The sequence below is a fragment of the Natrix helvetica genome (genome assembly GCF_964273705.1).
Source record: "Natrix helvetica genome assembly, chromosome: 1".
In the NCBI taxonomy this organism is placed as follows: Eukaryota; Metazoa; Chordata; class Lepidosauria; order Squamata; family Natricidae; genus Natrix; species Natrix helvetica.
In genome coordinates, this window is record NC_138548.1 from 3984739 (window position 1) to 4056827 (window position 72089).

At 41.0% G+C, this 72089-nt stretch overlaps 1 protein-coding gene across 1 annotated transcript; it reads left to right on the plus strand.

The window, feature by feature from the left end:
- Positions 1-4313: 4313 nt before the first annotated feature.
- LOC309384029 (vomeronasal type-2 receptor 26-like) lies at positions 4314-48735 on the plus strand (the record flags this gene model as incomplete). Its single annotated transcript, XM_081937187.1, has 10 exons — positions 4314-4354; positions 4535-4826; positions 5328-5473; positions 5699-6044; positions 10680-10918; positions 36233-36466; positions 38158-38449; positions 41791-42009; positions 42533-42662; positions 47831-48735. The coding sequence occupies 10 exons, from the start codon at positions 4314-4316 to the stop codon at positions 48733-48735; spliced, it is 2844 nt and encodes a 947-aa protein (XP_081793313.1).
- Between the last annotated feature and the right edge of the window lie 23354 nt (positions 48736-72089).

Here is a 72089-nt window from a genome sequence, read left to right on the forward strand (position 1 = left end):
GGGACTAAGCTCCACCCACCATCTGCAGACTAATGGGGCTTGTGAAAGGGCCAACTCAGTTTTGGAGAAGTACCTTAGGTGTTATGTCAATTATCAACAAGATAATTGGGCTGACCTTTTGCCACATGCAGAGGTGGCATACAATAATTCAGTACATAGCAGTACTGGAATGGCCCCTTTTAAAGTTGTGTTTGTGAAGGAAGGAGAGTACCCCCCCCCCTGAATTAATGAGGTGTGAATCGTCCGCCTTCCAAGCAGCATATTTCCAGATAAGCAGAAAAATAAAACCCGAGAACATATTCTAATGAACAACTTTTAATATAAAATAAAATAATACAAATCTTACTATCTAAATCTTACATTTTGGCAAGAGCTGTGTTGCCCACCTCCTTCGGCAGGCAAACGGAAGATCAGAAAGAAAGTAAAGAATGTGTGACGTATTATGAGACATGCGCATTAATCATTGTCAGATAAGAAACAATTCTTTCTACTGTATAACTCAGAATATAAGTTCAAGTTGACAAACAAATTAACACAGTGACAGTGTTTGCCCAGGATTTTGTGCCCATTGCTGAATTGCCTCAAGAGAAGCTGCAGATTTTGTCCTTGTCCGAGTGGAGTGATCAACTTCAACAGTTTTGGCCAATGACCTACAAGGCCTTAGATGTGGCTCACCAAGAACACAAAAAAATAAGCTGACAAAAAAGGGCCAAGAGAGTACCAGGTTGGGGATAGGGTATTTTTGTCCACTAAGTTTCTGCAAACCACCCAGACATCGAAGAAATTGAGTCCGAAATATGTAGATCCATTTCCCATTGTCAAGATTATAAATCCTGTATCAGTGAAATTGGAATTGCCAAAAGCCCTTAGGAGAGTTTATCCTGTGTTTCGTGTAAACTTACTGAAACCGGAACACACTTCTGCCATGCGCCCACCCAAACTGTCATTCCCTGTTCCCTTCCTTATCGAAAGAGAGCAACATTTTGAAGTTAAAGAAATCTTAGATTCCAGGAAACATAGGGGACGCATCCAGTATTTGGTGTCCTGGAAATATTTTCCCCCTTCCCAGGCTGAGTGAGTGAACAAATCTGATGTTAGGGCTCCCAGACTCTTAAGGAAATTCTATACCAAGTATCCTGATAAGCCTTAAATTTGATGTATATTATTGGTTGTTATTGTTGTTTTTGTTTTGTTTTGTTTCCCCAGGGGTGATGTCCTTTCTGAAGGAGGGCTAGATGTCAGCCTCAGCTTCGCTTGTTTGCTATCGGCTGCCATAGAAACAGGGAGGGTGGGGGCTAATGGTATTTGGGAAGAGAATCTTATGGTACTGGAGGAGTTATGTAGAAGGGAGTTTTATTCTCACCATCTTCTGCGCATGCTGATGGCCTGTGTTTGGACTTAGTCAAGACCAACTGCCTCGCATACCAACTTGATGAGGCTTTTTGAAGATGCCCCCCACCTGACACCTTAGGGGGTTGCAGATTGGACATTGGGTTGGGGTAACCAGGGGGGAAGGGTGCTGGGTAATCATTCGATATATACTTGTTCGGATCTTTTTGGCTCAGATCCTGCTTTTCTTTCGCTGCTATCTTTTTGTAACCAGTAAAAGTATTTTTAATTCCATGAACAATGGAGTTGAGAGTTTTCTTTCTTAGTTATTGATGAAGGCAAGCCTGACAAGTCACCTCCCACATTTGCTGGCTTTTCTGGTGGACAGAGCCCTTTACTTACTCCAGCCCACCTGGCCCCAGTCCCTCTTCATCCAGAGCAACTTTATGTGGGAGAAGACAAAAAGAATGGGGAAAGCACCCTAATTCCAGCAGGCAGTAGAGAAAGAGGAGATCAGTGTGGTAGGAGGCATCTTCTGGGACATGTTTTGGTCTGGGAACTGTTGAGAAGCACATGGCTAATTGTCCCTCATAGTAAATCTTCAATTGTTCAGGCAATTGTGCCACAGTGAATTGCCCAGGGAGAGGCATTGGGGGAGGGGCAGATGGGAAGGGGCAGCAGGGATGGGAGACTGTGGTTGGGCAGCCAGGGAAAGGTTTCATTGGGTGGGTGGCATGGTGAGGCTTAGGGTTAGGGCTGCAGGAAATTGCACTAGATTCTATATTGACAATATTCACAGGTCTATAAAGCATAGGAAAACGGATGTCATTCCATAAGTGTTGGGACAGTTTTGATTAGCAAAAACTTCCAACATGATTTTCGTAGGAGCCACCTCACTCAGCTGTGGTCACATGGAATATGGTGGTTGCTTTTGTAATTGCACCATGGCCGTGTGACAAAGTGATTCGTTCTGCTTCCCTCTTGCTCTTTGTGCAGCGTTGCAGAAAACTCTGGAGCTCTGAAGGGAGGAGCCAGTGTTGCAATGATACAGACATGCGGTCTTGATGCTCCAAGACCGCAGCCGATACTTGTGCTGCTGGGTGGTCCAATCGGACCTAAACCATCCTTTTGGGACAGTGAACAGGAAGAACACGTCTTGCTGACCTCAGGGACATCGCAAAGTCCCTGATCGATGCAAGGTAAGTTCTTCAAGCCAGTGACAAAAAATCCAGCCAAGGCTGACAAAGTCGGGGCGGCTCCAAAACGGAGGGTTACGGAAAGAGAAAGTGTTTCCAACTGGTGAGGAACTTTTACCGTTTTAAAAAGAGACTCCTATTAAAAAATTTAATAATTAGTTTAAATTGAAAAACAGAACAAATAAGCAGCGGCATTAAATTTGGAATGGTTTTGAACAGGGGGTTATCTTACTTTTTAAATGCTATCTTCACGGATGGGATTTATACAAGCCTTTTAAAGCAAATGGATTAAGTTTTCTTCTTCTATTTTTTTCTTTTATTATTCTCTGTAACCTATGAACTAAAATTTCCCTCTTTCATTATTGTGGGTGTTCTCCCAACTCATTTTAGAATCAGACTTTTTTTTTAAACTTGAAATACAAAAAAGATACAAAAGAAAATTGCAACAATAACACTGCTACTCGGAGGCTGGAAGGTTTCTGTATTGGAAACAAAACATTCTTTTTTCTCTCACTGATTATTCTGGATTAGCACTACAAGGTCTCACTGCTTGGTTATAGAGAGTGATAAGAAGGAGAGCACACAGATGTCCTTCCCCAGGACTCCATCTGCCCTGTGAATTACAAGAAGAGACACAAACATGTTTTCCATTCTGCTGTATGAAGAGAAGCTGTTGCTAAGGGGATGGGACAATGGCTATCAGAAGAGCAATAATTCTTCATGTATCCCCTGTGGATTTCTACACACAAAGATCTTCCAGGATAAAACCTGCTTTAAAAATATCTCTGAGTTAGCCAGCTGGGGGGACAGAACCTTGGCCTCTCTTGCAAAGAGCTCACTCCTGGGTTGGAAGAGACTCACATTCCTTTGTTTCCTTTATGGTCACAGCCAAAGTATAGGTAAGAGGAAGCATGGTTGATGTAAATCTGTGTTGGGGCCATCCAGGTGGCACAGGTGGTGTCTGATCAGCTAAAGTTCCAGTGAGATTTCAGGAGCAACCTTCAAATCAGTTTCTGCATAAACCTTCATTTCTCTTCTAGGAGGGAAGGAGACATGAAAGACCGGGCAGGAGTCATGCTACTGTTCTTGCTGATGTTCTTCTGGCTACTGGCTCCAACTACAGCGAAGAAGCTGCAAACCATATGTGTGTTGAAGGATTATATGAACATAGATGAAAGCTACCATAGGCCTGGTGATCTCATTATTGGTGGGAATTTGCCTTTGGGGATAAATTTCAAGACGCCTGTCCCAGACTTTAATACATTGATGCTTCGTTTAGAGAGTCTGTAAGTTTCAGCTGGAAACTTTTTGCTTTAAAGTCAGTGACTCCTTTCAGAAATACTTCTAGTGTTTTGTACTGTCCAGTTTAGTGCATATTTTGAGCTTTTCTGAATAAAACAGCAAGCTTTTAAAATAGGCTGGAATTCTCAATCTCTTCATCAGGAAGATGATAAACAAAACAAAAATGGAGATGGAAGCTGTGCTGGCCTAATGAAGAAGTCAAATTATAATATTCGATCAGTAACCTCTGGTAGAAAATTCAAATAAAAGCTCAACACCCTTCAAGTGTTCGGGGGTGGAAAAAAATCCCTCCTGGTTTGGGAATCATCATGGTTCTTACATAATGTCCTTCAGTGCATCTAGGAGGTGGCCCCCACTGTAGTCCTGTGCTCAGCAATCTTTACCCTTCCTGAAGAAGCTGCTCCAAGAGAGACCTTAAATAATTACGGTGAAAGGGGAGCAGTTGGAAAGGATTGCAGCCTCTGCAGCAAAGTGAATATAGCAGGGATGATAGAGAGTATGAAAGAGGCTATGATGTCTATAGAAAGGTTTGTCTCCTGTCTCAGAAAGTCATCCAAGTTTAGCCAAGGGAAGTCCTTTGAAAGAAAAACCCAATCCAATAAAATTAGGGAGTTTCTGCCATCAAAAGTCTGCCGAAGAGCAAAGCCAATTCTATAGACATGCACAAGCTTTCCTGTAATGTTTGCCAATCTTATTTCTCACTACAGATTCATCCCCATTAACTACCAGCAGTTCCTTGCATTGATGATTGCTGTCTCCCAGGTCAATAAGGATTTTCTTCTGCTCCCCAACATCACCCTTGGCTTCCACACCTATGGCCATTACGAGAGGGAGATTAATATTACCTTAGACAGCCTCTCCATGCTCTCCTCGCGAACACAAATGGTTCCAGGTTACAAATGTGACCACCCGGACACTCTGCTGTCCATCATTGGTGGTCTCAGTGCCAAGTCCTCAAGGCTGATGGCCTCCATCTTCAGCATCTTTAAGGTCCCACAGGTAAGAGAGCTCTCTTGCATACAGTACGGAATAGACAGAGATCAAAATACACACAGAAGCCAAAGATGAAGCAAAAAATAGTTTTTTTTATGGGTTAGCATATAATGAGCTTGTAATTCTTTTTCTCAGAGATAATTCTTTATGTAAATGATGGGTAGCTATCATTTTAGTGTCGTTTATTCTCTGTATCAGTTTGTTTGTTTCTTCTCCAGTCTTCTGACATAGCACAACCAATAAAAATGGCTAAGAAGGGAATAAGATTGAGTTTGCCAGTCAAAGTGAGTCACCCTGATTGCGAGGGCCATCAATATCAATAGTCATTACTAAAGTCAGCATAAAACTTTTACTTTGTCTTTGAAAAAAGAATATCTTTTTCTCCAGCTGGGTGTTGGCTTTGAGTTCTCTCAGGGAGAGAAAAGAGTTTATCCTTCCTTCTTCCGGATTAATCCCAAGGAATCTCCTCAGTATGTGGGCTTAGTCCAGCTGCTCCTGTATTTCCAGTGGAACTGGGTTGGGCTTGTGGTCCCTAAAGATGACAGGGGAGAACGTTTCGTCTCAACTCTGACGCCAATACTCCAGGAGAAGGAGATCTGCCTGGCCTTGACCCTGATGCTGGAATTGGATGATGTTGACAAACGTCTGGAAAAGTTTGTTCTCAATTTCCTTCCCTGCTTTAAAACAGAAGTGTTTATTCTCCTAGCAGACTCAACTGTTACTAGCACTTTAATAATGGCGGTACATGCTTTTGAAAAATACAAAAAAGTATCATTTAGGAAAGTTTATATCTCCACTTCCCATTGGAAACTTGTTATGCAAGAATCTGAAGGAATATTGAAATACATCAAATATTTCCATGGGGTCTTGCATTTTAGGGACCACTCCGAGGATGTCTCAGAATTCAGCCACTTCCTCCTGTCTTTAGATCCCTTGAACCCCCAAGGAGACGTCTTTCTCCCTCTATGGTGGGAAAAAGTCTTTGGCTGCAAGATCCATAAATCAGGAAAGATCCCTCCAAAGGGGGGAAAACAATGTACAGGAACGGAGAATCTGCAAAATCTGCCCAATTACAGTTTTGAAACAAAAATGACAGGTGAAAGCTACAACATCTACAATGCTGTTTACGCTCTGGCACACGCTTTGCATACAATGTATGGATCCAGAGTTCGACCCAACATGATGAGGCTTGGAAAGAGGATCTCAAATGTCCAGTCATGGCAGGTAAGTTCTGTGACTTTTGACTCAGTCCAAAAAGCATAGATCAGAAGTTCCCCATATGAATTTCTTCAGATTAGTTTAATTTAGTGTACTTTATTTTAAATTCTACAATTAAATTAAAAGCTATCTTCAGTATACACACATCCTTCATATACTATAGAATTGAATTGAAAACTCCTGGAATTGCATTAATATTTCAGTATACAGTAGAATTCAATATTGCTACGGCACTGAGATAAAAGCTATTATTCAATTTGTCCTTGTTTTTATTGTCCTGTAATAGTTCAAAAAATGAGTACCCAGGATGAGATGCATCTTTAAGAATGTTTTGAACTTCCTTAAGGCAGCGGGAGCTGTAGAGCTCTTCCAAAGAGGAGAGAGGGCAACCAATGAACCTCTCGGTAATTATGTTAACACTCATATAAAACCAGTTACTGATTAAATGTATGCCTGCTCCCGTACCAATTCATCTGAGACCCTGTCCTTTTTTTTAGTTTAGCATTTGTTGGGCTACTCAGCTTGCTGTGTGAAAAGAAGCTTCTGATTAATAATTGATGGAAACTAACCAATGAGAGAAGCAACGTAGAACTAAGGATAAATTTCTTAAGGAACAGTTTACCTTTAGAAGTCTTGGATGCCCCATTGCTGGAGTCTTTTGAGGAGAGACAGGATAGCCACTTGTCTAAAACAGTAGAGGCTCTGTTGCTTGAGCATGGGGTTGGACTAGAAGACCTCCAATGTCCCTTCCAATACTTTTGAAGGGAAATAATAATAATAATAATAATAATAATAATAATAATAATAATAATAATAATAATAATAATAATAATAATAATAATAATAATTAGAAATTACAACTGAGATGGTCAAAAATCGAGTAAAAAAAGTAAAGAATTGGACATCACCTGGAAATGACCAATTACATGGTTTCTGGCTCAAATATCTGACCAGTTTACATGCAATATTGGCCTGGCAACTGAATGAGATTTTACAAAATGGCCAAATTGATGAATGGTTGACAACTGGAAAAACATACTTGATTCAGAAAGATACAACTAAAGGAACAATACCTGAAAACTACAGACCAATAACATGCTTGCCAACAACCTTTAAATTACTCACAGGCATTATTGCAGATAACATTATGGATTATTTGGAAAATAACAACATCTTGCCAGTAGAGCAGAAAGGCAACAAAAGAAGGAGCAGGGGCACAAAAGATCAGCTCCTAATTGATAAAATGATATTAGAAAATTGTAAGAACAGAAAAACGAACTTGAATATGGTCTGGATTGATTACAAAAAGGCATTTGACTCATTGCCACATAGTTGGATCATAAAATGCTTAGAAACAACTGGCATTAGCAAAAATATTACATCCTTTACTGAAAAGGCGATGAAACAATGGAGAACCGAGTTGGCAGTAGGGAATGAGAACTACGGAATGGTTAATATCAAGCGAGGAATTTTCCAGGGTGATTCACTTTCACCTCTTCTCTTCATCATCGCGATGATCCCACTATCAGTAATCTTAAAAAAAATGAAATTAGGCTACCAAACAGCCAAAAAAGCTGAAAAAAATTCACATCTATTATATATGGATGATTTGAAACTCTATGGAAAGTCAGAAATAGAAATCCAATCACTGACAAACACAGTCCGAATATTCAGCACCGATATTTCAATGCAGTTTGGCATGGAAAAATGCGCCACTGTATCCATAAAAAGGGGCAAAATCACTACATGTGAGGGAATTGAAATGCCCAATGGCCAACTAATTAAATGCAACGAAAATGAAGCCTACAAATACTTGGGCATTTTGCAGTTGGAAACATCAAACATGGAGAAGTAAAAACTATTGTCAGGAGAGAGTACACCAACAGAGTTAGGAAAATTTTGAAATCTAAATTAAATGGTGGAAATACAATCAAGGCCATAAATACCTGGGCAATACCAGTTATAAGATACACAGCTGGTATAGTTAACTGGACACAAGCTGATTTGGACATTTTGGACCGAAAAACCAGGAAACTAATGACAATGCACTACAGTTTACATCCACGCGGTGACACTGATAGATTACACCTGCCCCGAAAATCAGGTGGCAGAGGATTATTACAAGTGAAGCAAATAGTTGAAGAAGAAAAACATGCACTGGCAGATTATTTAAAAGAAAGTCAAGAACATCTATTAATCGAAGTAAAGAACAAAAATCTATTGAAGGCCCAACAGAAAAAACAAGAATACAGAAAAGATGTGATAAAATCAAGAATGGATAGTTGGCAGAACAAAGCATTACATGGTCAATTTCTGGAAAAAATAAAAGATAAAGTGGACAGTAAAAAAACTTGGTTATGGTTAACAACAGGTACATTAAAGAAAGAAACAGAGTCACTAATCCTGGCTGCGCAAGAACAAGCAATCCGCAGAAATGCCATTAAGGTCAAAATTGAAAAATCCTCTGATGATGCCAAATGCAGACTCTGCAAAGAAGTTGATGAAACTGTTGACCACATACTCAGCTGCTGTAAAAAAATCGCGCAGACTGACTATAAAATATGGCACAATTCGGTGGCACAAATGATCCACTGGAATTTGTGCAAAAATTATAATATTAAAACAGCAACAAACTGGTGGGAACATAAGCCTGAAAAAGTCGTCAAGGGTCAGATGGTCAAGATCTTGTGGGATTTTCGCATACAAACGGATAAAATACTGGCGCATAATACACCAGACATCACACTGGTTGAGAAAAATAAGGTTACAATCATAGACATCGCAATACCAGGTGATAGCACGGTCGCCGAGAAGGAATATGAAAAAATCGCGAAATACCAGGACTTAAAAATCGAAATCCAACGATTATGGCACAAACCAGCAGTGGTAATTCCAGTGGTAATCGGCACATTGGGTGCTATTCCAAAAGCACTGGAATTACATTTAAAACAGTTAAAAATTGACAAAATCACCATCAGTCAAATGCAAAAGGCCGCACTGCTTGGATCTGCACACATATTACGAAAATATGTTACGACGTCCTAGGCCCCTGGGTGTGGCCCGACTAGTAATTAATGCCAAATCCGGCGAAACAACTGGCCGCTGTGATACAATCATATAATAATAATAGTTCATTGACATTGCAATACCTGGTACGCACGAATTGAAGATAAACTGCAAGAAAAAAATCACAAAATACCAGGACTTGCAAATTGAGGTTGAGCAACTGTGGAAAAAGAAATCATGTGTTGTCCCAATTGTAATTGGAGCCCTTGGAGCAATACCTAAAGTGCTACCTCGCTATTTGAAAATTCTAAATTTACCTGACTTGAACATTCTGACTCTACAAAAAACCACCCAACTTGAAAGAACTTATATCCTCCGATGTTACCTTAACAGTTCCTTGGTTAGGACTTGAGCTGTTGAGCTATCAACCAGCCCCAAAGGCTGTGAATCTCACCAAAGATTAACCACATAATAATGTGTATAATCATAGAATGGGTAGAATTAGTGGGAGATAATAGTAGAGACAGTAGAATTGGCTTGAATTGCTGTTTTGTTTCTGTAAGAATTCCTTTGCTAAGAATTGGAATCGCCTCTGCCTTTTGCTTCTACCAGTGATCTAACTCCTGTTATCTTGTGGGTTTTTTGTATAACTCCGTGCCTGGTCTGTATCTGAAACAAGAAGTGGGATATATGTCATGCTTTGTCAGGGTTTCATTGGGCAAATACCTGTGTTGCTAAGCACTCAGGCCTCCTGTTCCTTGCTGCACAGCCAATGCAGGGCTAGGGGTCCCAGAATTGGGCCAGGGGTTCTGAATTGGGTAGTGTGCTGATGTTTCTGAAGTTATAAAAGGACTCCATCCTTTCCCCATGGTGTGGCCTTCCTTACATGCATCTTTTCTGTCTGTTCATGGAATGGTCAACCCAGATCTTCTTTGTACAAATAAAAGCTGTTTCTTTTCCAAGCCTCTTCTTGGGTCTCTCTCTCTTTGGCATTCTGCTGACTCAAGTATATTTTGGGACCTTACTGTGATTCTCTATGACAAGATTCAAAGTGGTCCTAATGGGTTCCTGGTCTGAAATTCATCAGAATTTCCTGCATCAAAGGCTAAAATGTTGGACCTCTCTGAACAGAGAAGTGACCAACCAGGTCAGATGCTTCCTTCCACATGGCCCAGTAGATCAATCCTGGTTCCTGCATTCTTCTTCTTTTGACAACAAACTAGAGAAAACCAGTGGAATTTTCCATGGTTCTCATAGAAATGATTTATTCCTTTCAAACATTCATTTATCAGTTAACAAGACCTTGGGCCAAAGTAAGTATTGGAAAGTGTATGTAGCCAAATATCTGAAGAGGGAAATCCTAAAATTAAATTTAGACTGTAGAACTAAAATTCTTGTGTTTTGCTGAAATTGGAGTTAGAAACCAAGTCCAGTGATAATTGGAAAATGTTTAATTTCAGAGATAAATATTTGGTGTTGCATCTGATTCCACAGATCACCACCAAGAGATGGAGATATTTCCCAAATATAAACTCATCTTCTCAAGATGGCCATTATGTAATGATAAAAACTGTGAAGTCTCATTTGTACCTTTAACCCAAATACTCCAATTTCTGAAGGTCTCCTTTCTTTCAGATTCTTCCCTATTTGAGCAATGTGCAGTTCAACAACAGTGCTGGAGATGAAGTCTCCTTCTCAGAAGGTGGACTGGGATCTTCTCGTTATGATCTTCTCAACTGGGTTCTCTTCCCCAATCGATCTTTTGTCCCCATAAAAGTTGGGCAAGTAAATCCTGAGGCTCCCTCAGGCCAGGATTTCACCATTGACTCAGATGGAATCATCTGGGCCCCAAAGGTGAGCTGCAAGGAAATTTTGTAAGTTCAGTGAAAGATTCATTCTCTTCTTGAGATGCAGAACATCTTCCTAACTTGAAAAATAATCAATTGACTCAGAAATCATGACAGTCATTTGGTGAAAAATCTGCTTTACAGGTAACAAGTTTGAGTTCTGATTTGTGTCATTCTGCAAAGGGTTAGGCTTGGGAACATTGTTTCCTTGAAATGCAGGATGCAATTACAGTAAGCAACAGTGATTTTCATGGACCATTGTCACTCAGTTGTATCCTCACAGTTTGTTCTTTAAGAAATGCTCGTGTCCCATCACAAGCCTTCCTCTGCAGGCTGAGATTCCAGATCCAAACTCCCACATCCAGTGACGTGCGGTGAGGTTTATGACTGGTGAGGCACTGACACAGTGCTGAGTTTCAAATATTTTTAGACTTGTGGACTTCAACTCCCAGAATTCCACAGCCAGGCATGCTCAGTTCCAATTTAAAGTGACAGCAATTGTTTTTCTCCTTTGCTCCTTCTTTCTTTTTCTTTTTCTTCTCCTTCCCCTCCTTCCTCCCTCTCCCTTCCTCCCCCTCTCTCAAACACACACACACACACACACACACACACAGAAGTTGGATTGGACTATCTCTCCTACCCCTTCCCTCTTCACTCACTCTCAAACAAACCCCCACACACACAAAAGTTGGATTGGATATCTTTTCCAGTGGCTTGAAAGCAGCTCCTCTACCATCCCCCCCCCATTCCCCTGCTGCCTTTCCCAAACACCTCCACCATTGCAAATGCAGCCTGCTGTCTGGGTGGGAAATGCCTGGAACACAATAAAGCCCACCCACTACCTCCTGCTGGCAGGCTGGGGTGAGAGGAGAGGCAGAGAAGCCGGAGGGGAGCCGAGCCGAGCCTTCCAAAAGAAAGAGGCTGGGGGGAAGTCTGTGTACTACAACATGGCTCTTTGCCTGGCTTCCTGCCTCCTCCTGTGGTCTCCTCAGTGCTTGCTTGTGCTCTCCCTCCCCAAGTGTAGTTTGATTGCAGGTGGAGCCACGTTGCCTTTTCAAACTTGTAATCAGTGAAGCTGGGCTAGATTTTTATATAGTTTTATCCAGCTGTGTGTGTGAGAGAGAGAAATGAATGGGGGCCTGGGGAGGAAGTCACTACACTTGGGGAGGGAGAGCACCAGTGAGGTTAAGCAGAGTCATACACCGTGAGGCAGCAACTAGCTCAGCTTTTTCCTTTTACTTTTTTTTTCATGATGAGAGTGGTGAGGCTGTGCCTCACTTGCCTCACCTGACTGCACGTCACTGCCCACATCCATGGGTATGTCAGGAATGCCCCTGGCCTGATTCCCTCGTGACTGTTCCTGATTTCTGATAGGCAGTGGCAATATATTTCTTTACAAGAGAATCTGAACATAGAAGTAGGAATAAGGAAGGGAATTATGAATGGGGAAAGGAATTAAAGAAGCGTGTCTATTGGTTAGGTCATCTCAAGTATTTCTCTTTTTCTCTTTCAGAAGGTGCCGTTTGCCAGGTGTGGCAGGAAGAGGTGCCATGCAGGAGAGAGGAGAAGGGTTCCAGAGGGCGAGCCCGTTTGCTGCTACCAATGTGATGCTTGTCCAGAAGGAACTTTTTCTAATCAGACAGGTAGAGCAGACTTCAAATATTAATCTTCCAGGATCAAAGAAGACATTCATTGTCATTTTTATGAGCTTGACAGGCAATCATATTTTCAGGAAAACCTTTCAGTTTACAGATATAAACTGCTCTCGCCAGAGAGGCCACCTTTCCCGATCCTCAGCAGTTCCAGGCAGGATAGCTTTAGGGCAGGATTTATGAATGTCCAACTAGGATTTCTACTGGTACTCTAATGTCCAATTGCAAAAACTGTCTTCAAATCTTTCCTGAGGAAGTGGGGTAAAGCAAGCTTTACTCTTTATTATTCAGAATATGCTCCTTCTGATACCACTGTCAACCTCTGAGGGAATAGACCTGCCAGGGAAAGAGGACATTCCTCTATCTATGTCTCTTTGATAGAGCAGGAGGGAGCAAAAAATGTCTAAATGAACTTATTTCATCTACAAAGCAGAGTGTCAGGCCTGGAAGCCATCTTTTACATTGGGCCTTCAAGCCTCTCACATATTCCACTGTGGAAAACTGGGAGGGGGGATTATATGGTGCATGGGAGATATATAATCAAAATAAGATTCTTTCTCATAGAGTCAAGGTCATTTATTTATTTATTTTATTTATTTTATTAAATTTGTTAGCCGCTCCCTCTCCACAAAGGGACTCGGGGTGGCGTACAATAAATAAAAACACATATTATAAAATTACACATTGTACGGAGGAGGTATAAAACACAATACAATCATTATTATAACATATAAATATTAAAATAAGTTAAATTAAAACCCCAATGGAAATTACAAGTTTAAAAATTGCCAGGAGGAATAAAATGGAGCTATGGTTGAGCCAGTCCTGCTAGTTGAAAAAGGTGGGTCTTGAGTTTTGAACGGAAGGAGCGGAGGTCGGTGGTAATCCTAATATCCGGGGGGAGGTCATTCCAGAGGGCTGGGCCCATCACAGAGAAGGCCCTACTCCTGGGCGCCACCCTCTGGCACTGCTTAGTGGACGGCACCCGGAGGAGTCCCTCTCTGTGAGAGCGAATTGGTCGTAGGGATGTATGGGGCAGGATGCGATCCCGCATGTAGCTAGGTCCTGTGCCATGGAGCGCTTTGAAGATGGTAATCAATACCTTGAAACGCACCTGATAGACCACAGGAAGCCAATGCAGCTCGCGCAGGAGAGGTGTTATATGGGAGTATCTCGTACTCCCCATAATCACCTGTGCGGCTGCGTTCTGGACCAGCTGCAGTCTTCGAGTGCATCTCAAGGGAAGCCCCATGTAGAGAGCATTACAGTAGTCTAGGCGGGATGTCACCAGCACATGAGTGACTGTGCGAAGGTCATCCCGGTCCAATAGGGGGCGCAATTGGCGCACCAGGCGAACCTGGTGGAACGCCCCCCTCGCCACGGCTGCCACATGGTCATCCATGGACAGCCGGGCATCCAGGAGGACGCCCAAATTGCACGCCCGTTCCATGGGGGCCAGTTGTTCGCCCCCAATGGCCAGTGTTGGAATTATCTGGTTGAACCGGGGGGCCAGAAGCCACAGCCACTCCGTCTTGGAGGGGTTGAGTTTGAGTCGGTTGTCACCCATCCAGACCCGTACGGCTTCCAAACACCGGGACATCATTTCAACCGCCTCGTTGGGGTGGTTCGGGGTGGAGATGTACAGCTGTGTATCATCAGCATACAGATGATATCCCACCCCAAAACCACGGATGATCTCACCCAGCGGTTTCATATATGTGTTGAACAGGAGAGGCGAGAGGACTGACCCCTGCGGCACCCCACAGGTGAGAGGCCTCAGGGACGACCTCTGCTCCCCTGCCAACACACGCTGCATCTGGTCGGAGAGGTAGGAGCAGAACCACCATAGAACGGTGCCCCTTACCCCCAGCCCCTCCAGCCGGTGCAGGAGGATACCATGGTCGATGGTATCAAAAGCCGCTGAGAGATCTAATAGGACCAGGATAGAGGAACAACCCCTATCCCTGGCCCTCCAGAGATCATCTACCAACGCGACCAAGGCCGTCTCTGTGCTGTGCCCGGGTCGGAAGCCGGACTGGTGCGGGTCTAGATAATCATTCTCCTCCAGGTGACGTGGGAACTGTTGGGCCACCACACTCTCTACAACCTTCGCTAAGAAAGGAAGGTTGGAGACAGTACGGTAATTGGCTAGCTCCGTTGGGTCCAGGGAAGGCTTCTTGAGTAAGGGTCTCACAACCGCCTCTTTCAAGGCAGCCGGTAAGAACCCCTCGCCCAATGAAGCGTTCACTAGCACCAAGAGCCAGTCTCGTGTAACCTCCCAGGATGCCAGTACAAGCCAGGAGGGACACGGGTCCAATGAACATGTGGTGGCTCGTAGTCGCCCACGTAACCTGTCCAAATCCTCGATGGCAGCCGAGTCAAACTCCTCCCAGAATGGTCTCTCAAGACTCGCCTGGGGCATCCCTCCTAGCCCACTGAGTGGGACCCATTCCCTCCGGATTTGAGTGATTTTATCCTGCAGATATTTCCCAAATTCCTCTGCCCTGCCCTGTAATGGGGCTTCCCGCAGTCTCTGTGAAAGAAGAGAGCGGGTCACCCGAAACAGGGCGGCAGGGCGGTTATCTGCGGAGGCGATAAGGGCGGCACAATGTCGATGTTTGGCCGCTCTTATTGCCACAAGGTATGTCCTTAAGTGGGTTCGTACCTGTGTTCGGTCAAGTTCAGAACAGGAGGATCTCCATCGGCTCTCTAGGCGTCTCTTGTGGCGTTTCATCACCCTTAGCTCCTCGGTGAACCAAGGGGCCAGGGTGGTTCGTTGCCGCAGGAGAGGCCGCAAAGGCGCCACCCGGTCTAAGGAGCCGGCAGCCGCATTATTCCAGGCGGCTACTAGGTCCTCTATCTGGGGGCGGGTCAGGTCTACAGGAGGTGGCCCAAGCTCCGTCTGGAACCTATCCGGTTCCATCAGGCGCCTGAGGCAGAACCACCTAGGATATTCCGGTTCCGCCTCCCCGCGGCGGTGGGTAGCACCAGGGAAGTCAAGTCGGAGAAGTGAGTGGTCTGACCATGACAGGGGAGTAATAGCTATGTCCCCTATTCCCAGATCACTCGTCCACTGGTCAGAGATGAAGACAAGATCCAGTGTGTGGCCTCCCTCTTGTGTGGGACCCTGAATTAACTGAGTCAGGTCCATGGCTGTCATGGAAGCCATGAACTCCTGAACCACCTCAGATGCTTCTCCCACCGATGGCAAGTTGAAGTCCCCCATGACCAAAAGTTTGGGGGTCTCAACTGCCATCGTTGCGATCAGCTTGAGGAGCTCAGGCAGGGCTGCTGATGTATAGTGAGGAGCCAGGTATACAATCAGCAGGCCCAACTGTCTCCCTGGGCCCCATCTCACGACAAGGGATTCACACCCAGATGTCTGTGGCACAGTGAACTCTCTCGGCTCCAGGTCTTCCCGGATAATTACCGCTACCCCACCGCCCCTACCCTGGGCCCATGGCTCATCTTGCACCTGTACCTGGATGATGTGATTGGGAGGAAACTTCTCTTGGGACAGTGTTTGATTGGATCATGTGATGGACATGTGGGTGCTGGGCAGGGACTTCAACATTCACTTGGTTGGGGAAAACCTGGAAACTTTCACATTTGGGTTTTTCCAGATGTGCCAGTATGACATCTCTAATGCATTGGAAGTTTGAGGAAACTATGGCCTCTGAGTTTTATTCCATTGAGGGTATTACATGGAACCCTGATACAGGGAGGTTAAGGCAAAGATAACATAAACACAAACAAAACAGCAGCATTCCTGGATAACAGATCTGTCATTCTTCTTAGTGTTCCATTATAAAATGGAAAAAAAACCCAGGCAGGCGCCTCAGACTGAAAGCCATATTACTCGTGGAGGTCCACAGTGAATGGATAGCTGGAACTGAACAAAACCTTGTCTCTGGCTAATTTATCTCCTGTATCACCTTTGTGGGAGGGATATTGTGCATGGTAGTTGCTCAAGGAATCCTTAGACAAAGACTTTTTTTCAGATGCAGCTCAATGTGAACCCTGCCCAGAAGACCAATACCCCACCAAGGACAAGGACCAATGCATTGCCAAGAAGATCCACTTCCTTGCCTATCAAGACACTCTGGGATACATTTTAGTTATTCTTGCTGTCTTTTTCTCTGTGATCACTTCTGCAATCCTGGTGATTTTCTATAAACATCATGACACACCGATTGTCAAGGCCAACAACCGAGATCTCACCTACATCCTCCTGGTCTCCCTCCTGCTCTGCTTTCTCTGCTCCTTCCTCTTCATTGGTCGACCTGGGAATTTCACATGTCTCTTCCGACAAACTGCCTTTGCCATTCTATTTTCCCTTGCGGTTTCCTCTGTGTTGGCAAAAACTGTCATGGTGGTTCTGGCCTTCATGGCTACCAAGCCAGGGAACAAGACAAGGAAACTCTTAGGGAAACGACTGACCAACTCTATTGTCATAGCTTGTCCCCTGATCCAAGCAGTCCTTTGTGCCACCTGGTTGGCGACTTCTCCCCCATTTGTCAACATGGACTTCCACTCCTTTGTAGGAGAGGCCATCCTGGAATGTAATGAAGGTTCAGATTCAATGTTTTATGCTGTCCTTGCCTATCTAGCTTTTTTGGCCCTCATCAGTTTTACAGTTGCATTTCTAGCTAGGAAATTGCCTGACAGCTTTAATGAAGCCAAGTTCATTACTTTTAGCATGCTAATCTTTTGCTGTGTTTGGATCACCTTCCTCCCTACCTACCTGAGTACCAAAGGGAAGTCCATGGTGGCTGTGGAGATATTCTCCATTTTGGCCTCTGGAGCTGCTGTCTTGACTTGTATTTTTTTCCCAAAATGCTACATTATCCTACTGAGGCCCGATCTGAATTGTAGAGAAAATATGATAAGAAACAAAAATCTTTAATTTATGCATCCATAGGAAACATTCATATTTATCTTGGTGACATGTTACTACCTGGCGATATTTTGAATATATGATAACAGAGGAGGAATATGCTCAATAAATAATGCTTATCAAATGTGATAACTGGTTACAGTAAGCCTCTTTGTTGAGTTCAGCAGATAATGGATGGATGGATGGATGGATGCATGTTCCTACTGTGTTAATTACTAAATTAGAAATAGATCTTTTCCAATAGAATAGTGAAAGACATACCTCTGCAGATAAAGAGACAATGAGATGCATTCGTATTTTATACATTTCAAAAATTAAGAGAAAATGATAAAAGGAAGGAGAGGAGATTGACTATGATAAATAAAATGGTCTTTGGATTTTCTAGGATTCAACCTAATACCGTTCCTTCACTTCCAAGAGTTTTCAGGCACTATCAGACAAAAAACTTTGAGCACATTAAACATGACTGCTTGTACACCTGAATATCATTAGCATAGAGATGATATATGTGTGGAAAACACATTCTTGGATGAGTAACAGCATGTTAGTAAGACATATACACAGAATCATAGGGCTGGAAGGGACCTTAGAGGTCTTCTAGCCCATCCAAGAGATATTTTACAATTCCAGACAAATGTCCCTTCCCATCTCTTCTTGAAAACCTCCAGTGATTGGAAACCCCCAACTTCTGGAGGAAAGCCATTTCAATGATTAGAATCATAGGTCTGGAAGGCACTTTGGAGATCATCTACTCCAACTCCCTGCCCAAGACAGGAATCCTTATACAATCCTGGATAAATTGTTGCCCATCCTTTTCTTATATAGTTACCAGCCATTCAGCACCTACACGTCCAGGAGGCAAGCTGTTCCATTCATTAATCATTCTTATTGATCTTATTATATTATGTTAATTTATTTGATTCTTTTTTATTAGTTTTATTGTTTTAAATGAGGTTTTATATTCTGTAAGCCACCTTGAGTCACCATGTGTGAATAGGTGGCAATATAAATTCAATAAATAAATAAACAAACAATAAATACTGTCAGGAAGTTCTTACTCATTTCCAGGTTGAATCTCCCTCTGATATGATCCTACACATTACTTCTTGTCCTCCCCCCAGGTTCTATGGAGATTAAATTGACGTTTTCTTCCCTGTGACAGTCCTTCAAGTACCGAAGGACTGCTATCTTATTACCACTAATCCTTCTCTTCATTAGAATAAGCATACCTAATTTCTTCAATTGTTTATCATATGGTTTAGCCTTCAGACCCTTTATCTGAAAAAAAAAACATCTTGAGAATGGAGATCAGGTAGGCACTATGAAAATGGAAAGGTAGAAGGAATATGTACAAATTGGGCAACTTTGAAATGCTTGGTCCTCAATATTCTATGACAACATCACTGATATGCTTGTTTCTATTACAATAATCATTCTTTCTTGAATAAAGTAACATAACATGGGTCCAGATTATCTGAGGGACCATTTCACCCCACTGGGATTGGCCTGTCTCTCCTGTGCTGGCAAAAGAGGTATCCTGTGGTTCCTGTCAGCTCAATTATTCCAGCTGGCATAGTCCAGGAGAAGGGCCTTCTCTGCTGTGGCTCCCACCCTCTGGAACCTCTTGCCCCCCATGTGAGGTTGCCCCCAACCCTCTTATCCTTTCATAAGGGCCTAAACACCTGGCTCTGCCAGTTGGCCTGTGGCCCCAGTGGGATAACAGCAATGTCGAGGTGGTTGATTGTGTAACATCAGATCCCCCCATTCCACCCCTCCATCTCCAGATGTCCTCGTTTTTTTTAAATCTTTGGCTTTATATTTATTCAGATTTTAATGTATATGTTTTTTTATATCTGTAAGCTGCCCAGAGTTAGCTTAGTTGAGGTGGCATAGTGGTTACATTGCAGTATTTCATGCTAATTTTGCTGTCTGTCAGTTGTTTGATCCTGACCGGCTCAAGGTTGCCTTAGCTCTCCATCCTTTTGGGGTTGATAAAATGAAGACTTAGATTGCTGGGGGAAACATGCTGACTCTGTAAACTGCTTAGAGAAGTCTGTAAAGCACTGTAAAGTGGTATATAAGTCTAAGTGTTATTGCTGTTGCTATTGCAAATATATAGGATTGTTGTACTAAGATAACAGCGTGTGGCATTAAGCCTCTAAATCTCTATTTGTTTTAATTTATTGCACTTGACTGAGAAGTGATATTTGGCACATAACAGATGTACAATTTCCGTGGCCATCCTTTGGCCCATTTCCTAGAAGACTTTCAATCAGATGGGACCCTCTTGGGCTTCATCAAAGTGGAAAAGGTCTATCTGTTCTGTGTGACACAGGAAGAGGATGTGTTGTAATTGAAGTGGACATCCAATAATTCAATTTCTGTAGGGTTAGGGTGCAGATGAGTTTTAAAACTCTGTAAGGAAAACAAATACCCAAAGGAAGGGGAGCACATAAACAGAATAGAAATATGGAGTGTTGCATGTACAGTGTGTTTTAATGTGTCTCTGTGTTTCTGTACAATTCCAAAGTCTGGCTCCTTATATAATTTGTTGTGTACATTATATGAAACAATCAAAAGGGAAGTAGTTTTTTGTATACTCTGTATATGATAAAATAAAATAATTTTGATTTTCTCTTGCTGAAATGGGCAATATTTTTTGCTAACATCCAGTTAAGTGTCCAAATAGTTCTACTACTTTCCTTCAAATTGATCTTTGTATCCCATCTTTATTCCTTCCTTCCTTCCTTCCTTCCTTCCTTCCTTCCTTCCTTCCTTCCTTCCTTTATTCATTCATTCATTTCAGCATTTTATTCAGAACATTCTTAGGGAACATGCTTATCAATGTGGATAATTAACCCAATTAGAAAAAAAATTGAGGACTCTTTGGATTAAAATAAATGAAACAAGGAACTGTCCTGTTGGGAACTAATATCCACATATTTAAGACAAAAGTTTACTTTTATTGTTATTACTGGGGCCAGCAAGAAAGAATGAAGAATAAAAGGATGGGTGATTGTTACTGATTACGAAATATTTTGTGATTAGTCACATCATGTCATCTTCAATTATTTAACGGACAACATTTTCTTGCACAAGTGGCAGGGAGATTTCTCAAGATGTCAGGCTCACTTAAACTCTCCAGGAGAGTTATCCAAAAACCAGTTAGAGCCAGAAATGTTTGTCTACTGCATTTTTCTTGTGAAGTGGGTTTCCTTCATTGTTGACTGTTGTGGGAAAGATATCATCACTCATCATAAACCTCTTGACCTGGCAAAGAAAGTGTAGTTTTATAGAAATGAATCTATTTTACAATTATATATGAAGCAAATTAGATAGCCAGGCAAACAGGAGCATCATGAGGTAAATCAGGGCACACAGAAGAAAAAAGCGGGGGGAAAGGGAAACTCCCCCTCCACATCCACATCAACCAATCACAGCACAGATTGCCTCACGTAGGAGCTGGCACTCTGGTGTCAATCAACCATCACTGTGTTCTGGCTCACTGCAGAACCCTTCACTGCTCCAGCTACTAAATTTAAACATATTCACAGTATACCCTGTAAATGAGAAAATAAAATACACATATTATTGACCTCTTGATTTTCTCCGGATGAAATGGGGAACATCTAAATGATGTAATGGCTAACAATGAGTTCAGTTTCCCAAGTGCTTCTGCCTTTTTCTTCCCTTCCAATTTGATTTTCTTATCCCGCCTTCAGACTTTCATTCTTCCACTTCAGCTTCTGTGACATCTGCAATTCTTCTTTTCTCCTGGAGCAGCTTTATATGAATATATTAAGATGGATGTTTGTGAAGATTTCATTCCCTTTTAGAAGGAATTTCTGTCCAGCACTTTTGTAAAGTTGGGGGTGACTGTGCTGCAGGATTGTTTTTACCTTTCTCACATCAAGCCTGGTACCTGACATCCTTTAAAACTCCTCACCAACTCCCCCCCCCTTTGCATCTGACCCACCTACAGCCAACAACCAGAATTAGAAACTCTGGGAAAAAGTCATTTGGCTACAAAAATTGGTGACGTGAGATCATGTCACTTTCCCAACTTTCAACGAGATTTTCAGAACAGACAAATGTGCTTTGTTCTAGGGCTTAAAAAAGGCCAATCATTCTTCCTTATTAAAGACCTGAGGATTTTTTATTTTATTTATTTTATTTATTTCTTAGATTTTTAGACCGCCCCTCTCCCAGAAAGGGACTCGGGGCGGTGTACAGTCAATACAAATAAAATCGGTCATAATAATAAAATACATTTAAGATACATTTGGAGGGGGAGATAGGCTGTACTAAGAAATAAATATATTCTAATCCTAAAAACATCACAATTAAAACCCCAAACCCAATTAAAATAAAATAAATCCCCGGGAGGTAAAACTAAGAAAGTGCCAGGCCAGCTGATTGAAATAGGTGAGTCTTTAACTTTTGCCGGAAGGAACGGAGGTCGGTGGTAGTTCGAATGTCTGGGGGGAGGTCATTCCAGAGGGTAGGTTTCCAAGAGTCGTGGATCTATTCATCCCCACTTGGCCTGGTCAGTTTGCTGTGGAAAAAAGACCCTGTCTACTCACTGGACCCTTGCATGACTACTGTGACTTTCAATGCCAGAGTGACAGTTTTCCACCACTTTATACTGTAACTATAGATATATCTATCAGCCAGAAATCTTGCTCTTTTGTATGTGTACATAATCTTTTCATGTGTGCTGAGAATGTCAACAATGTAGCAGAAGAAAAAAAAACATGCACTGAACATCATGAGAGAAAATGGTCACCTTTCCTGATGCAAATTAATTTACAAAGAAATCAGTTACAAAGAGAAGGACATAGAAGGACAAGTGTTACAAACGGGAAAAGTTTCGTGATTTACAAGTGGAAAGGAAAGAAAGAACCAAAGGCACAATGGCACTGAGAGCTTTTTGATGAGATACCCAAATTTGGTTACATTTTCATCAACAGAGAAACCCCTGAGCCAAAATCAGCATCTTCAGGAAGCTGAGCACTGGGGGAAAACTGCACTTCAAATGTATGTCTTAGTTTGTATCCTGCCTTTATTATTTTGATAAAGATATCCTGATGTATCAGATGAGCTGATAACCTCATAGGAGGCAGCTTTGATAATAGTCCTGGGATACCACATAAAGCTCTGAGACTGACATTTTTGGCATGTGGAGAAGCTGCAGATGAGTTTTACAACATTATCAGGAAAATAAAGTCTCATAGAAAGGGAAATGTAGCAAGATAATAGAAACATGGAATGCTATATATACTCTCTCTGTGTGTGTGTTTGTACGTAGCACAAAAGTCAGTCACCATAGGTAATTTATTATATAATCTACATTACGTAATTTATAAGGGGAGGGGCTTTTGGTATATGTCAGGGAATTGCACAGCCGGTGTCCCAATGGAGTCAGAAATGCTGACACAAACTTTTAGCTTTATAGAAATGAATGTATTTTAGGTAAAAGTTCCCTTCAACATACGTGCTAATCGTTCCTGACTCTAGAGGGCGGTGTTGGAGGAAAGAAACAAGGGTCAATGAAAGAAGCCGATAAAGCCCAAAAGAAGAAGTTAAGGAGGATTACCATGTATATATGCCCTCAAGAGAGTTTAAACTGATTAGAGGTAATCACCCAATATATCAGATGGAAGAGTAAAATAAGAGAGTTAAAAATGGTGAAACTCGAATGAAATATATTAAAAGGGGAATTAACAGAAGGAGAATTGTACCGATTTGAAACTGCTATGAGAAGGAACATGAAGTTCCAATGTATTGTGTAAATGTAGTTTATGTCTACATTTTGTTTTTGTGTATTTTGTATGTTTGAAAATTATAAATGTGTGTGTGTGTGTGTGTGTGTGTGTGTGTATACATACATACATACACATACACACACACACATTTATATTTTAAAAAATGAATATATTTTTCAACTATAGGTACAGAAAACTAGATAGTTAGGCAAACGCGAGCAACTGAGGTAAATCAGGGCCCACAGAAGAAAAAGGCGGGGAAAAAGGAAACTCCCCCTCCACACCCAGAGCAACCAATCACAGCGCAGATTGCCTCATGCAGGAACCAGCCCTCTGGTGCCAATCAACCATCAGTGTGTTCTTGCTCACAGTAGAACCCCATTGCTCCAGCTACTAAATTTAATAATAAATAATAATAATAAATTTAAATTTATTAGCCGCTCCCTTTCCAGACAGAATTTAACAGATTAACTGAGTTGGAAGGGACCTTGTAGGTCATCCAGTCCAACCCCCCGCCCAAGCAGGAGACCCTACACCATTTCTGACAAATTATGTGACTGAGGGGCCGTGGCCATGCCCACTCAGTCACAGGACCCCCCATCAAACTACACCAACAGAACCATTAAGGAAAAAATGTGCATGTCACCTCTGGTTCTATCCTTTGCCTCAAATCTGACTTTCCTGCCTAAATTAAATATTTCCTTATATTGTAGGTATGTGAGTTTGTGAGAAACACATTCTTCTTATTCCAATTCTCCTTTTGACTTGAGTTTAGGTTAAGTTTGGCTAAAATATATTGTCTGACTGTAGTTCCATTAGTTTGGCCTCACCATTCTTTCTTTTCTAAAGGAGGTTTCCTGAGCTGACATCTTATTTTTTAATTTATTTATTTATTTATTTATTTATTTATTAAACTTCTAAACCGCCCCCTCTCCCCGAAGGGCCACCAGGTCTTTCACCAAGATCAAACAACAAGGATCAAAGTATGGTTTTAAACCTGACTACACAAACCTTCCTCTTTCTTTAGCATCTTGCAACTATTCATATTCCATATTTTTTTTGGCCTTTGCCATGTAAACTTAGAAATAGTCTTTTGCCATTGTTTCAATGAAATATCGGTCACCAGTATTGGTAGTTTCTAGAATAAAAACAACATCTTTGGTAAAACCTTCATTGCAATGACAGAAATTCTACTCAAAAATGACAATCACAATTTATTTCCCCTTAGTAATACTTTTTGCATTTCATTCCAAACAGACACAAGATTATTTTGGAACAGGTTAGAGTTTGCATTTGCAAATGTCACTTTAAGATATTTGACCTTTTACTTCATCTTAAAATGTGATGTCTTCATCAAAATTTGAAGAGCAACAAATATGATGAGGGGACTGGAGGCTAAAACATATAAATAAGGTTTGCAGGAATGGGATATGTCTAGTTTAATGAAAAGAAGGACTAGGGGAGGCATGCTAGCAGTCTTCCCATATCTCAGGGGTTGCCACAAAGAAGAGGGAGACAAGCTATTCTCCAAGGGATCTGAGGGCAGGACAAGAAGCAATGGATGGAAACTAATCAAGGAAAGAAGCAACTTAGAACTGAGGAGAAATTTCCTGACAGTTAGAACAATTAATCTGTGGAACAACTTGCCTCCAGAAGTTTAAAATGCTCCAACACTGGAAGTTTTTAAGAAGATACTGGATAACCCTTTGTCTGAAGTGGTGTAGGGTTTCCTGCCTAGGTTGGACTAGAAGACCTCCAAGGTTCCTTCCAATGCTGTTATTCTATTCTATTCTATTCCATTCTACCCTACCCTACTCTATTCTATTCTTATTCTATTCTATTTTTATTCTAATTCTCTGCTATCCTATGGTATCCTATCCTATCCTATCATGTCCTATTCTAAAATTTCATAATCTTTAGTCCTGTTTTAAACCAGCATTTTTCTGTCTGTTTATTTTAAAACTGGCTATGTCCCAATATTGGAAGAACCAAGGCTCCACAGATCCCTTGTTTGGGTTTTTGCTAGGATTCAGTATGAGAGTTTCTTCATATCCAACAACCTAGGACAAAACCTTCACAACATTGCTTGGACTTCTAAACATAGCAGAACACTTTTTCTAACTCCAATTTTAAATTAGTCCAACTAGTTTCAACTCTTTCCAAAGTCTCAACATCTTTTTTGGGTCACCCCATTTCTGAAAATGTTCAGAAAAGAGCAACAAAGATGGTCAGGGGAGTGGAGTTACATCTGGTCTTCTGAGAGGAAGAATGCCATCATAGTAGGCCTCCAATACTTGCAAGGCTGTGACAAGGAAGAGGGGGACAAATTATTTACCAAAGTAGCAAAAGTCAGGACCAGAAACAATGGATGGAAACTAACCAAGGAGAGAAGCAAGCTAGAACTAAGGACAAATCACTTAACCAGTGGAACAAATTGCTAAAGGCTTTTAAGAACAGCAATCAGCAATCAGCCAATGGAAGAGAAGTTGCTTTCAGAGGTTGTGGGAGCTTCATCACTGGAGGCTTTCAAGAAGAGACTGGACTTCTATCTTTCAGAAATAATGTAGGGTCTCCTGCTTGGGCAGGGGATTGGAGTCAATGACCTATAAGGTCACTTCCAACTCTTAATATGCTAAGAGTCTGGAGCACAATCCATCAGAAATAGTATAGGTCTCCTACAATAATAAGGGGTTGGACTAGATGACCTCCAAGGTTCCTTCCAACTGTATTACTCTTACTCTGTTAAATCAGCATAACATCTAGAGAGATCTTCCAATCTACTACTTCTATGGGAGAAATTAATTTCTAATTTTACCTGATAACAAGGATAAGTAAACCAGTTATTTGGAATAAACTTTGGAATGATTATTCAAATTTACTGGACTACCACTGATTGTCATGTGTAGCGATTATGTTTAAAGTTGCTAGCTGCATCACATTTCTGCTGAGCCTGCACAAAGCCTGCTCAAGGTTCTACTCTGCAACATTTCTCTGCAACATTTTTCTGTAACATCTTTTGTAACAAGTGAACAAGCTTGCCCAGTAACAAGTATACGTAACAAGTGAACAAAGCTTGCCCAGTAACAAGTATTTTAACCAATCATGCAATAACACGCTGTAAGATAGAAACCTTTTGTATGTTTTCAATAAATACCATCTCAATCGGCCAGCCGGGGTCTTTGGATCTCGCTGAGCTGGTTGATGCGTTGCAACACATCATGGAGTCCGTTCTTCCTTGGCAGTTCCAGACCCGCCTAACCTAGGCGCACCCCAGAGGGGGTCCCATAGCCGAGCTCAGTCAGGCTCACCTCTGCAGAGGTTTCGATGCCTAGCTCCGGCTCACCCTTGCAAGGGTCCACACCCAAAAGAAGATGAGGTCGCCGCGTGGCAGCCAGCCACTCACTCACTCACAACTGGTGACCCCGATGTGCCGAATTGCCTTTCGGACGTCCCACGCCGAGTCCCGTGTCTATGTGTTCGGCGCCTTGATTCCCATCTTACGCACCTGACGGGCAAGCGCATCGTAAGTTATGGGCTCCTCACATTCAAAGTCTCATTCAGGTCATAGGGATGAACTTTCACTTTTAATCAAGAAGGCCAATAGTTTGCAAAAACTTAACGGCACCACTGTCTATCCTCTTTCTAAATCTGATATTGATCTACTCCTTTTTTATGTCTATCAACATTGCCCGGGTTATCCCGACACTGGAACTCTCAAACGTTCCACATGGGAACGCCTCGGCTCTTACTTTCACTCTCCTCCTCGTGCTCCCTTTGGTGTTATGTCTTCTTGGCGCGCTGTTATGGCAGCCCTCAATACTGTCTATCCCAAGGATTCATTTCCTTCTCCCACACACCCCTTCTGTTTCCTCCTCTAAAAAACACTCTTTGTATGCTCCTGTAACTGTTGATTCTCCCCCTCCCTATCCCCCACCTACGGCTCCCGATTACCCTCCTCCTCCCACTTCTCCTTCTTCTGCCTCTTGCCTCCCCTCTCCCTCTCAGGGCGGTCACGTTTCCTCCCTTCTCCGTTCCAATTCCTTTTCCCTTGACTCCTCCGATCTCCCTGCCGCCTATCCTCTTACCTTTGTGCCGGGCGCCCCCGGCCCCCTCCTGTCCATACCAACATTGAACTGCGTGTTTTAAAAGAATCTACGAGCGTGTGCACTTCGTCCTGCCTGACATGCGGTTGGATAATCGTGAGTATAGATGGAAAACTCTCTCAGTATCTGCTCTCGCACCTAAAGGAAATGAGAGAGTTAACCGCCTCCTGCCTTAAAATCTCTTCTAATGGCGGAAAAACACTTCCCCATTTGAAAAAAAAGGAATTAATTGACCTTCTGTCTTAATCATGGCTAACTCACCAATAAACAAAAAACAATTGGCTGATTTTAAAAATAACAGGAAAGTCCTGCCAGTGATATCAAAAAAGAATTTGATTTACCTTTTAAAATACATTTGGTAGATATGATCAAAGTGTGTCAGGACATAAGAATATCTTTTTATAAAACTAATTTGTTAGTAGCTGCTTTATTACAAGGCAGCAAACCTCAAGGAATGTCTTATTTTAAAAGGGAGTGTAAAAATCCAAGGAGGGGCATGTCTGTAACATCTCGCCCTCTCTTTCATCAGGGATCAAAACCCTAGTACAAAATGATTTATGTGTCTATGGATTGTAAATTGCCTTGGAAAAAAGATACAACTCTCGCTTCCCTTTTCCTGACTTTTGCTTTTGCAATTCTCCCCCGCTGTGCATTTAATTTCCTTTGACTTATCATTTTTAGCATCTATAATGATAGTGTGTAAAATCAATGTGGCAAAAGAAATGTAACTATAGGTGTGAATGGGTGTATTTGTAGTCAGTATTGGATGCTTGAAATGTAAGGTTTGTCGGCTGAAAAAGCAGAGCGTGTTGTGCTAAAAGAGGTGTTTTTGGATAAATGTTGAGAATCTCTTTTCTCTCCCTGTCTTCCCAGGAAAAGGGAGCCTGTCGTTTTAACAAAACATTTTTTCCTTTCCTCTCACCCCCCTCTTTGCCTCTGGTGAGAAGGCAGGAGGGGGGGGGGGCTGTGTTCTTTTCACCATTTTTTTTTCTCCTCTCCCTGCCAGCCTCAGAAAGGCGGGGTTAAGGGTGATATTTGATGCCTGCATTTACAGTTTCAATGCAACGTTGCCTTTTATTTCAGAGTATACTCAAACTATCTTAATTGTTTGTTTTATTTTTGAAGCTGTGTTTTTTCTCTTTTATGTTTTTATGTTTGCGTGCACTTTGTATGCTTAACAGAAGTCACGTCTGTTTGTTCAATTGTTTGTTGGTCTGTTGGTTGTTTGTTTGTCTGTTTGTTTGTCGGTAGCACTGGTTGCTGTCCCTTTTAGAACTTTAACAAAGATGACCTAAAAAATACAAAATGCAGTCAGAAAGAATGAGTAACATTTTTGCTAGAATCCAGATCAGTTTCACATGGACATTTAGAGGGACGATCAGATATTGGAGCCAGAAAAAGGTTACTTTGTATATAGATGGGAAGAGTATGTTGTAAAAGGCATCTGACCTAAATTGGAAGTCAGGATGGACGTGGGAAAAAGAAAAAGATGTGCTTTGTTGATTGGAAAGTACTGGAGATGTTGCAGAAACAAATGAGAGGAAGAGAAAAAAAAGCAAGTAGCTAAAGACAGTTGAAGCTTGGCAGTTGGTGAGGTCATTTTGGGACCAAATCAATGTGCATTTTGTACAGCAACTGGTCATTGCAAGAAAGGATTTCAGTAAGTGAAAGAAAGTTAGAGATATGTTTTTTCAGAGATATGTTTTTGAAGACGGTATGAATATGTGAGGACTTGTGTATGTGAGGACTTGTTAACTCTGGCATATGGATGATTCTAATTTGACCACTTATCAGAGGCATTTTCAACAACAAAAAAAAACAAGTTTGCCTCTTCATCTGGTATATTTACACCAATTACCAGACAAAACTTGGTTAGGACCGATTACTTTAATTACTTGGGGGTGGGGCTAGGCTGCTGTGTTTCCTCATCCTTCTGATACCATACATTTGAATCAGCAGCAACTTGATTCTTTGGAAAAGGTTAACTATATATTACAAACTATATGGGTGGATAGAGCACTCCCACACACTCCCCTTTCATTAGCTCTTCTTGCAACTCCTCAACTTTTGACAGGGATCATCATACAAGTAGTGATGATCCCAAAACCCAAACTTTACATTTTAGAATGGTTACATCAAGCACATACACCTCGTAATTCACTCACACCCAGAGCAGCCCAAATGGCTTTGCTCATTGAAAAGGCACGAAAAAGAACCCGTGCCTTAATGGGAATGGATTTTGTTACGCTTTACCTCCCTTTCAAGTTATCTCAATGGGAACCTCTTTTTCAAAATTCTACTCTTCTCCAAGATGCACTCACGGAATGGCCTGGTCAAATTTCATGTCATCTGCCAGCTGACCCAAGGCTACAAGTTATTAAGACCATTCCGATACAATTTCATACACCAATAACATCACAACCCATTAAAGATGCGTTAACCGTATTCACAGATGGGTCCAAAAATCATGGTGCGTGTACTTGGAATACACAACAGATATGGCATAAGAAATTGACTAATACACAAACATCTGCACAACAGGCTGAGCTGGCAGCTTTTATTCTAGCTTTGGAATTATTTTCTTCCGAACCTCTAAATATCATCACAGACAGTCTGTATGTTACTCAATTAACTTTGCACATTTTTGATGCCTATATCTCACCCTCTTTAACACCTTCTCTTTTGACATTGTTTACACAATTGCAAAAAGTACTACACGCAAGGACTAAACCTTTATTTGTAGCACACATTCGTAGTCATCAGCATCTGCCTGGGTTCCTATCTGAAGGAAATCACATGGCAGACGAGGCCTGCAAAATGATGCCTCTAACTATTGTTTCACCTCAGCCTGCCCCATTGACAGCAGGTGAAAGTCACACCTTTTTTCATCAAAATAAAAAAGCCTTGATGAAGCATTTTGGCATATCAATGGCAGAAGCAACTGCCATTATTCAACAATGCCCCACGTGTAGTCTCCGAGCTAATAGTATCCCGCAAGGAGTAAATCCAAGGGGTACTGAGGCTTGTGAAACTTGGCAAATGGATGTCACTCAGTATTCTCCCTTTGCCCCATGGAAATACCTTCACGTTTCTGTGGACACTTTTTCGGGTTTTATTATGGTAACCCCGCAAAGGGGTGAAAATACCAAAAAAACAATTAATCACTGTATTCGATCTTTCGCAACATTGGGGTGTCCAAAAATTTTAAAAACTGATAATGGTCCCGCCTATACCTCCTCTGCCTTTGCTGAATTTTGTTATAGGTGGTCCATTACTCACAAATTTGGAATTCCTTTTAATTCAAAAGGACAAGCAATAGTAGAACGAGCAAATAAAACCTTGAAATTAGCTCTTGATCAGCATATGGGGTCAAAAGGGTTACACCCCCCCAATCTCCCGATGTTGCAAAACATTCTAAATACTTGCCTTTATACTATCAACTTTCTTAACCTTACTGGCACACCTGCCTCCTCTGCAGCCTCTCGTCACTTTTCTAAACCTCCTCTCCCTGCCTCCCGACCTCTTGTTTACTACAGGCAATTGCCGGATCCACAGTGGAAAGGTCCGGCACAATTGATCACTTGGGGAAAAGGCTACGCAGCGGTACAAATTGACGACAAGACTCTCTGGGTTCCTGCTCGTTGTGTTCGTCCATATCACCGCATACCAGAAGAAGATCAAGATGACCCTGCCTTTTCTTCTCCCCCTGACATCTCACTCCTTTTTCTTTAAACTCTTTCTCTCATTGTTATCTTATGCCTCTGCTCGATTTGTTGCTCACCCTCAGGTGATTTTTGCACCTCTTGACACTCATGTGACTTTTGTGTTCAAAGACACTCTTCTCACTGCTTGCCCCTATACCTTGCAGCATCAGGGCAAATTTCTTTTCCCTTCTTTAAAACCTTTGATATTAATTCAATACTTATATCATGACTCTTGTCAAGTTTGTCTTTCCTTACACGTAACTCCTCAAACTATTGGCTCCTACTCGTGCATCGGATTTTTGTCCAATAACACCTATTTTAACCAAACTGTTTATCTCTACTCAACACCCTCTGTGGCTTATCCTCCATTATCTTCAATTTTTCTTTCTTGGATGACTCTTGTCCACACCTCTTCACACCTCTCTTCAGGAACTTTGCTTCGCCAGTTTTCATGCTCTTTTCCAGAGCCATGCGATGTGAATACTTGTTTGTGGAAAGCCAAAGAAATTCCAGACTATGTACCAGGAGTAAGTGAGCCTCTCCCAGGAGCAAGAATTCGCCGAACTGCATCTGACTTTCACAATTCCCTCATACGAACACACCAGGTACGCTACACCTTCATACAAGGAGTGCCATATGCTCCCACCATCTCGTGTTGACAACGATCTCCTATCAAGAAAAAAGGTACTTTTTGGCGATGGTTTTTTAACAACACATGGCTTCCTGAAGATTCAGAACATTCTTTACAAACATTTCATTTCCGTACTACTCAATTGACTGTTAAAAACCCTAAGGCAGTAGATTTGGGACTATATCAGTGTGAAATTACCAAAATGATCAAAGGACTTGCCACTTCTGCCAGATTGACCTTATTGTTGTTCCAGAAACAATCCACTCATTCCTCATGAATCCGGCGTGCTGCATCACTTGCGTCTAACAATCAAAGTTGTAGTGATTGCATCACCACCACAATACACAGTGGCAAGGTCTCTAAGACATTGATATATCATACCATCAAACCTGAACATTGTCAAATTACTAGTCCATCAACTTGTAGAGTCAATAATACTGTATATCACATGTGTACCCTTAACAACAAGATTCAATTTACAACCCAAAAGAAGCGAAAACCATTACTACATATGTAATGTCCATTTACACCATTGAATGCGGTAGACAAGAATTACTCAACAAAACTGAGTTTAAATCCCTCAACACGCAAGTCCGCCTCAGCTTTGACACTTGTTTAGCAATCAATCGCAACTGTTGGAAATCAACTTGTGGGACATTACAATGGGAAAGGAGTCTCATGCTCGAATGAAAATACATGTGCTACAATAACAAAGGGACTTGCTCCGACCGGGACACTTACAGCTTTTGTCCATATTGGTCCTGTGTCAGCACGTGGTCAGGGGATCCACCTGGTGGAAACCATAAATGCAAGTTGGAAACGGGCATAGCCAACAGCAAGTGTCCAAGAAATTCGTGCAACCCAATTACCATAACTTGCACACCTACCAAAACATGGGAAGTAGAATATGGCTTGGCCATAGAAGCAAGTGGTAGAGACCCACACATTGCGTTACGCTGGACAGTAACCAAGCAAACTAGGCAATTGCGAACAACTAAAGGACTTTTTTGGTCATTTTATCAGGAGATTGAGAAATTGAATATCCCCGAAATACCACAACATGTTACTAACACTTTTGTCCAACTGGCAGAGGACATTGCTAACACATTGAATGTTACTAATTGTTTTGTATGTGGGGGAACCAACATGGGGGGAAAATGGCCCTGGGAAGCCCAAGAACTGAATTATTCTAAAATAATGGAAATGGACAAGCTGGGTAATTTGTCATACACACAAGGGAAAGATGGGGACTGGACTCTTACAACAAATCTTGTGGGAAATGTTTGCTTCTCCAGACCTATTGGTTCCAAATGTACAAAAGTAGGGAACTTAATTTGCACTGGGAAATGGGAAAATGGGATATGGTGGTCAGGAAAAAATAGCTCAGCTGGACAAGACGAAACTGCTTTGTTTAAAGTTATAAACATGAAAAAGTTCTTGACAAACCCAAACAATCAATCACTCACATGGTTAGCACCCGATGGGCTGTATTGGATATGTGGAAAAATGGCCTATGGACACCTCCCAGCTAATTGGTGCGGAACATGTGTCTTGGGCATTATTAGACCTGGGTTTTTTCTCCTCCCACTAAACACACGACAAGTCTTAGGGGTCCCTGTTTACGACGAGATAGGAAGCCACCGCAGAAAGCGCGAGGACGTTGTTTCCTCAATAAGTAAAGTTGTCGTGGGAGGGAACCAAGGGACATGGGGAAATGATGAATGGCCAGCTGAACGTATCATACAAGTATACGGCCCTGCCACATGGGCCGAAGATGGTATGTATGGATACCGCACACCCATCTACTTATTAAACCGACTTATTCGTTTACAAGCTGTAGTAGAAATAATAACAAATGAGACCGTCAAAGGCCTGACACAATTAGCCAAAGAAAGTGTAAAATCCAGAACATACATAATGCAAAATAGACTTGCACTAGACTACCTGCTTGCTAAAGAAGGAGGAGTATGTGGAAAATTCAATTTAACTAATTGTTGTATTGAAATTGATGAAAGTGGTAAAGTAATTAAGGAAATTACTGACAAAATGATGAAAATTGCCCATGTTCCCGTACAAACATGGAATGGATTTGATTTTGGAGGTATGTTTGATGGTATTTTACCCAAATTCCCAGGTTTAAAAGCTGTTTTTATATTTGTTGCAATGATTGCTATGGGATGTATATTATTACCCTGCTTATTGCCTATTTTTGTATTCATGATAAAGCGTAGTTTGAATGCCATTGCTGAAGCAAAAACTACTGCACAAATTAATATGATGCTTGAGAATAATGCGTATATGTTGGTACCAACAGATGAAAGTAAGCAACCCTTGCTACATTTCTCCTCGGATAACGATTCGGAAGATGACGCTGACAGAATGGTAGGTGCGGACACAGGAAGCCTGGGGTCGGAGGGCAACTCGCGACCTGAAATAGCACTCACCTCCATGGACGTAAAAGCTCCATGTTTTCAGCCTTAATAAAGTAAAAACAGAGGAGATGTAGCGATTATGTTTAAAGTTGCTAGCTGCATCACATTTCTGCTGAGCCTGCACAAAGCCTGCTCAAGGTTCTACTCTGCAACATTTCTCTGCAACATTTTTCTGTAACATCTTTTGTAACAAGTGAACAAGCTTGCCCAGTAACAAGTATACGTAACAAGTGAACAAAGCTTGCCCAGTAACAAGTATTTTAACCAATCATGCAATAACACGCTGTAAGATAGAAACCTTTTGTATGTTTTCAATAAATACCATCTCAATCGGCCAGCCGGGGTCTTTGGATCTCGCTGAGCTGGTTGATGCGTTGCAACACATCATGGAGTCCGTTCTTCCTTGGCAGTTCCAGACCCGCCTAACCTAGGCGCACCCCAGAGGGGGTCCCATAGCCGAGCTCAGTCAAGCTCACCTCTGCAGGGGTTTTGATGCCTAGCTCCAGCTCACCCTTGCAAGGGTCCACACCCAAAAGAAGACGAGGTCGCCGCGTGGCAGCCAGCCACTCACTCACTCACAGTCATGTGCCACTATGGCCCTTTAGCACTCAATGCTATCCAAATAAACTGTGGCTCAGACCAAACTCCATATTGTTTCCAGGGATTCCGTTTCATGTAGATCAAATACTCAGCTTCACCTTGACTGTCAAATCCATCTGCACTAGGGATTAACAACAAAAGATACTGTGCTGCCCCACAGTATATAGCAGTGATGGCGAACCTATGGCACGCGTGCCACAGGTGGCATGCGGAGCCATTTTTCAGGGCAAGCGAGGCGCTGCCCTGTCAGCTGGCCAGCGCGCATGTGCGCGCTGGCCAGCTAAGTTCACCTTTTTAAAAGCCATTTTTCGCCCTCCCCAGGCTCCAGAGGCTTTATAGGATCCTGGGGAGGGCGAAAAGAGCCTCCCCCGCCCCCCGGAGGCCCTCCGGAGGCTTCAGGGACCGTCCGGAGGCTTCCCTGACACCTCCGGAGCGCTTTGGAGCGCTTAAAACGACCCTCTGATCAAACCGGAAGTGACTTCCTGTTTGCTCGGAGGGTGGTTTTAAGCATTTCGAAGGCTTCAGGGAATGTCCGGAGGCTTCCCTGATGCCTTCCGAGCGCTTTGGAGCACTTAAAACGACCCTCCGAGCAAACCGTTCGGGGGGGCGGGGAGGCTCTTTTCACCCTCCCCAGGCTCCTATAAAGCCTCTGGAGCCTGGGGAGGGCGAAAAAAGCATGTAAAAATGGGGGGGGGGTGTCACGCATTGTGTGCGCATGCACACTGGGGGGGGCGCATTGCATTATGGGTGTGGCACGCCCACACACGATCCCCCTGCGCTCCCCCCCTTGTGGCACACGAGCCAAAAAAGGTTCGCCATCGCTGGTATATAGCTAGTGTAGGAATTAAGAACTGTCTCCTTTAAGAAATTACCTCATGGGAAATGTAGGCAGAGACTGCCTTATGGGAAATGTAGTTCCATGACATGTGATCACATCTCTGTTTATTATTGGCCACTGGAGCATCTTGCCCACATGCAAAGTTTATAGCCGGGCAGTTTAAATGCTTTTGTGAACCGGAATAGGAGCTTTCTACATCTCCGCTCAGCATGGGGATAAAATCATCCTCTTTTTACACTACGTGATGGGACAGAGCATGGAAAGTCAGAAGTATCTTAACACTGAACTGTAAGTTTTGCCCTTAAGAATGCCTGATAATAAACTTGATCTGAAAGAGATTCCTAAGTGTGGAGTTAACTGCATGCCCCGAGCAAGCCTAAAACGCTTGAGGCAGAACAGACACAAACATGTTTTTTTCCATTCTGGTGGGTAAATAAAATCTATTGCTATGTGGATAGGAGAAGTCCTTCCCTTTGCAATTATCATAAGAGTAATTCTTAATGTATCCCTCTGGATTTCCATCCTCAAATTATTCCAGGATAAAACCTACTTTGAAAACATGTTCCAAAATCTTCCACTAGGGGCAGGATCTGTCAAATTACCTTGCCTTGTCTTGAAAAGAATCATTCTTGGGTTTGTTGAGACTCAGCTGTCCTCACTTTTCTCTTTGCTAGTGCCTGCAATTCTGCTTCTGCATGAATCTTGCTTTCTGGTTTAAGAGGGACAAGAATGACTGGGCTGCCTCTCCTGCTGCTGCTCTTCTGCCTCTTGCCTCCAACTACTGCTAAGAGGAGGCAATGTGTGTTGAGGAATTTGTTCAAGCCTCAAGGAAAACAGCACTATTACAGGCCTGGTGATCTCATTATTGGTGGGAATTTACCTTTGGGAACTCTCATGTCTTCCAGTGTCCCAAATTTTCAGAAGAAACCTTTCGGGCTTGGTTTTTATACTTTGTAAGTTTCACCTGGCAGGGAAAGATGCATGAATTATTTGTTGTGTTCTGGATTCAGAGCCTCCATCCAGAAATCCTTGTTCTACTGTTCTAATGTCCTAGTGTAGTTCTTGTCTTTGATTATAATACCGGATGAATTCTCAATTATTTTAAAATTTTATATCAGGGAGATGATAGACACATCCCTACGACCAATTCGCTCACACAGAGAGGGACTTCTCCGGGTGCCGTCCGCCAAACAGTGCTGGGGGGCGACACCCAGGAGCAGAGCCTTCTCTGTGATGGGCCCAGCCCTGTGGAATGACCTCCCCCGTGACATCAGGATTACTCCCGATCTCCGCTCCTTCCGTGTACAGCTGAAGACCCACCTCTTTCAATTATCTGGCCTGGCTCAATCGTATTTTCTCTTATTCCTTCTAACTGTTTTTTAAATTGTCTTTTAAACGTTAAATTTTTAATTGCATATTGGGTTCTTACAATTGGGGTATTTTAATGTTGATTTTTAACTGTCTATATGATGTAATTTGTTACCTCCTCCGTGTCCGTGTCCGTGTATGTGTATGTGTGTTTTGTATGTATGTCTATGTGCTTTTTATACATCCTCTATGTTTTATATGCTCCATTGTACGCCGCCCCGAGTCCTACTTGGAAAGGGAGCGGCTAATAAATTCAAACTTATTATTATTATTATTATTATTATTATTATTATTATTATTATTATTATTATTATTATTATTATTATTATTATTATTATTATATAAAAAGTGAGGAAGGAACAACAAACTTGAAATTGTGCTGGCCTAACTGGTACTGTAATAATACCAGTTTTGTATTGTGGTGACCAGATCTGGTCATCACCTTACAAAAAAGATTCTGAGACTCTGGAAAGCATGCAGAGAAGAGCCACAGAGATGATTAGGGGGCTGGAAGCTGAAACCTACAAAGAACAATTACAGGAACTGGATATGTCTAGTTTAATGAAAAGGACTAGAGGAGACATGATAGCAGTCTTCCAGTATCTCAGAGGCTGCCACAAGGAAGATAGAGTCAAGCTGTTCTCCAAAGCTCCTGAGGGAAGGAGAAGCAGCAATGGGTGGAAACTAATCAAGGAGAGAAGCAAGCTAGACCTGAGGATAAATTCCCTGACAGTTAGAACAATTAATCAGTGGAACAACTTGCCTCCAGAAGTTGTAAGTGCTCCAACACTAGACGTTGTAAAGAAGGGATTAGAAAGCCATTTCTCTGAAGTGGTGTAGGGTATCCTGCCTAAGCAGGGGGTTGGATTAGAAGACCTCCTAGATCCCTTCCAACTCTGTTATTCTAATCTAATGAAAAGTAGGGGGGCATGATAGTGCTGTTCCAATATTTGAAGGGCTTCTACAAAGACTAGGGGGGCAAACTATTTTCCAAAGCATCAAGATAAGAAACAATGTTGGAAACTAAGAAGGAGAGAAGCAATTTAAAACTAAGGAGAAATTACCTAATGGTGAGAGCAATTAACCAATGGATCAGCTTGCCTTTCTCCTTTGTCACTAAGCCATACAATTTTAATCAAAGAGTATATTTTTTAAAATCTCAATGAAATCTGAGATTTGCTATTCCAAACAACATCAAAAATATGGCTAGGCAAATTTAAACCACATACAGATAAACATTTTCCCTGTAATGTTCCCAATGTTTTCTCTCCTATAGACCCATACTCAAGAAGTACCAGCAGTTCCTGGCCTTAGTTTTTGCAGTCACACAGATCAACAAAGATTTGGTTCTCCTCCCCAACATCACACTTGGCTTCCACATTTGTAACAATGATCAGTTTGAGAGGAGGATTTCTTTAATCAGCCTCTCCTTTCTCTCCACATGGGGCCAAATGGTTCCAGGTTATAAATGTGACAGGCAGGACCCTCTGCTCTCTGTCATTGGAGGTGACAACCCCAAATCCTCAAGGCAGATGGCTCCCATCTTCAGCATCTACAAGATCCCACAGGTAAGGGGGATCCACAGGATACCTTATGAAATAGACAAAGAACAGAAGCACACAGAAAAATCAAGGATGAAAACAATGTTGTTAAAGGGGATATCCTACAGTTGAATTCATTTTTTTATTTCAGGATATATAACCCCAACAGACAGATAATGAAATAATTCTGAAATGCTGTAGTTGCCGAGAAGAATTAATTTCTAACTTTCATAAAAGTTTAGCCACCATTTCGCTGCAATTTATTACCTGTATCAGGTCGATAATTTCTTGGCTTCTGACATGTCACAACCAGACAAAATATATAATTATCAGTTCTTTTAGGAAGAAAAGAAGCTTCTTACTTTAATCAAAGTAAGTCTGCCTGACTTGTAGGTTAAAAAAAAACGTGATGTTATCTCCTAAAGTCAGCACAAAACTTTACTTTGTCTTTGAAAGAGAAATCTCTCTTTCTCCAGCTCGGTGTTGGCTTTGAGCTTCCTCGGGAATACAGACCAGTTTATCCTTCCTTCTTCCGGATTAATCCCAGTGACTTTCCAGAGTGTGTGGGTTTAGTCCAGCTACTCCTGCATTTCCAGTGGAACTGGGTTGGGCTTGTGACCTCTGAAGTTGATACTGGAGGACAATTCATCTCATCTCTGGTGCCAATGCTGAAGGAGAAGGAGATCTGCCTGGCCTTCACTGAATCCTTGAAATCTGATCAATTTACTGTTTTAATAAGGGAATTAATTTACAAAATTTTGTTTAAAGCTGAAGTAATTATTCTATTTGGAGACTCCACTGCTATTGCAAATTTTTTAACAGTTTTGAATTTTTCTGTAAAATATGGGAAGATACCACTTCAAATTATTTGGATCCTAACTTCTCACTGGAAATTTACTCTGGTTGGGGATCCTTCTCAAGGTTTAAAGAATTTGCATGGAGCTTTGCAGCTTAAGGACCAGACTGGTGATGTCTCAGAATTCAGCCATTTCCTCCTGTCTTTATACCAGTTGATCAAAGAAGGGGCCAGCTTTCTCCTGGATTGGTGGGAAACACTCTTTGACTGCAGTATCCCCAAACCAGGCAAGGTCCCTCCAAAAGGGGAACAACAATGTACAGGAAAGGAGAATTTACAGGATCTTCCTGATTTTGTTTTTCAAATGAGCATGACAGGTGAAAGTTACAACATCTACAATGCCATTTATGCTGTGGCACATTCATTACATGCAATTTATGGATCAGGACGACGACCAGCCATGCTGAAGCTTGGAAAGAGGATCTCAAATGTCCAGCCATGGCAGGTAATCTCTGCGATATTTTATCCAGTCCACAGATCAATAGAAAGGAAGATTCTCATATGCATTTCTTGATATCATATGAAAGGGTATCATATCATTGCATCTCAGAACAGGATAAAACAGCAATGATTTTTTTTAAAAACCCCAATAATATGAATTAATTTGTTGAAAGAAACGGCAAAAAATGTAACCCAAACCATTTGAACATAATATCCATACAGAGAAGATCTTCATAAATGGTTCTGAGAGATCTCCAACAGTTCCTTGATATTCATCAGCTGAACAGGGAGGAGGTGACATCTCGGAACAAATTGATAATATTGGGGGATTTGTGCAACATGCAAGATGCTTCAGCAGGACAGTTGAAGTCCTAATGGGTATATCAATACAATACAATACAATAGCAGAGTTAGAAGGGTCCTTGGAGGTCTTCTAGTCCAACCCCCTGCCTAGGCAGGAAACCCTATACCGTTTCAGACAAATGGCTATCCAACATCTTCTTAATTGTTCTAACTGTCAGGAAGTTTCTCCTCAGTTCTAAGTTGCTTCTCTCCTTGATTAGTTTCCACCCATTGCTTCTTGTTCTACCCTCAGGTGCCTTGGAAAATACTTTGACTCCCTCTTCTTTGTGGCAACCCCTGAGATATTGGAACAATGCTATCACGTCTCCCCTAGTCCTTCTTTCTCTTAAGCTGAACATACCCAGTTCCTGCAACCGTTCTTCATATGTTTTAGTCTCCAGTCCCCTAATCATCTTTGTTGCTCTTCTCTGCACTTTTTCTAGAGTCTCCACATCTTTTCTACATCGTGGCGACCAAAACTGAATGCAGTATTCCAAGTGTGGCCTTACCAAGGCATTATAAAGTTATATTAACACTTCACGTGATCTTGATTCTATCCCTCTGTTTATGCAGCCTAGGACTGTGTTGGCTTTTTTGGGCAGCTGCTGCACACAGCTGGCTCATATTTAAATGGTTGTCCACTAGGACTCCAAGATTCCTTTCACAGTTACTACTGTTGAGCAAGGTACCACCTATACCAGTGATGGCGAACCTTTTTTTTACGGTGTGCCAGAATTGCATGGGTGCAATGGGTGTGAGCAGTCTTGCCCCAAAAGGCCATTTTTCTGCCCCTCAATAATTTAGAATGGAATAGAATAACAGAGTTGAAAGGGACCAAGGAAGTCTTCCAACCCACTTCTTAGGCAGGAATCCCTACACCAGACAAATGGTTATCCAACATCTTCTTAAAATCTTCCAGTGCTTCACAACTTCTAGAGGCAAGTTGTTCCACTGATTAATTGGTCTAACTGTCAGGAAATTTCTCCTTAGCTCTAGGTTGCTCCTCTCCTTGGTTAGTTTCCATCCATTGCTTCTTGTCCTGCCTTCCAATTGTCATGTGAGGAAAACCATAAAATAAAAATTTGGAATGTGGTTTTAAATTTTTTTTTTGTTTAAGTACAGGTAGTCCTCGAGTTACAACAATTCATTTAGTGACCATTCAAAGTTACAACAGCATTTTTCACACTTACAACCATTCAGTATCCAAATGGACATGTCATCAAAGTCAGATGCTTGGCAACTCACTCATATTTTTGATCACACGATTTCATTTTGTGACTATCTGACAAACTAAATCAATGGGGAATCCCGATTGACTTAACCACCATGTTACTAAGTTAACAACTGCACTGATTCACTTAACAGCTGTGGCAAGAAAGGGCGAAACTCACTTAACCAATATCTCACTTAGCAACAGAATGTTTGGGTTTTCTTGTGGTCGTAAGTTGAGGGCTAGCTGTAATTCTGCCATTTGGTTAAAAGTGCAGTTGTGGAAGCCAAAATACAAATGCCCAGTGATAAAGAGAACCTTTTCCATTGTTATGTCAAAGGATCCAAATATTGGTGTTACTCCTGATTGCTCATATCTCAACCAAGAGACCAACTCTAATTTTTCAGATTTATACCTGTTTCCTATGATGATGGTCACCACAAAATGATAGATGCCATGACGTCTCGTTTCTGCCTTTCAGCTAATTGCTCCAATTTCTGAAGATCTCTTTTCTTTCAGATACTTGACAATATGAGGAATGTCCACTTCAACAACAGTGCCGGAGACGAAGTCTCCTTCTCACAAAATGGACTGAGAACTGCTCGTTATGATATCGTCAACTGGGTTGTCCACCCCAATAAAATTTTAGTACCTGTGAAAGTTGGGCACAAGGATCCCAGGGCTGCCCCAGGCCAGGATTTCACCATTAACTCTGATGCGATCATCTGGGCCTCAAAGGTGAGCAGGAAGGAAATGTTGTAAATTCTGGAAAAGAATCACTCTCTCCTGGGGATGCTGAACATCCTCCTAAGATGGAAAGAGGTCTAAATATGTAGGAAAGCACTTTGGTATTTGGTGAATTATTTGCATTTGAGGTTAACAAATTTGAAGTCTAATTTGTGAAAGGTCCAACAATGGGTGGGAGTAGGAAGAACTTCGGTTTAAAACCAGGATGCTATTAGATCAGGCTGTGATTCCCATGGACTGTTCCTGTTCAGTTGGATTGTCATCATTCTTTCTTTTAGAAAAACCATAGTTCAATGTAGCAACTTTGAAGTTCAAGATCCAAATTTTAGCATCCCTTGGTGTATTACTAGTGCCACTGATTCCCCCAGGAGTGTTTCCTTTTCCTTCTTTTTCTATTAGAACTTGGTGAACACATTTTTATGCAGACATTCTCAACAGGAAAATGGGAAAGTGGAAATGAATAAATGAATTGTGTTCATTGCACAAGGCACAATATTTGTGTTTTCTCTTTTAGAAGGTGCCCTTTGCCAGGTGTGGCAAGAAGAGATGCCAGGCAGGAGAGAGGAAAAGAGTTCCAGAGGGAGAGCCAGTTTGCTGCTACCAATGTCACCCTTGCCCTGAAGGAACCATCTCAAATCAGACAGGTAGAACAGCTTTCTTTCTTTCTTTTCTTTTTTTATTTTTTTTAAATTTTCTATTTTCAAAACAAACACAACACATCCTTCTTTACATACTGTAGAAAGTGTATCAGTTGGTTACAAAAAGGCTTTTGTGCATCTCTTCCACAGTCAACAAACATTATTCATATTAACTCAAGTATTTTAACTCAGATATTTATACATGTTACCATCATCATACCTCCATTTTCATTTGACTATAATTGTTTAAACGTCCTTCATCATAAAATATACCAAGATTTAATACATAACCACATACTGGCATTTCATTTACTATTTCTAAAATCCTCCAATTACACTGAATCCTTATGTCCTATTCTAGCTAAACATCCATAATATTTAATAACAAAAATTTCTAATCCTTCTTTCCAAATCACTGTTTACAATTTACATCCACTTTCCTTATGTTGTACCCATACCTGTATATATGTTGTTATCCCTCCTTTATTTAACTATATCCTGTATCATAACATTTCCCCCCTAATAATCAAGACCTAACTGTATCTGAGTTCTTTTTAATTAACCTTTATATATAATTCAAAAGGATTTCTAATCTTCCTTTCATTGGTACCATTCAATATTCATATCCCATTATTACTTATCATAAAACTACACATTGTATACATTATTATCATTATCAATTATTTATTTAACTATATCTATTGTCACTAAATTTCACTAAGTTTAACTAGTTTTAAATTATACTCTTCCATCTATCAACCTGTATCTTTCCAGTAGCAAAACAATCTCATATCTTCTGCCATTTGTGGTATCAGTCCTCTAATCATGTCCTTAATCAACTTTGTATGGACTCCTCTTAGCAACTCCTTGTTTATAAAATCTCTCATGTAATTTTGATGCCCTTCTTCTGTTTCCTTAATCAGCTTATCTTTGATTGTTGGTAGTGTTATCAATGATATTGCTAATAAAATTTCTCTCTTTAAATCCATAAATTATTTTGTTTTTCTTCTTCTATATCTTGCCATCTGGGGTAGAGTTCCCCTCCATTTAATTCCTCTTTCAGTATTCCACTCTTTCCATTTTCAGAGACAAACCAATCACCATAAATATCAGCAATTTTAATTTTTTTATATTTATTCTCCTCTTCGGTTTTTAAGATTTTAACCACCATTTTTCCACTTGATAAACATCTTCAACTTCTTCATCATATTTTGCTGTTAGATGCACTAAGTCTTCCAACTTCTTCTCTATCCTCTCATGTGTGTTTGATAATTTCTGTATTTCTGAGAATATCTTTTGCAGACTTAAAACTTCTTTCAGCTGTTGAAATTATGCCATTATCTCCAGCTAACAAACACTGCTCCTCTATCTTAGAAGGTTTTAACAAGATTTAGCATAGATTCACAATAACGTTTTATTTTCTCCTTTTTCTGGTTAAAGATATACTTCAAAGGGACATCTGTATGCTTTTCTTCTTATCACTCTCTATAAACAAGCAGTGAGACCTTGAAGTGCCAAACCAGGATAATCAGTGTGAAAAGTAAAAGTGTTTCGTTTCCAATACACAAACCTCCAGCCTCTGAGTAGCAGTGTTATTGTTGCAGTGTTGCAATTTTCTTTGTTTCTTTTTGTATCTTTTTTGTATTTCAAGTTAAAAAAAGTCCGATTCTTGAATGAGTTAGAAGAACACCCACAGTAATGAAAGAGATGAATTTTAGTCCATAGGTTACAAAGAACAGTAAAAGAAAAAAAATAGAAGAAGAAAACTTAATCCATTCGTTTTAAAAGGCTTGCATAAATTCCATCCGTGAAGATAGCATTTAAAAAGTAAGATAATCCACTGTCCAAAACCATTCCAAACTTAATTCTGCTGCTTATTTCTTCTGTTCTCCAATTTAAATTAATTTTAAGTTTTTTATAGGCAGTCTCTTTTAAAATGGTAAAAAATCCTCACCAACTGGAAACACTTTCTCTTTCCGTATCCTTTCATTTTGGAGCTATCCCGACTTCATCAGCCTAACGGCTGGATTTTTTTGTCATCGGATTGAAGAACTTCTCTTGGATCAATCAGGGACTTTGCGATGTCCCTGAGATCAGCAAGACGTGTTCTTCTTGTTCACCATCTCTGCAGGATGGTTTAGATCCATTTGGACCACCCAGCAGCAAAAGTATCGACCGTGATCTCATAGTATTGAGATTGCACGTCATCTTGTTGCGAGATTGGCTCCTCCTCCAGGTAGAGCACTTTTCAAATGCAGATCTTCCAGGATCTAAGAGGTCATTGAGTAGATAAAGATGTTAATTTTGTTATTTTTGTTGGGAATACACTACATCAGAGTATTCATACTTTTCAGCAGAGACTGTCTGTTTATGGATCCTGCCCTGACAAGCCATTTTTCTGCTCCTCAATAATTTGATGCAGGATAATTTTAGGACACAGTGTATGGGCCCCCTACCAGCCATACAATACAATAAATACAATACAATACAATACAATACCAATACCAATACCAATACCAATACCAATACCAATACCAATACCAATAATGCCAATAATACCAATAATGCCAATAATACCAATAATGCCAATAATACCAATAATGCCAATAATACCAATAATGCAAATAATACAAATACAATACAATACAATACAATACAATACAATACAATACGAGTTGGAAGGGACCTTGGAGGTCTTCTAGTGCAACCCCCTGCCTAGGCAGGAAACCCTATACCTATTGTCTATTACCTATTGTCATATCTCATCAGGAAAAACTTCTGCCAATTCTCTGAAAGAATGGCTTATGAGAGTCAAGGTTTAGCACACATTCTTTAGGGATCCTTCTTCTGTTAGCATTTTCTGTCTCCTTAACCCTAACCCTATCAAGCATGAGGAAATCAGAAATTTGAGGAATTTCAAATAAATATAAAGGATTATTTTAATCTTAAATTCCATTCAAGAATCTGAACTACTAGCAGTCAAAGTGAATTTGCGGTGGATAAGAGTCAATGGAATTCAAGGTGGGCTGAATTTAGATCTCTTGTGGGTGTGAAGGGACTCAAGACTGATGATGCATTTCATCCCTACCTCAGCCCAGTCCTCTCTTACTGACTTACTATCACACATGGTGGATATGCGAGGCAGCCAAAAAATACTGGATCAAAATTAAAAAGTGGCTTGAGGAAATAACGGGAACTGCATTGATTGGAAACCAGAACTATTTTTATTAGGTCTAACCACAACACAGTACAGTAGAGAAATATTATACCTAATCCTACATATTACAACTGTGGCCAGAATATCATACGCACAGAAATGGAAAAACAATATAGTACCGAAAAAAGACAAGGTGGTAAGGAAGATCTTAGAATGTACGGAGATGGACAAATTGACAAAGGAAATACAAGGAAAGGAGGAGTCAGAATGTTATTTAGTTTGGGAAAAATGGTACAAATGGCTAGACAATAGAAACAAGAAATTAGGAACTGTAAATTTAAGGTATAGTAGAGTAATTAGGATATAGAGATAAAATAGGGGGTAGGAAAATAAGTTAAGATATATCAATGTAAGAAAAGTATATACAATACAATGTAGGTAATATGATAATCTGATATAAATGGTTAAAAATGAATAATTAAGAAATTGTACACAAAAATGAGTAAGAAACCACAAACATAAAATTTGGAATGTATAGGAGGGGAAACAATAACTGTAAAGATTCACTGATATGTACCATATTTTTGGAATATAAGATGCATCGGAGTATAAGACGCACCAAGATTTTGAAGAGGCAAATTTTAAAAAAAAGTTTTTGCAGTCTGCAGACCTCCTAAAAACAGCCCATTTCTCGTGAAAACGGCCCAGTGTATTGTCAAAAAAAGGGACATGCATAGCCTTTGGGAGGCTTGTAAAGTGCTCCTGGGGGCTGGGAGCCCCCCAAAACAAGCAAAAAGGAGCTGTTTTTTGCTTGTTTTTCCTGGGGGCTGGAGGGGGCAAAAATGAGCACAACATGGCCCATTGTTCACTCATTTTTGCCCTCCCCAGCCTCCTAAAGGCTATAAATGCCAATTTTTGCAAAGGGGGTGGGGTTTCAGGAAGTCAAAAATGCTGTATTCAGTGTTATCAGATGCACCCAGATTTTTAACCTCTTTTTTGAGGGAAAATGGTGCGTCTTATACTCCAAAAATACGGTATCTGCTTTAAGATGTAACGTTTAGTTCCTGTGTTGTTTTTAGTTACATGTCTATCTTTGTTGATGTGTGTAAGTGGTTAAACATAAAAATTTTAAAAAGACTAGCACAGTGCTCTCTTAGGTGAAATGGGGGGTGCTAAACAAGAAACAGAGGAGGGAGGGGCTGAGGCTCTGCCAGTGGATGGGGGGAGGACGCAACAACTAGAAGACTCAGATCACAAAAGTGATTTGAAACATTATTGCAATTGTTGTTACAATGTACCTTTATGGAAGTGATACAAAACAAATTATTGAAACATACTGATGATTTTGTGTTAAACTCAAAACTGCTAATACTTAAGTAAATGTTGATATTTTTCTATTTTCGTTTGTAAAAGTTGTAAGACCTGAGGGGGCTTCTCCCCCCCGCTTGATGTAGCAGTCAAAATGTTTTATAACCCTATAATCCCTTTTCCTTGTAAAAATTTAAAACCAATAAAAAATTGAACACTAAAAAAAAAGTAAAAAAAGACTGTTGATGCATTTATCCCTACCTCAGCCTAGACCTCTCCTCAGAGCCAGAGGAAAGCCAATAAACAATGTGCACACATAAAATACAGGATTCCTGGCTGATAGATCCATTCATCTTCTTGGCGTTCCAATTTAAAGTGGAAAAGAAGAGTTTGCAAGGTCTCTCACACTGAAAGCCACAGCAGTCATATTTTAGCAATGACAGGAGATGGCCTTTCTTTCTCACAAAAACTGACCAGGCCAGTTGGAACTGAACAGATTCTATTCTCTGGCTTACCTTGCCCTAGAATCATCCTGAATGAAGGATGGTTTCTTTTCTTTTTTTATGCACCATCAATTGCACTGTATCACTACCAATATCATTAGTGGGTTTGCCAGAGCAAAAAGGAGACAGTTATGTCAATCCTTGCAGAGGCATAATGATTATGGCACATGATGCTAAAATCCTTACACAAAAAATCTTATTTTCAGATGCAGCCCACTGTGACCCCTGCCCAGAAGACCAATATCCCAATAAGGAGAAGGACCAATGCATTGCAAAGAAGATCCACTTCCTCAACTATCAAGAGACCCTGGGATATACTTTGACTTCTCTAGCTCTTTTCCTTTCTTTCATCACATCTGCCATCCTGGTGATTTTCCGTAAACATCATGACACACCGATAGTCAAGGCCAACAACCGAAATCTCACCTATATCCTTCTGGTCTCCCTCCTGCTCTGCTTCCTCTGCTCCTTTTTCTTCATTGGTCATCCTGGGAAGCTCACTTGTCTCTTCCGACAAACTGCCTTTGCCATTCTCTTTTCCCTTGCAGTTTCCTCTGTGTTGGCAAAAACAGTCATGGTGGTCTTGGCCTTCATGGCCACAAAACCAGGGAACAAGTCAAGGAAACTCTTAGGAAAACCTCTCACCAACTCCATTGTCTTTGCCTGTCCCCTAATCCAAGCAATTCTTTGTGCCATCTGGCTGCTAACATCTCCCCCATTTCCCAACTTTGACTTCCACTCCTTAGTAGGAGAGGCCATCTTGGAATGCAAGGAAGGCTCAGATTTGATGTTTTACACTGTCCTTTCCTACCTGGGTTTTTTGGCCCTTGTCAGTTTCATGGTGGCTTTTCTGGCCAGGAAATTGCCTGACAGCTTTAATGAAGCCAAGTTCATTGCTTTCAGCATGCTGGTCTTTTGCAGTGTTTGGATCTCATTCCTCCCCACCTACCTGAGCACCAAAGGGAAGTCCATGGTGGCTGTGGAGATCTTCTCTATTTTGGCCTCTGGAGCTGCTCTCTTAGCTTGTATCTTTTTTCCCAAATGCTACATTATTCTACTGAGGCCTGATCTGAATTGTAAAGAGAATATAATGAGGCGCAAGAACCTCTGATTGATGTGGGAATTGTGAATTTTTATTTTTATTTTTGGACTTTAAATTTGATTTTTGTCTGTATGTTTGATCTGATTTCTAAACAAATGAAATGAAATGAGGGTGTGGTTTCGCCATTAAATTGAAATCAAGTGAATTGACTAATCACAATCTCTTAATCAGCAACCATTAGCTAAACTTTTATGTACTTATATATATCTATAACAGTTTATCAGCTCTTAGATACCAACAATACATATTTATGAATGTTTTATGTCAAATAATATTTCAATGCAAATTTTAAACCATTTGTCTGCCTATTTTTCCATTTCTCTACCATTGTTATATCCAAAGTTCCTTGTCCGATAAATCACACATTGTTTAATGTAATTGTTTTCCAGATTCAGTTTCAACAATATTTTACAGACCTCGTTAGCATTTTCAAATTATTTTTTACTGACTCAAATCTAACTTTGCTGCCTATTTTTTTTTTTTGTATTTTATTAGTTTGTCAAACATGTACAAGATAGCAGGTATTAATATAAACATGGACATGAATGAAAGAAATGAATACAAATAAATGGGGACAGTAGGACAGGAATAGTAGGTACGCTGGTGCATGCCCCCTTTAGGGACTTCTTAGGAATGGGGTGAGGGCCACAGTAGACAGTTTAAGGTTGAAGCTGTGAGCGTCAGAGGGTGCAACTATGGAGTCAGGTAGAGCATTCCAGGCGTTGCCCACTCTGTTGCTGAAGTCGTATTTTTGGCAATCAAGTTTGGAATGGTTTACCTTGAGTTTGTATCAATTGTTTGCCCATGTATTGTTGCGGTTGAAGCTGAAGAAGTCATTGACAGGCAAGACAATGTAGCAGACAATTGTGTCTACTGTGCTTAGATCATACCACAGGTGGCACAATTCCAGATTGTCCAAGCCCAAAATTTCAAGCCTGGTGGCATAGAGAATTACATTGTGAGTAGAGGAGTGGAATACTCTTCTTATGAAGTACCTCTGGATCCGCTCAATCATGTTAATGTCCGATATACAGTGTGGATTCCAGGCAATTGAACTGTATTCAAGAATTTGGCTGGCAAAGGTTTTATATGCCCTAGTTAGCAATATAATGTTACTGGAAAAGAAGCTTTGCAAAATTAGGTTAACAACTCTTAATGCCTTTTTGGCAATCCTGTTACAGTGGGTTCTGGGGCTTACATCACTTGAGATGAGTACTCCTAGGTCCTTGACAGAATGAGGGTCATCTACGAGGTTTTATCCACCCAGTTTGCATTTGGTGTTCTGATTTTTATTGCCAGAGTGTAGGACAGAGCATTTATTGGTTGAGATTTGGAGTTGCCAGCCTCGCGACCATTCAGGCATATGGTCAAAGTCGCTTTGTGGAGTAGTGTCATTGTCAGTGCTGTTGTATAATTTTACGTCACCAGTGAAGTGGATGAAGCTGCTTTTAATATGACCGCATATGTCATGGATGTAAAGAAAAAGAGTGTGGGTCCTAGAATGCTGCCTTTTTGATCTTGGTATCCTAGTGGACAACCGTTTAAATAGGAGCCAGCCGTGTGCAGCAGCTGCCAAAAAAGCCAACACGGTTCTAGGCTGCATAAACAGAGGGATAGAATCAAGATCACATGAAGGGTTAATACCACTTTTTAATGCTTGGTAAGGCCACACTTGGAATACTGCATTCAGTTCTGGTCGCCAGAAAAAAGATGTAAAAAAGATGTGGAGACTCTAGAAAGAGTGCAGAGAAGAGCAACAAAGAGGATTAGGGGACTGGAGTCTAAAACATATGAAGAACGGTTGCAGGAACTGGGCATGGCTAGTTTAATGAAAAGAAGGATTAATGGAGACATGATAACAGTGTTCTAACATCTCAGGGGTTGCCACAAAGAAGATGGGGTCAAACTATTCTCCAAAGCACCTGGGTGTATAACAAGAAGCAATGGGTGGAAACTAATCAAGGAGAGGAGCAACTTGGAACTGAGGAGAAATTTCCCAGCAGTTATAACAATTAATCAGTGGAACAACTTCCCTCCGGAAGTTGTGGGTGCTCCCAACACTGAAAGTTTTTAAGAAGATGCTGGATAACCATTTGTCTAAAACAATATAGGGTTTCCTGCCTAGGCAGGGGGTTGGATTAGAAGACCTCCAAGGTCCCTTCCAATTCTGTTATTCTATTCTATTTTTTCTATTCTATTGTGTTAACTTGTGGCAGATTTGATAGGGCCCTCCCTATTTTGACTACTTGCTGCCTATTTGTCAGGTATGCAGATATCCATTTGTGTAGGGATACAGAAATGCCGTAAGAACTTAGTTTTAACAGTAATTTGCTGTGCACCACTGAATCAAAGGCTTTGCAGAAGTCTATGTAAATTGTATCTATTGCTTTACCCTGGTCAAGATGTGTAGTCCAAATGTTTCTGTAGGAATTGCAGATTACAGGACAATTTTTTTTCTGAAACGAAGTGGCTTTTTAGAGAGCAGGCTTTTTTTGTCCCTAGATGGAGGGTGATGGATTGGTTTAGGATTGATTCCATGACTTTACTTGTGACGCAGCACAAGGAGATTGCTCTGTAATTTTCTACTAGACTAGGGTCTCCCTTTTAAAAGATAGGTATGACCTTAGCTAATTATCATAGGTCAGGCAAGGAGCTGGTTCTGAAAGATGCCTCACAGATTGTGCATAGAGGTTCAGCTATGGCAGTGGCAAGTTTTTTTTAAGAAGTAGGAACATAATCCTTTAGGGCCAATAGATAGAGATGGCTTTAGGTTTTTTAGTAATGTAGGGTTTCCTGCCAAGGCAGGAGGTTGGACTAGAAGACCTCCAAGGTCCCTTCCAATTTTGTTATTCTATTCTATTCTAAAATTTCATAATCCTTAGCCCTTTTTTAAACCAGCATGTTTCTTTCTGTTTATTTTAAAACTGGCTATGTCCCAATATTGGGAGGACCAAGCATCCACAGGTCCTTTGTTTGGGTTTTTGCTGGGATTAAATATGAGAGTTTCTTCATATCCAACAATCTTCAGGCACTAAGACAAAACCTTCACAGCATTGCTTGGACTTCAAAATATAGCAGAACACTTTTTATGGCTCCAAATAGTTTAAATTATTTTAAAGTAATTTTAAATTAGTTGAAACTAGTTGAAACTCTTTCCAAAGTCTCAACATCTTTTTTGTATTTGGTCACCCAATTTTTGAAATTGTTCTGAAAAAAACAACAAAGATGATCAGGGGATAACTGGAGGTATACCATGCTGGCCCAGCTCTACTGCTGAATCCAATCCTAATAATTGAGACTTCCTGCCTCTACCATGGTCACATCCCTCTAGTGGATGTTCAGATTCTCCACAGTTCAAAGATCATCCTGTTTAACAAATTGAAGCTTTACAAAGACCTTCCTGTCACAAATATTATTTGAGCAGGAGATGGGTGGCCACGAAGACCCCAAGGTGGCACAACAATCCCAATCGCTCTCACAGGGAGGGACTCCTCCAGGTGCCATCCGCCAAGCAGTGCCAACGGGTGGCGCCTAGGAGTAGAGCCTTCTCTGTGATGGGCCCAACCCTCTGGAATGACCTCCCCCCCGATATTAGAACTATTAACGACCTCCGCTCCTTCCGACAGAAGCTTAAGACCCACCTGTTCCAATTAGCTGGCTTAGCCGATTTATAGCTCCATCTTTCACCTCCTGGCAAACATCTTATTGTTGAATTTTTAAGGGAATTTTAATCTTATTTGTATTTTAATTAAATATGGTACAGTATATTTTCTACCTCCTCCGTCTATGTCTATGTTTATGTATATGTATTCTATTTTGATATGTATATGGTTTTTAATAATGACTGTACACCGCCCCGAGTCCTGCTTAGGAAAGGGTGCAGTTTATAAATAAAAGTTTGATTGATTGATTGAAACACGGTAGAGCAAGGCCATGCAGGACCTAGTATGGCAGTGATGGGTTTTTAATTCTTTCCTACTTGTTCGCTTGTGTGCGCATTCTCGCATGCACGTGCAACACTTCTGCGCATGCACAGAAGCTTTGGGGTGGTTGGGCAGAGCCTCCTGCCACTGCTACTACCAGTTTGCCCGATCAGGGCCAAACCAGCAGCAACCCACCTCTGCAGTATGGGGAGAACCAATCAACCACAGTTGCTTGATTTGGATTGCATTAAAACTGAGACTCTTCCTACCCGTCCAACAGCTGTCAGAAACTACCACAAAACCTTGACTCCACTGCCTGGTCCTTCGTTGCTTGTGGAATTGAATATCTCTGTCATATGGATGATACTTGACCTTGAACTGAGAAGGCCTCACTGAGGGACCTTGAAAATCAGGGGTTGAGCTCAATATGTCCCATTGAACCAACACTGGCTGATACCAGCTTCAGAGAAAGGGAAGAACCCTGTGACACCATTGACCCATTCCTATCACTGCAGCTGATCCAGAGAGTTACTATGAATAATGGTATCCTTTTCTCTCTAGCTGAGGATTCAGATGACCTACTTCTCATAAGACAGCAGACAAACATTTATGGCTCCATCAGGTTCTTAGACAACCCTGCTGCAGAGTTTAAATTAGCCTGACAAGTTGAAAGATTCTCCTGCCTGTTTTAAAGATCTATGGGAGAAGAAGGTTTGTACTTTGAACCTCATTCCATCTGAGTATCAATGAATCAGTTATTTAAACCTGCATTGGTATTATTGCTCACACTTACTGGTGTACAACTGATTGTCATGTGCCACCATGCCCCTTTTGCACTCATACTACCCAAACAAGCTATGGCATAGGTCAAACTCCATATTGTTTACATGGGGTGCTTCGTGTAGATCCAATAGCCAACTTTCCCTTGATTCTCAAGTCCATCTGCTCTGTGGAAGAGCAACAAGAGACACAAACATGTTTTTCCTTTTCTGGTGCACAAACAAAATCTAGTGCAGGACAACTGCTTTTCTTTGCAATTATCTGAAGAACAGTGATTTTCAATGTATCCCCTATGAATTCCAACCTATGAAAACCTTCCAAGATAGAACCTGATTTAAAAATATCCTTTGACTTCAACTAGTGGAGGAAGAGAGACCTTTTTGTGTGTTCCAAGGGCCAACTTCTAACTTTGGCGAGACTCAACTGACTCGGGTTTCTCTTTGGTCACAAGCCAAACACAGGTAAGTGGAAGCACGTTGGATACAAATTTGAACTGGGGCCATCGAGGTGGCACAACCAGACTATGCACTAAAGCTCTGATGAGATTTCAAGTGATACCTGCAAATCAGCTTCTGCACAAACCTTGATTTTTGATCTAGCCGGGAAGGTGACAAGAATGCCTCTCCTGCTGCTGCTGCTCTTCTGGCTCCTTTCTCCAACATTTTCAACATCTGCTGTGAGGATGCAAACCAGATGTGTGCTGCCAATACGTTTAAAGATTCAGGAATACTATTACAGGCCTGGTGATCTCATTATTGGTGGGAATTTGCCTCTTGGCGTTTATGGTAACACTGTCTACCTAGATTTTACAATGGACCCATTATGGTATTCTGTCACGTTTTCGTAAGTTTCACCTGGAGGAGAAAAATATAAATGATTGTTTGATGTGTCTGCTCAGAAATATTGGTTCTAATGATGTTTCAATGTCCTCCTGTAGTTGGAATGTTTGTGTTTCTCTCAATAAAGAGCCAAGCTCATAAAAGAGGCTAGATTCTCAATCTTTCCAGAAATCTTCATCAGGAAGATGATAAACTATAGAGTCATGAGGGCCAATATATTAGGAACTTCACTGCCCTAGTTAAGAAGATGACTTACACTGTTAATTTGGATAGATGCAACATTCACAAAGAGAAGCTCAAAGCTATTCCTGCATGGAGTACTATAACACACACATACAAACACACCCCAAAAACCCAGAACAACTCCGTTTTGGAATCAGCAGTGCTTATGAATAATAACCCTCAGAAAAGTTTTGCTGTAACCCCCCTCCCCCCCCCATTGTTCTCAGCAAAGGTTATCAGACCTGATAGAAGAAGCTGCTACAAGAGACAATAACATTGATTAGGCTACTAGAGGAGAAATTGGGTGAGATTACAGATACCGAAGCAAAGTGAAGATGGGAGGGACGATAAAGGGATGTAAAAAGGTCTGTGATTTGGATAGATTAGCTTTTCTCCTTTGTCACAAATCCATCCAGGTTTAATCAAAAAACATTTTATAAAAACTATTAATAGTTGAGATTCCTGCTCCAAAGTAAACCCTGCAAAAATCAAAGACAAAGCAAATTCTACCCACACACACAAGCTTTCCTTGTAGTACTTTACAATGTTTCTGTCACTGTAGAGCCATTCCCAACAATTACCATCAGTTCCAGGCCTTGGTGTTTGCAGTCACAGAGATCAACAAGGATCTGGTTCTCCTCCCCAACATCACCCTGGGCTTCCAAATGTATGACAATGTCCAGTGGGATAGGAGGATTTCTTTAATCAGCCTCTTTCTGCTCTCCACACATGACCAAATGGTTCCAGGCTATAAATGTGACCACAAGGACACCCTCTTCTCTGTCATTGGAGGTGACAATGCCAAATCCTCAATGGTGATGGCCTCCATCTTCAGCATCTTCAAGCTGCCACAGGTAAGGGGGCTCCTTTAGATACAGTTATGGAGTAGACAAGCAACAGAGAAATATACAGAAGATGATACCAAAGGTATTTTGGGGGTGGATTAAATAGTATGTGATTTAGAGAATTGATAGTATACTTAGATTCATTTTAATATTGTATGTGTCAAGATATGTTTCATATAACATTAAAATATTGTTTGATAGTTTGTTCCCTTGGATTCTGACATGTCATAATTCCGCAAATATATTAACTAATGGCTCAAGCTAAGAAGCTTATCTCTCAAAATGACTCAGCTTGACGATGGGGTCAGTAAACCACACAATAGGAACTCCTAAAAATCACCATAAATTTTGCTTTGTCTTTTAAAGAAGATTCTCACTTTCTCCAGTTCAGTGTTGGCTTTGAATCCACTCAAGGAGACAGAAGAGTTTATCCTTCCTTCTTCCAGATTAATCCCAAGGAATTTTCTCAGTATGTGGGTTTAGTCCAGTTGCTTTTGTATTTCCAGTGGAATTGGATTGGGCTTCTGGCTCCTAAAAATGACATTGGAGAACATTTCATTTCAACTCTGATGCCAATGCTCAAGGAGAAGGAGATCTGCGTGGCCTTCACTGAAAGGCTGAAAAATGCTGAAGATATCAACCAGTTCCTTCTACATTCAAAAATGTCGCTTAAAGTTGATGTCACTGTTTTCTTTGGAGATTCTGCAACTGTTGAACTTTTTCAGTGGGGTCTCGAGTTGTATATAATTCATGAAACAAAACCACCTCAAAATGTTTGGATCCTAACTTTGTCTTGTAAACTTAGTGTAATGGAAAATGTAGATATATGGCAATATCTAAAGCCCTTGCACGGAGCTTTGTATTTTAGGGACCACACTGGTGACATCTCAGAATTCAGCAATTTCATCCTGTCTTTAGATCCTTTGAACCCACAAGGGGACATGTTTCTCCCGTTATGGTGGGAAAATATATTTGAATGCCAATTCCGTAAACCAGGTATAATTTATCTAGAGGGGATGAAAATCTGTACTGGGAAGGAGAATTTACAAAACATACCATTTTTCTTGTTTGAAAGAAGCATGACTGGTGAAAGTTACAACATCTACAATGCCATTTATGCTCTGGCACATGCATTACATGCAATATGTGTATCTGGAGGACGACCACCCATGCGGAAGCTTGGAAAGAAGATTTCAAATGTCCAGCCATGGCAGGTAATCTTTGTGATCTTTTATCCAGTCCACAGATCCTTAGAGAGGAAGTTTCCCATATGAGAAGACTAATAGTAATAGTAAGACTAATGCCTTAGTGAATAGCTTGACAGTGGTGAGGGAATTATTTGTTTAGCAGAGTGATGGCATTCAGGAAAAAAACTGTTCTTGTTTATAGTTGTCTTGCTGTACATTGCTTTGTAGCGTCATTTTGGGGGTAGGAGTTGAAACAATTTATGTCCAGGATGCGAGGGGTCTGTAAATATTTTCATGGTGCTCTTTTGACTCGTGCAGTGTATAGGTCCTCAATGGAAGTAAGGTTGGTAGTTTTTTCTGCGGTTCTAATTGTCCTCTGAAGTCTCTGTCTGTCTTGTTGGGTTGCAGAACCAAACCAGACAGTTATAGAGGTGTAGATGACAGACACAATAATTCCTATATAGAACTCTATCAGCAGCTCCTTGGGCAGTTTGAGCTTCCTGAGTTGGGGCAGAAAGAACATTCTTTGTTGTGCTTTTTTGATGATATTTTTGATGTTAGGTATTCATTTTAAGTCTTGAGATATGATAGGACCTAGAAATTTTGAAGGTGTGTACTGTTTATAATGTGTTGTCTAGTATTGCAAGAGGTGGTAGCATGGGAGGGATTCTCCTAAAGTCTACTATTTCTATAGTTTTGAGTGTGTTCAGTTCCAGATTGTTCCAGTCACCCCATGAAGCTAGTTGTTCAACCTCCTGTCTGTATGCAGTTTCATTGTTGTCTTAAATGAGACCAAAAACTGTTGGATCATCTGCAAACTTCAGTAGTTTAACAGATGGATTATTTGAGATGCAATCGTTGGTATATAGAGAGAAGTGGAGAGAGCACATTGCCCTGGAGGGGATGGACTCCTTTGCTAATTGTACAGGTATCTGATGTGATTTTGCCTAGCTTTACCTCCTGTCTGTTAGGAAGCTTGTGATCCACTTACAAGTATGTTCAGGTACCGCTAGCTGATTTAATTTAGTTAGAAGAATGTCCAGTATGATGGTATTGAATGCTGAACTAAAGTCTTCAAAGAGAACCCTTGCGTAGGTCTTTGGAGATTCAAGATGTTGTAGGACCTAGTACAGAGTCAAATGTTTGGTTGAAGAGGGATGAGGGGAAATAGAAATAAACCAAACCAATCATCCATAAGGTTCATAGAGGAAATATCTTCATAGAAGGTCCTGAAAACTCTTCAATGGTTGCCTGAATATCAGGAGGTGACTGTCAACCCTGAAATTGGCTGAAGTTGGTTTTCACCAGATCTGTGCCAATATGATATTTCTAATAAAGCTACTCCTTGAGGACTTCGCCTGCCTCGGAGCTTTCCTTGATATGGCATTATTACTTGGAACCCTGACAGTGACTGTTTAATGCTGTCAGCCCAGAGCAAGATGACCATCTGGGTGCAAAATGACCCAATAGGTTTGATCTTGTCCTAGTGGTCACCTTTCTGGAAGCACCTCAGTTTCTCTTGGGATGTAGCCTGAATCCACTCTGTTTCTGGTCTAAAATTCACCAAACTTTTTTTAAGTCAAAGGCTAAATCTTGAACCTTCTTATAGAATCCATGACAATCCATGGCAGACATTTCCTTCCACATGGCTTCAATCAGATCCAGTTCCTGCGTTCTGCTCTCTTTGCCAATCAGCTAGAGAAAATTATTGGAATTGCACACCTGTTTGAAAGAAATTTTTTAATCATTCCTAAAATACATTTGTCATTTGTAAGACCTTGGTCCAAAATAAAGTTTTTAAAATGCATGTAGCCAAGTAAAGCATGAGGAAAGCCAAACAATGACATTTGGAGTGTGGCTTTATAATCTTTGTAGGTAGGAAACATTGGTTTAAAGTGGAGTTGAAACTGCCATTGATACAAATGCCCAATCACAATGGCAAACCTTTGTAGTCTTGGCAAAGTAGCTAAGCATTTGGTGTTATTCTTGATTGCACAAATCTCCATGAACATAACTCCACAATCTTCTCAGACATAAACCGGTCTACTAAAAGTAGCGCCGTCATGGAATTGTAGGAACCATGATGTCTCATCCAAGTCAAGATTTCCAATTTTTGAAGGTCTCTTCCCCCCCCCCCTCCAGCTTCTTCCCTATTTGAGGAACATCCAGTTCAACAACAGTGCTGGAGAGGAAGTCTCCTTCTCAGATAATGGACTGGGATCTGGTCGTTATGATCTTCTCAACTGGGTTTTCCTCCCCAATAAATCAATAGTTCTTGCGAAAGTTGGGCAAATATATCCTGGGGCTCCCCCTGGTCAGGATTTCACCATTAACTTGGACGCAATTATCTGGGCCACAAAAGTGAGTTGGAAGGCAATGGTGTAAATGGATAGAAAAAAAATCATTATCTTCTATGGGATGCAGGACATCTTTTTTAACAGGAAAAAGGGGTCTTTTGCACAGGTGGCAAACTCAACCACATCACGTGATGCATTGCGACATGGAGCCGGGGTGGGCATGGTCTATGGGTGATGCAATCCAGCCTGCAGGCTGCCAGTTTGACAGGCCCGGTCTATTGGATCAGAAAATATGGCAGCCATTTGGTGAAAAAACTGATTTGCATGTAACACATTTCAGATCTGATTTGTGGCACAAAGGGTTGGGATTGGAAGGAACTTGTCGAAGGACAGGGTGCCATTAGGGTGGGCAACAGTTATTTCTATCAACTAATCCCATTTTGGAATCAAACACAGGATCCCAAAACCAACCATCCAATCTCACTGCAGTATTTAATAGTGTAGGTGAGGCTCCTACAAACAAAAGGATTCACTCACACTTAGACTTATATACCACTTTACTGTGCTTTACATGCCTCTCTAAGTGGTTTACAGAGTTAGTATATTGCCCTCAACAATTTGGGTACTCATCAGAGGTGAGTTTCTACCAGTTCACCCCGGATTGGGCAAACCGGAAGTGGCAGTGGCAGGAGGCTCCGCCCACCTGCCTGGATGCTTCTGCACATATGCAGAAGCATCGCACAAGTGCATGTGCATGCACGCACATGTGCACGAGCAAAACGGTAGTAAAATAAATTGAAACCCACCACTGGTCCTCATTTTATCCACCTTAGAAGGACAGAAGGCTGAGTCACCCTTGAGCCTGGTGAAATTTGAACTGCCAAATTGCAGGCAGCCAGCAGTCACCAGAAGTAGCCTGCAGTACTGCACTCTAACCATTGTGCCACCATGGCCCAGAATAAATGAATCAGGTTGCCAATGGTCTCAATCCCTGCTTTTCCTGTCTTTTTGATAGACCCTAGTTAACCATTTCTTTGGAAAACATTCTGATGATGGAAACCAAAATATACAAATGAACAAAGGAAGCATATTCATTGCTGAGGTCATCTCAAATATTTCTCTTTTAGACTGTGCCTGTTGCCAGGTGTGGAAGGAAGAGGTGCCAGGTAGGAGAGAGGAGAAGAGTTCCAGAGGGTGAGCAGGTTTGCTGCTACCAATGTGCCCCTTGTCCAGAAGGGACCATTTCTAATCAATCAGGTAGAGAAAATGTCAAAAGCAGATCTTCCAAGACCACGGGTCATTTTCTGATAAATGGCAGTCCAATCTCTTCTTGAAAGTCTCAAGTGTTGAAGCCCGCACAACTTCCAAAGGAAAGCTATTCCATGGTTGACATTTTTGATAAGATTAACATGTGTCCAGATCTTCATAGTCTACAGCAGAACTTTTGAGTTTGTGGATTTAAATTGTCCTGTACCCATAGGCCCCCTTTCTCATGCCTTGAGAATTTCATGCATTTTAATGTTATGTCCTATTAGAAAAACTAGCTACCACTCCATGTCAAGTTATTTTTTTAATCTTTAAAGTGTTCCTCTTCTGTCAGCACTATCAGTTACCTATGAAATTGATAGACCTGTCAAGAGGATGGAATGGAAACTGACCAAGGAGAGATTCAGCCTAGAAATAAGGAGGAACTTTGACAATGAGAGCAATCTACCCATGGAACAGAAGTTGCCTTTGGAAGTTGTGGGGGCTTCATCACTTGAGACTTTCAAGAAGAGATGGGACTGCCATTTGTCAGAAATGGCGTAGGGTTTATTGCTTGAGCAGGGGGTTGGACTCTGTTAATCTGTTAAAGGAACAGGAGATCCATCTATCTAGGTGTGCCAATCCTTCAGATTTGAAGTAGAAAGCAGAAAATTTGAGCCAAAAAGTTCTCAGAGCTGCGGTGCTTCTGGATCATTCTTTCCTCTCTCCCTCCTCCAATCAATTCCTCTATAAATCACTTTTGGAAAGAAAAAAGATCTTTCCCTCTCCCAAAACTCAGTAGATAATTTTATATCCTTCTCTGTTTCATTTTAGATCTTCTCAACACAATCACAAAAACAATGCAGAAATACACAAAAGACTAGCATTTCTGCCTGATAGGGAAAAAAGTGGGGAGGGAATATCTCACACGGAAAGCCACAATAGTCATGGAAGTGCCCAGAGATCAGAAATAGCCTTTTTTCACACAGCAAAGAGACCAGCTAAGGAGTACTATGGTGGCCTAGAGGTTGAGCTCTCACCTCACAATCCGGAGTCTGTGAGTTTGATCCTAGGTAGAGGCAGATATTTGTCTCTCTGGGAACATTGAGAATATATCTGCTGAACAAAACTCTGCATTGGTAACAGGAAGGGAATCCGGCCATTAAAACACTCTACCAGCTCCATTATTCAGTTGCCCAAACTCCACTCCACAAGGGATAATGCTGTCATTGAAAGAAAAAAACAACAGACCAGGCTAGCTGGATTTGATCTTTCTGGCTAACTTAGCCAAAGCGTCATCAGCAATGTAGAAAGAATTGCCTTTTTTGATCACCATGAAATGCACCCTGGGTCATTTTATCAATTCCTTTGTCAATTTTCCACAGCAGAATGGGGAGAGTCATGCTACAGCAGAGGGAAAGGGGAACAATAGTGAGAAATAATGCTTATGGTAGATGTGCCTGCAATCTTCAGTCAAAGATTTGAATTCTTGATTTCAGATGCAGCTCGCTGTGACCCTTGCCCAGAAGACCAATATCCCAACAAGGACAAGGATCACTGCATTGCCAAGAAGATCCACTTCCTCACCTATCAAGAGATCCTGGGATACACTTTAGCTTCTTTAGCTCTTTTCCTTTCACTGATTACATCTGCAGTACTGGTGATTTTCCATAAGTATCGTGACACACCAATTGTCAAGGCCAACAATCGAGATCTCACCTACATCCTCCTTGTTTCCCTCCTGCTCTGCTTCCTCTGCTCCTTCCTCTTCATTGGTCGACCCAGGAAGGTCACCTGTCTCTTCCAACAAACTGCCTTTGCCATTCTCTTTTCCCTTGTTGTTTCTTCTGTGTTGGCAAAAACTGTCATGGTGGTTCTGGCCTTCATGGCTACCAAGCCAGGGAACAAGACAAGGAAACTCTTAGGAAAACCACTGACCAACTCCATTGTCTTAGCTTGTCCCCTGGTCCAAGCAGTTATTTGTGCCACCTGGCTGGCAACCTCTCCCCCATTTCCCAACATGGACTTCCACTCCTTGGTAGGAGAGGCCATTTTGGAATGTAATGAAGGCTCAGCTTCAATGTTTTATGCTGTCCTGGCCTACCTGGGTTTCCTTGCCCTTGTTTGTTTCACTGTGGCCTTTGTGGCTAGGAAATTGCCTGACAGCTTTAATGAAACCAAGTTCATTACTTTTAGTATGCTTGTCTTTTGCAGTGTTTGGATCAGCTTCCTCCCCTCCTACCTGAGCACCAAAGGGAAGTCTATGGTGGCTGTGGAGATCTTCTCCATCCTGGCCTCTGGGGCTGGACTTTTGGCTTGTATCTTTTCCCCCAAGTGTTATATTATCTTATTGAGGCCTGATCTGAATCAGAGAGAAAATATAATGAGGCGCAAGAATCTCTGATTTGTGTGTAAATTATGTGTAACTTTTATTTTGAATTTAGATTCTTTTAAAAATTTGAAGTGATTTCTTAACAATGATGAAATAAGAGAGGTACTTGTTCTTTAAATGTTTGAAAATTATGGAAATATTTTACAATCATCTCAATACAAAGGGATGTCATTTTTAGTTCCTGTTTGAAAATCCTTCTATTTATATTTGAGATTTTGTACAATATAATTAAAATTATACTAAAACATTTCTCCTTTCTTCTCAGTATTGTGGTGTGGTAAGTTTAACTAATTAGAATAATATAGAAAACAATCTTTTATGTAAGTAAATGTGAGTAAGAAGCAAATACTGTAAAACATAACACCAGATACGTTGCTGGAAGGAAATCACAAAACTGCATCTCAGTTACTTTGGCCATGTCATGCTGTAGAATTTACTGGAAAAAACAATTTTATTTGGAAAAGTTAGTAATAAAAGGCCACCAGGCCACCAAGAACATCATGACTGGACACCATCAAGCATACACAAGCCACAACATAAGAAAAACCCAAAGAAGTAGTGCAAAATTGGAAGATGTTGAGAGACCTGGCCCATCAAATAATCAAGAATCAGATATGACAGAGAGTTATCATCACCATCATAAAACAACCTTAACTCCATTGTTCCAAAGAAGCATGCACATCCTTTGGCATTTCTGTCCAAATATGTACCATTTTCAGTTCCTGCTTGAAAATTCCTTCTATTTACATTTGAAATTTGGTACAATGGAATTTAAAGAATATTTTCCCCACCTTTGGTCACAGTACTGTGGTATGATCCAGTTAACAAATTAGAATTGCATATAAAACAACCTTATATGCATTGTTCCAAAGAAGCATGCACATCCTTTGGCATCTCTGTCCAATGATGTACCATTTTTAGGTTCCTGTTTGAAATTCCCTCTTTTTTGCATTTGAGATTTGGTACAATACAATGTATAACACACCCCTCCTTATAATTTGTTTTATATTTTTGTTCCCAGGCACCAGCAATTTAGGAAGTAGTGCAATGCTTGACATGAGTTGGCTGCAGTATTTGAACAAATTAACAAAACCACTTTGAATTTCTTTTTTTAAGAACTTGAGGATTGGAATGCAATGCAATGAATTCATGGAATCCCAGTGGAGAAGATAGCAAAATGCACTAGATACAATATAAATGAAGCTAGAAGGAAACTTCAGTGTTGAAAACTTAATCTTAGTCCCTGTTCTTTTCAACATATTAAAAATGACTAGGTTAATAAATTAAATTATATGTTTGCAATTAGCAAAACATTTAGTGAGGTAAAATATCTTTGTATATTTGTACATCTGCTCCATGGATTAAAAGAGACATAAACATTTCTTTCCTGTCTGGTGCATGAGGGGATTTTCCCGGCTACCCATGAAATACACGGACACAGGGCTGTCCTGGGATGAGAAGCCTCGGACAACGCCCGAAACCCTCTTTTATTAGAATCATAACAGGAAGCTTTAAGCAGTCAAAAATGATTGGTTACATATAGTGATGCATATGAGAATATAGTGATACAAATAAGGAGTGAGACATATAAGGAGTTGTTTTTTCGCCATACAAAGAATTTCAGTTCCTCCTAGCCAAGAGCAACAGTTCCTTTAGCCAAAACCACACGTCTTGTTATGTTCTTGCTAAGACCCACAAACACGTACAGACAGTTTATTCCCACATCTCCTCCTTTTCTGTTTTATTTTCTGTCGCAAAAGTTGTGACCTTCAGAAGTTCATCTTGGCTGCTTGAATACATAATCGTTTGTTCCTTTCTGAAAAACATATTTCTACATACAGACAACAAAGAAGGAATACATTGAATGCAACAGCAAAGCAGCACAAGGGTTACAGCCACCATAATTCCGATGGAAATTATACTCCGAATCCAGGACCCATCAGGCAACCAGGACCACATGGCTCCCCATATGTCTACAGCACCCGACCCAGTCCCCCGGAGCGGATTATTCTTGATCATATCTTCCATAACTTGCACTGTTTTAGAAATATTAGGAGAATTATCATGTATATACATACAGCAATGAGAATGAATTAAAGCACACACACCTCCCTTAGCAGCCAAAACAATATCTAAAGCATACCGATTTTGCAAAGTAACTTCTCTTATCTCCTTCAATTCCTGATTAATAAGTTTAACACTTAATATGGTTTCATTAAACATGGCAACAGTCCAATTATTCAAACTATGCAAATCTCTATAATTCATAGCAACTCCCAATGGAGGTAAAACTGCTCGACTGATCTGTGTGCCCAAATTACCCCCCAAAGAAAGTGGAGAGTCAATGTTATCTCTTCTGTTGCGAAGTCGAGTGTTAGGCAATTTATCAATGGCATAAATCACAGGAATCACCAAACCAAATGTACAAATTCCTTTCCAGTCCTTTGGGATTTGACGATATCCTTCATTCCCGCACAGGAGCCACAGGCCATCTGGCAAGGCAACTTTTCCAGACGAGTTAGCTATGGCGATTAAACTTTCCATAAAACCACAAGCCCAATATTCGGCCACTGTCATATTCTCATTACTTTCATAGATAGTGGAACCCTTGGTACTTCCGTTTTTTGCAGTAAGCTGACTCATTATAGCAGAACATCTCTGAGAGGAACTCCAAATATGAGTCTTATTACATTTGGACCAATTCCCCATACTGATGGCATTGGGAAATAACCCAAATGATTGGAAACAAATAGAGGCACTTTCTCTCAACTTTAAATGAACCTTAGCTGATATCTTATATGTGGCTTTACATTCAGGCTGAAAAGTTTTCCACCCACTAAGATTAAAAGGCAACCCATGTAATGTTAACCCTCCCCTTGCATCCCCAGGCATATGCATACATATCCAACAATTTGTGAGATTTAACTTTTTAGCAGTCTTAGCAACATCCTTTATAAAATTATTATCATTCCAAAGATCATCTCCAAGGTCTCCTGCTTTGCCAATATATTGTTCAATGGTTGGCTTCAGGTTCAGGCTTAGGATGATAAGGCCGCACACAACGCCCAGGGATCCAAACAACTTTGCCATCCTTTTCTACTGCAGCGTATCCGCGACCCCACGTTATTAGCTTGTGAGGACCAGTCCAAGTGGGATCAGGCAATATGCGGACCCAAACTAAAGGCCGTGGACCTGTAGAAGGAGAAGAAAACAAATGATCTGCTGCTGTAGCTGCAGGAGTTCCAGTTAAGTTTAAAAAATTAAGAGTAAAAAGAGCAAGATTAATAGTATTTTGAATACCAGGCAAACCAGGGCAATTTCCCCTTTCTGTTTTATAAATTTTTTCAAGCATCCGTTTAAGAGTGCCATTTGCACGTTCACAGATTGCTTGTCCCTGGGACTTATAAGGTAAACCGAATTTATGGACAATGTTCCATGTATGGCAAAAGTCTGCAAAACCTTTGCTACTATATGCAGGACCATTATCAGTTTTTAATTCAAGGGGTTTGCCCAATACAGAAAAAGTCCGAATACAATGATTAATGACATGTTTCGTCGTTTCCCCACGCTGGGGGCTAGCCATGATAAATCCAGAATAAGTATCAATGGTAACATGCACATATTTCCACGGAGCAAAGGATGCAAATTGAGTAACATCCATTTGCCAAATTGAATTACGCTCTGTACCTCGAGGATTCACCCCCATAGGTACAGAGGTGGAAATCTGGCTGCAAGAAGCACATTGCTGAATAATAGCAGTTGCTTCTCCCATTGAAATGCCAAATTGTTTCATTAGGGCCTTTGCATTTTGATGAAAATAACTATGGCTGTCCCAGGGAGTTACCTCAGCCATGCTTACTTGTGTGCCTTCATCAGCCTTTTGATTCCCCTCTGACAAGAGGCCTGGAAAAGGCTGATGACTGCGCATGTGCTCCACAAAATAGGGTGCAGCTCTGTTTTCCAAAAGAGTTTGTAAGGTTAAAAACATTCCATACAAAATCTGATCCAAACCCGGGGACAGGTAAGCCCAGGGTAAGGATGCGATGAGGTTAAAAACATATAAACTGTCTACAATAAGGTTAAATGGATAGTCACAATGACATTGAAAAGCCAAAATTGTGGCAGCCAATTCGGCACGTTGTGCAGAGGTTTGAGGTGTAGTAATTTTGGTAACCCAAGCCCCCTGATCTAACCATGTACAAGCACCATACTTCTTACCCCCATCTGCGAACACTGTAAGCGCAGATAAGGGTTGTTTAGATTCCATAGTGGAAAAAGACAATGAGGTATTTTTAAATAAAGTCAATCTAGGGTCCGCTGGTGGGTGACAAGAAAATTTACCTACCCAATTTTCCAAAGCCAATTGCAAATGTTCATTTTGACTATAAAGAATTTCCCATGTGTTCAAAGACAAAGGAACATAAATCACTGTGGGATCGATACCCACAATTTTAAGGCACCGATTACGACCCTTAATGATCAAATTAAATAACAATTGATTAGGTGTATTGATTGAAGGAGTATGGCTTAAATGTATCCATTCAATGATATATACCTTCCGATCAAGTTGTTGTATGATAACTCCTGTGGGCAACCTGTCTATAAGAACAATGAACTCCAATGGAACATTATCTAGACAGCGATCAGTCCATTTCTCATTAAGCCTTGATTCTATAAGCTTAACCAACTTTAATTGCTCTGCGTTTAAAGTGATAATATCCCCAGGATTTTTCCCATCCTTCAAAGCCGAAAACAATGGTGTTAATTCAGAGGTTGTAAGACCTAAATAAGGTCTGATCCAATTGATGTTTCCCAACCATTTTTGTAACTCAACAAAAGTATGTTGTGGTTTTAAATTAAAATATGCCAATTGAGGAACAGAGTGTGACATGCCCACTTTGTGCCCCAAATAATTCATTGGGGTGTTCAATTGTATTTTTTCCGGACTAATTAAAAGACCATATTTCTTTAAATTGGATGCCAATTCTGTCATAGTGGCATATACAGTTCCTTTAGGGCCAGGAGCTGCAATTAAAATATCATCCATGTAGTGGTAAATCTTCCAAGAAGGGTGTGACTTTCGATAAGAAGCAAGAGCCCAGTCCACATACATTTGACACATGGTAGGGCTATTTAACATTCCTTGTGGCAAAACTGTCCACTGAAAAAGTGAATGTGGTTTATGATTATTAATACTGGGAATGGTAAAAGCAAACAATTTCTTATCCTCAGGATGCAATGGAATGGTAAAAAAGGCATCCTTTAGATCAATGATCATAAGGTCCCAATTTGCAGGAATCAAATTTGGATTGGGTAGGCCACATTGCAAAGGTCCCATGGGTAAAATAATCTCATTTATATTTCTCAAATCATGAAGGAAACGATATTTCCCTGACTTTTTTTTAATAACAAAAACTGGACTATTATAAGGACTCGTAGTAGATTCAATATGTCCTGCATCCAATTGCTCTTTAACCAAAATTTGCAGCTGTTCTAATTTCAAAGTTGATAAAGGCCACTGTTCCGTCCAAACTGGTGTTGTTGAGGTTAACTGTAATTTCATTAACCGGTGCATTCTAATCTTCAATGATTATTTTTGCATTCAATTGACTCAACAAATCTCTTCCCCAAAGGTTAACATGTAAATTCATCACCACAGGCTTGATCTTTGCCTGATTTCCTCCCTGCTTAGCAGTCACTGAGAGCCATCTAGCGCTGATCTGAGCATATTGCAGTCCTCCAACACCACGCACCGCAGGCGTATCTTGCACTGGCCACTGTTCAGGCCACTCAGCTATCCGAATCACTGACACATCCGCTCCAGTGTCCACCAAACCTGAAAAAGGTCGGTTGTTTACCAAAAATGTGATCAACGGCTTTCCAGGTAACAACTGTCTAGCTATAGTAAAAAGTGCCACATTGATGTCACTAGCCTGCACATCTGTGGAACCGAAACCACCAGTTCCTCTTTCTTTACTGCCAACACCCTGACTGACATAAGGCAACAGAATTAATTGCGCAAACTTATCTCCCTGCTTTAAAGATTTTGGCTGATTAGAATAAAGCTGCACTTTTATAACTCCAAAATAATCACTATCAATCACTCCTGGCAAAACAAAAATTCCCCTTTTTGAGGCTGATGAACGAGGTAAAACAATTCCTACAGTGCCCTCGGGTAAAGGACCTTTTAATTGAGTTTCACAAATTTCTACCCCTCCAGGAAAATTTAACTCACAATCACAAGCCAAAGGCAAATCTACCCCAGCTGATCCTTTAGTCGCTGGTGTAAGAGCAGGATCTCCCACCTGGAGAGGATAGTCTGTATCAGGAAATTTTTCTGGCCATTTTAATTTACGGTAGGGTTCGCTTCTGCGATCGATCGGGTGCCCTACCATCTCCCCCTCATCTAGTTTTTTGAAACAATGTTGTTCCTACACTGATTTGCCCAATGATAGCCTTTTTTACAATTTGGACAAAGAGATTTTGGTTTGTTAATACCTCCCTGCTTTCCTCGATGTTGACCACCACCAGGGGCTCGACACTCAGCTTTAAAGTGTCCCGGCTTTCCACAATTAAAACAATTACCCATCTTCCTGTTTTGATTGCCAGTTTGAATAGCAGCAGCCAATGCCTCCATCTGAAAAGTCTGACTACCTACAGCAGAACAAGCCTGTATCATCTCAGCCAACTCCCTAGGGCCCGCAGCCAAAAGAGAGCGAAGGACACGTTTACAATCCTCAGTCGCATTTTCAACTGCCAATTTTTTCAAAACTTCCTCTACTGCCATAGGGTTATCTACCTGTCTTTCAACTGCCACCTTAAGCTTATCAATAAAACTACCATAGGATTCACCATTAGCTTGCTTAATGAGAGTGAAACTTTTCCCTGCACCGGGGGTGTCATCAACCTTACTCAAAGCTGCAAAAACAGCCATCACAATCACAGGGAAAGCCACCTCAGGAGTGCCATCTCGTTGTTGTTCTACTGTAGAAAATTGCCCTGAGCCATAAATCTGATCAGGTACTATTTGAGCTGTGCCCCTGGCAACTGCCTGTTGACGCCATTGCAAATCAAAAACCAAATACTGAGCAGGAGTCAATATCATCCTCATCAATCCCTTCCAATCCTCTGGTATCATCATACATCCGAAAGCAGTAGCTTCCAATACAGCCTGGGTATATTTGCTTTTAAGACCGTAGTCCTTAACTGCCAATTTAATCTCTTTCAAGGTCCACAAGGGCAAAGGTTTCCACTGCCACTGCGGATTTAACTGTGCATCAACTTCTATGCTGACAGGATAAGCACTTGGTGACAAATTTATAGCTTCCTCTGTGGTTAATTCACCCTGCTGCAAAGCAACACTCAAAGTCTCTTCCACAATATTTTTTGCTCCGGATTTAACTAATTGTGGATCACTAATTACGGGGACAGAAGGAACAGACCCCGGAGTGGCAAGAGAGGGGATAAGATGGCCATGATTACTAAGATTAATTTCAGGGGAACAGCCTGATTGTGCCTGTGGGTAAAACTTTATCTCTGAGTATGGAGGAACCCTCTCTGTGGGGGGAGGCAAAAGAGCATTCAAAGGTCACTCCTGTGTTTCTATGGCTGTCAAAACATCAGGAGGAGCTCGGGGTGTTTGATGAAAAACTGTTCCTAATTTTTTCCAGGTTTCAACTTTAACACTTCCTGACAAAGGATACATTGATACATTTTCCCAAATATACTGCAATAAGTTCTTTATTTCTTTCTCTTTCAACTGACATGCTTTCCCATTAGGCTGAAAGTAAAAATAATTTCGCCTAGATATCTCTGTTATCTCCCTGACGTGCCTTAACTGGGCTGATGAGAGATCGCTACCCATTACTCACGTAGAATCAGAATTGACCAGCAACAAACTGATGTAAGCTTTCTTCCAAGTCCTGGCGAAAGTAAGGTAGAAGGCGGACGCATTGAAGGAAACCCTGCTGGATTCTCCCTTTCCAATCACGTCGGGGTCACCACTTGAGGGGATTTTCCTGGCTACCCATGAAATACATGGACACAGGGCTGTCCTGGGATGAGAAGCCTCGGACAACGCCCAAAACCCTCTTTTATTAGAATCATAACAGGAAGCTTTAAGCAGTCAAAAATGATTGGTTACATATAGTGATGCATATGAGAATATAGTGATACAAATAAGGAGTGAGACATATAAGGAGTTGTTTTTTCGCCATACAAAGAATTTCAGTTCCTCCTAGCCAAGAGCAACAGTTCCTTTAGCCAAAACCACACGTCTTGTTATGTTCTTGCTAAGACCCACAAACACGTACAGACAGTTTATTCCCACAGGTGCACAAACAAAATCTAATGTTATGTAGGTGGGACGATTGCTGTTCCTTGTAATTAACAATAGAACAGTAATTCTCAATTTGGGTTTCTAACCACACAAATATTCCAAGACAAAACCTGCTTTAAAAATATGTTCTTAGTTGTCAAGGTGGTGGCTGCATATGACACCTTAGTATGTCTTGCAAAGAGTGGACTCCTGGGTTTGGTGCAACTCAGCTGGCCTGAATTTTTCTCTTTGGTGGCTGGTATAAATTTGTCTCCAAGACTTTCCAGGTTGAATGGCCAGTCTCCATTCTGCTAAAGCTATTGTGAGATTTGAAGGGCTCCCTTTAATTCAGCCACCTGTCTGAAATGGTACAAGTTCTCCTGTTTGAGCAGGATATTGGACTCTAAGACCTCCAAGGTCCCTTCCAACAACTCTATTCTGATTGATTGATTCAGCTTCTGCACAATCCTTGATTTCTGATTTAGGAGGGCAAGTGACAAGAATGGCTAGGTTGCCTGTCCTGCTGCTGTTTTTCTGGCTCCTTCCTCAACCTACTGCTAAGAGGATGCCAATCGTATCTGCAAATACTTTCCAGATTCAGCAAGAGTCTTACAGGCCTGGTGATCTTATTTTTGGTGGAAATATGCTCCTGACAAGCATTCATTACTCCAGCACCCCAGACTTTACAAAAGACCCATCCAACTATCCTTACATATTGATGTAAGTTTTACCTGGAATGGAATAAAATGTAAATGTTATTGTTGTTGCTTTATATTGAGGAACTCTTTCAGAAATAGTCGTTCTAATCATCTTTGCTGTGTCCTAGTGTAGCTGAAATCTTTGTGCTTCTCATAATAAAAAAAGTCCATCTCAAAATAGTGCTGCTTTGATAATGATATGGAGAGCTTGTATATGTTGTTGTTAGTTGTGAAGTTGTGTTTGCCCCATCGCAACAATGTTCCTCCAGGCCTTCCTGTCCTCTGCCATCCTCTGGAATCCATTTAAACTCACGCCAACTGCTTCAATGACTCCATCCAGCCACCTCATTCTCTGTCGTCCCCTTCTTCTTTTGCTCTCCATCTTTCCCAGCATGAGGCTCTTCTCCAGTGAGCCCTTCCTTCTCATTAGGTATTGTAAATAGAGTCAATAAATAAATGAAAAATTGGCTACACTTCTTGATCTTTTCAACACTTATCATCAGGAAGATAATAAACAACATAAAAAGTAAAACATATTAGAAACTGTGCAGGCCTGGAGAAGAAGTTGACTTTATAATATTAATTTGGGCAGAAAATCATGGTAGAAAACTCACATAA